Source organism: Lactuca saligna, chromosome 2 (genome assembly GCF_052625555.1).
Source record: "Lactuca saligna cultivar CGN05327 chromosome 2, ASM5262555v1, whole genome shotgun sequence".
NCBI classification, from domain to species: domain Eukaryota; kingdom Viridiplantae; phylum Streptophyta; class Magnoliopsida; order Asterales; family Asteraceae; genus Lactuca; species Lactuca saligna.
The window spans coordinates 154,098,365-154,170,144 of NC_136418.1; the positions used below are offsets into that span (position 1 = coordinate 154,098,365).

A 71,780-nucleotide genomic window follows, 5' to 3' on the forward strand; every position below is an offset into this window, starting at 1 on the left:
CCCTAAGGAAGCCCCGAGGCTCCCGGAGTCCCGAGAAAAAGGAGTTTTTCGGTTTTGAAACGCTGCTCCAATTAAGTCCCTGTTTTTGATAAAATTCGTTGTTTTATCGAAGGAATATCATTTTGAGAGTATCGAAGCGCTGTCCGAGTGCTAAGTCACCACCTAATCAAGTGAGTGCATAGTTACCTTCAACTTACACATAGATATGAAGTATTTTATATAAATTACGTGCTATGTGTGCATATTATCTGATTACTTGCTATCTATGCTAGATGAACGTTGTTATACATGTTTTCAATGATTTAAACTATATATGTATTTTATATCTACGAAAATGTTGGGGTAAAACATGGGTAGATGTAATAAGTGATGTGTGATAAAATGATGAGAGGCCTCGATGTTGTTGTTGTTGATCCAGTCATCTAGCGGAGTATAGATGACGACCACGGACTCTTCTAGACAGTCCAGTGGAACACTAGCAGGCTCGCAACCTGTAGGTGTTATGAACGATGTGTTCACCGGTGTACTTCATCCCCCACATGGTTGCCTATTAGGACATTTATTGCTGAGGAATCCCCTTAGCAGTAGTGTCCGTCCCGATGATGATCCTTAGGCTAGGTCCCTTATGATAGGTGTTTAGGGACGTAATGTGAGGATAACGGGAACGGGTAATCGGGTTATTATTGATTGATGAAATTAATAAACTTATTTATTGTGGGTTGAAAACCCTATGTGCTCACCAGGCTCCCAAGCTTGACCCACTCAGTTTTATGTATTACAGGTAGTGGCGCATGAGCATAGGTGTGATGTTTTAGACGAGGGATTACGGATATAGGCCTGTAGATATGAAATAATGTAGTAAGGCTTATATTGTACTGTTTATACTTTTGATCTGTACGAACATGACATCCCGAGTCTTTTAATGAAATACATTTCTATGGAAATGCTTTTGATAAATCTTTATCATATTATTGTTTTGGGACAAATTTCGTAACCCTTTTATTAAAAGATAACTCTGATTTTGAAATAAAGTATAAACAAAACCGGTCTTTTCTGGCCGTGATTTTGGGGATGTCTCAGTTGGTATCAGAGCATTAGTTTAAGCGAACTAGGAATTTGTAGGATTTCTAGACTTAAACATAGAATGCTAAGCGATGATTGTGAGGTGTGAGCACTAGCTTATTTTAGGAATTGTGCCTAAAATGCTTTTATGTGCTAAATGCTTTATGCATAATATGCTGTTATTTTGTTCGGATCTATGGTCTGTTGCCGACCGGATCTGGAAACCTTATGTGTTTAGGATTCTAAACGTACGACTACGATATTAGAACTAGCACGTAAACGTTTCGGAGTGATAAGGACGATTTAAAACGTCTCTCCTAAATAAAGATCTGAATTCACCTTATTCGGTGTATAGATCAAGATGGCAAGGACCCGTAGCGGAAACGTGAACGCGAATGGAGGTAGGAACCAACCCCCAGTGATTCAGCGAATACCTATTGTTGAAGAAGTTGCACCTGAGCCAGTTACCATGGCTGGAGTTCAAGCCATGATTCAGGCTATGCTAGCTGAACAAAGGGAAGAAATGAGACGGATGCTCCGCGAGAATAGGGACGAACCTACCATACATGTTGAACCGACGGAGCCAGTTCCCGAGCCATCTGAGGAAGGCAACTATAGCCGTCAAGTGAGTCAAATAGGGACTCAAGGTGAGCAAAGGGATGGCCCAGAAGGGAGAAACAACAAGGATGGACGGATGTACAAAAATTTCTTGGGTGCGAAACCACCAAGTCTCTCAGGAAGCCCAAAGCCTGTTGAGATTATGGACTGGATCTCCGAGATAGAGATGGTGTTTGAGAGTTGCGACTGCAACGAGAAGCAGAAGACTGTCTTCGCTGTGAGAAAATTGAAAACTAGAGTCTTGAGTTGGTGGAAGCTATTGGCAGATACGATGCCACGAGGAGAAGCCCTGAAAATGTCATGGGATGAGTTCTTGGAACAACTGAAGGCGCAGTACTGTTCAGAGATAGACCTGATTGATCTGAATAATGAGTTCCAAAATTTGAAGAAAGGGAGAATGAGCATCGATGACTATGCTGCTGCATTTACGGAAAAGATGAAGTTGTTTCCATACCTAGTGCCAACCGAACTTTCTAAAATTGAGAAATTCGCAAACGGACTGCCGGCTGACTTTGGCCCAACAGTCAAGATGGCAACCACTCTGAAGTCAGCTGTTCGAGCAGCTAAGAATGTGGAGATCCAACAAAAGGAAAGAGGTCTGGAAAGGGCTGAGGTCGGTGAGAAACGGAAGTTCGAGGGATCCTCGAAGTCCAACAAGAAGAGTAGATTCTCGAAATCTGGTGCGAGAGGAGGAGGATCAGAAGCAAAGTGGTGTGACAAGTGCAAGAAGAAGCACTTTGGGAAGTGTGATGGAGGGGTCACTTGTTACAAATGCGGAAAGCCTGGGCACTATGCCAATGAATGCACCCTCAACCAGAAGGCCTGTTATGGGTGTAATGAAGAAGGGCACATTTTGAAGGATTGCCCGAAGAAGAAGCAGGCAGGACGACCCAACATACCACCAAAGCCGAAGGCGAGAGCCTTCCAAATGATGCTCGAGGCTGCAAAGGAGGCAACAGACATCGCTTCAGGTACCTTTCTTGTAAATGGTTTGCCTGCAAATATACTGTTTGATTCCGGAGCCAACTACTCCTTTGTGTCGCATAAATTTGGTACGAAATTAGCATTGCCTGTAGAAAAACTAGATAATGCCCTGATTGTAGAAGTTGTCAGTGGTAAATTCGTACCTGTTAGTAATCGTATTAGGAACATCGTCATTGACCTAAATGGAAACAAATTCCATGAGGAACTATTACCCATAGAGTTAAACGGTTTCGACATCGTTTTGGGTATGGATTGGCTTAGCGCCAACAATGCCGAGATATTATGCCGAAAGAAGATAGTTAGGATAAACCCACGCGGAAAGGAATCATTTATGGTGTACGGGGACAAACGCAGAGTGAGTTCTGGAATCATCTCCCTGATGAAAGCCAGGAAATGTTTGTCCAAAGGATGTGCATCATACTTGGCATTCGTAATCGATGCTAAGAAGGAAAAGAAAGAGGTGCAGAATATACCGGTTGTGTGCGATTATCCGGAAGTCTTTCCCGAAGATCTTCCCGGATTACCACCTGATAGGCAAGTGGAGTTTCGTATAGACTTATTACCAGGAACAACACCGATAGTAAAGGCACCTTATCGATTAGCACCGACAGAGATGAAGGAGCTCATGACGCAACTTCAGGAGCTATTGGACAGCGGTTTCATTCAACCTAGTTCATCACCCTGGGGAGCTCCGGTGTTATTCGTGAAGAAGAAGGACGGAAGCATGAGGATGTGCATAGACTACCGAGAGCTGAATAAGGCAACGGTGAAGAACAAGTATCCATTGCCGAGGATTGATGACCTATTTGATCAGCTGCAAGGTTCAAGCTACTTCTCAAAGATCGATCTTAGGTCAGGATATCATCAGCTGAAGGTGAGAGAGCAGGATATTGAGAAGACTGCATTCAGAACAAGATATGGACACTACGAGTTCTTGGTTATGTCATTCGGACTAACCAATGCTCCCGCAGCATTCATGGATTTGATGAATAGGGTTTGTAAACCATTCCTCGATAAGTCTGTGATAGTGTTCATCGACGACATTCTCATCTACTCGAAAAGCCAGGAAGAGCATGGCAAGCATCTACGAGAAGTGCTGGAGGTGTTAAAGAAGGAGAAGCTTTTTACAAAGTTCTCCAAATGCGACTTTTGGATACGGGAAGTCCAATTCTTGGGTCATGTGGTTAACCAGGAGGGAATAATGGTTGATCCAGCAAAAATCGAAGCTGTAATGAAGTGGGAACGTCCAAAGAATCCCACGGAGATTCGAAGCTTTCTAGGATTAGCCGGATATTATCGACGGTTTATCCAAGGTTTTTCTTCAATAACTGCTCCATTAACAGCTTTGACTCATAAAGGAGCTACGTATACGTGGAGTGAGAATCACGATGAGGCATTCGAGAAACTAAATAAGAAGTTATGTGAAGCACCAATACTTTCTCTACCCGATGGAGTCGAAGATTTCGCGGTTTATAGTGATGCATCTGGAGTCGGGTTGGGTTGTGTTCTAACCCAAAGAGAAAAGGTGATAGCATACGCATCTCGACAATTGAAAGAGCACGAAAAGAACTACCCCACTCATGATCTGGAGTTGGCAGCGGTAGTATTTGCCTTAAAGATATGGAGGCATTACCTCTACGGCACAAAGTGCAAGCTCTTCACTGATCATAAGAGTCTCCAGTATCTCTTTAATCAGAAGGAGTTGAACATGAGGCAACGACGCTGGCTAGAACTTCTCAAGGACTACGACTGTGAGATACTTTACCACCCAGGTAAAGCAAATATTGTTGCTGATGCTCTCAGTCGGAAAGTCAATCTTGAAAGGAAAAGGCCAAGAGCGTTAAGGATTGAAGTCGTCTCGACGATTGTGGAAAGTATCAGGAAAGCTCAAGAAGAAGCTTTAGGGAAGAATGACCGAAAGGAAGAACGTTTGGGCAAAACGTTAGTATTCGGAACAAACAGTCGAGGACTGAAGGTATTCCAAGATCGAATCTGGGTACCTAAGACGGGAGGAATAAGAGATCTTCTAATGGAAGAAGCACACAAGACCATGTACTCGATTCATCCCAGTAGCACTAAAATGTATAGGGACCTAAAACCCTACTACTGGTGGCCGACGATGAAGCTCGATGTTGCGAAGTATGTGGCCGAGTGCGTGACATGTGTAAGAGTTAAGGCACAACATCAGAAACCGTATGGGAGTTTAGAACCTTTACCTGTACCCATGGGTAAATGGGAAGACATCACCATGGATTTTGTGACTAAACTACCCCGGACGAAGAATGGTCACGACATGATTTGGGTAGTCGTGGATCGTTTCACCAAGAGTGCACACTTCATAGCAGCCAACGAGAAGTGGTCTATGGATAAGCTCGCAAATGTTTACGTGAAGGAAATTGTAAGACTTCACGGTGTCCCTCATACGATTGTGTCAGATCGTGATAGTCGTTTCACGTCGAGGTTTTGGAGGAGTCTACAAGAGGAGTTGGGTACAAAGTTGTGTTTGAGTACTGCTTACCATCCGCAAACTGATGGTCAGAGCGAAAGAACAATTCAGACATTGGAAGATATGCTGAGAGCATGTACCCTCGAATTCCAAGGGAATTGGGACGAGCACTTACCTCTAGTAGAATTTTCCTACAACAATAGTTTTCACTCGAGCATCAAGATGGCACCTTATCAAGCCTTGTATGGACAGAAGTGTCGTACGCCGTCTTGTTGGCTTGAAGCCGGAGAGAAGCGGTTTATGGGCCCCGAGATAGTCCATGAGACTGCTGAGAAATTGAAGGTGATTAGGGAAAGAATGTTAGCAGCTCAGGATCGTCAAAAGAGCTATGCTGACAAGAAAAGACGACCGATAACCTTCGAAGTTGGGGATTCTGTTTTACTTAAAGTCTCACCGTGGAAGGGACTTATACGATTTGGGAAATGAGGAAAGTTGAGTCCAAGGTTCATTGGACCGTTCAAAGTTCTTCAGAAGATTGGGAACCAAGCTTACAAGCTGGAATTGCCCGAAGAACTCAATGGTATTCATAACACCTTCCATGTGTTATTTGAGGAAATTCACGGGAGATGTTCCCGACATAATTCCAATCTCAGAGTTAAGGATGGATGAAAATAAAAGGCTGATCGAAGAGCCCGAGACAATTGTTGACCGTAAGACTAAGAAGTTACGACGCAAGATGGTCAACTTAGTGCTAGTCCGATGGAAACATTCGAATGGGCTGGATCTCACTTGGGAAACAGAGGATGACATGATGAGTCGCTATCCACATCTGTTTGTTGATGCATGATTCCGGGACGGAATCATCCTAAGGGGGAGAGAATTGTAACGCCCGGGTTTCAGGGCTAAGCACTTTTGTCAATGTAATAGTCTAGGTCAACTATTGTAACTCTTTTTTTAGTAATAAATATGAAATATTTGAGTATTATGTGAATTATGTGTGTTTATGTGTTTATTAATTAATTATAAATGTATAATTAATAAAGAATAAAAATGAGCGTCAAAAATTAAAGTGTGAGATAATCCCAATATATCTACATAAAGTTGTAGAATACGTCTCAAGGTTTCCGTACATATAAAGAACGCCGAAATCCGAGTTATAACGAAGAAGTTATGACCCGCCGAAGTTTTACGGCAAAACCGGCACGGCACCGGGAAACGTAAATAGTGAATTTACGACAGAAGACTTTTTAGCCTTAGAAATATAAACAAAAGTCGTAGAATATGTTAAACTAAGAACATCGATAAAAAGAACGCCCAAATCTGACTTCGTATGAAGAAGTTACGATTTTTCGAAGTTTCGGACTAGCAGTGTACAGCCAGAAATTCGAATGTTTGATCGATCGGTTTTTAGCCGAAACGACCTAAACGAGAATCGAAGATCTCGTTAAGAGTAGCGTAACGAGAAAAAGATGGGCAAAAACGGATGTCGGATGAAGAAGTTATGAGGATTTAACAGACCAATCCTATCCCGACCCGTTGATAATATAAAATTTAAAATCGAGCCAAAATTAGCCGACGAAGTCTAAACGAAAGTTGTAGAGTAGGTTCCCACCTTCGCGTGGATATAAAGAACGTCGAAAACGGAGATCGTATGCGAAAGTTACGAATTTTTAAAGTTGAAGCATGAAAATGCGAAACCTGTTGCGAAGTTGATGACGTGGCACAATCCCAGCCGTCGCTTGCGGCCCACGGTCTCGCTTCGGATGAGTGACACGCCCCCTTCGTATTACGCCCCGCGTACGAGGTCCGGTACGCCCCGCGTACCTTCGCTTCCCATCCGACCAGTGTGCGAAACAGTTGGCTGCGAGCTGGCATCCATATCCGAGACTACGCCCAGGGTAGCCTCGGTACGCCCCGCGTAAATGCGAGCTTCGGCTCCTATAAATACCATGCGAATTCTTCTGGATTTTTCACACCTTTCCACCTTCTTTCTCTCACTACTTTCTCTCTCTAGGGTTTTGAACCCTCCCTAAAGTCTAGGTGAACCCCTAGCACCCTAAGGAAGCCCCGAGGCTCCCGGAGTCCCGAGAAAAAGGAGTTTTTCGGTTTCGAAACGCTGCTCCAATTAAGTCCCGGTTTTCGATAAAATTCGTTGTTTTATCGAAGGAATATCATTTTGAGAGTATCGAAGCGTTGTCCGAGTGCTGAGTCACCACCTAATCAAGTGAGTGCATAGTTACCTTCAACTTACACATAGATATGAAGTATTTTATATAAATTACGTGCTATGTGTGCATATTATATGATTACTTGCTATCTATGCTAGATGAACGTTGTTATACATGTTTTCAATGATTTAAACTGTATATGTATTTTATATCTACGAAAATGTTGGGGTAAAACATGGGTAGATATAATAAGTGATGTGTGATAAAATGATGAGAGGCCTCGATGTTGTTGTTGTTGATCCAGTCATCTAGCGGAGTATAGATGACGACCACGGACTCTTCTAGATAGTCCAGTGGAACACTAGCAGGCTCGCAACCTGTAGGTGTTATGAACGATGTGTTCACCGGTGTACTCCATCCCCCACATGGTTGCCTATTAGGACATTTATTGCTGAGGAATCCCCTTAGCAGTAGTGTCCGTCCCGATGATGATCCTTAGGCTAGGTCCCTTATGATAGGTGTTTAGGGACGTAATGTGAGGATAACGGGAACGGGTAATCGGGTTATTATTGATTGATGAAATTAATAAACTTATTTATTGTGGGTTGAAAACCCTATGTGCTCACCAGGCTCCCAAGCCTGACCCACTCAGTTTTATGTATTACAGGTCGCATGAGCATAGGTGTGATGTTTTGGACGAGGGATTACGGATATAGGCCTGTAGATATGAAATAATGTAGTAATGCTTATATTGTACTGTTTATACTTTTGATATGTACGAACATGACATCCCGAGTCTTTTAATGAAATACATTTCTATGGAAATGCTTTTGATAAATCTTTATCATATTATTGTTTTGGGACAAATTCCGCAACCCTTTTATTAAAAGATAAGATAACTCTGATTTTGAAATAAAGTATAAACAAAACCGGTCTTTTCTGGCCGTGATTTTGGGGATGTCTCAGTTGCCTTATTTGACATAAATTGCTGAGGTATCCCCTAAGCAGTGTTGTCGCCTTGATGAAAATCTTTAGGCGAGGCCCCTTATAGTAGATGCCTTAGGGACGTAAAGTGAGGATAAAGGGAACGGGTAATCGGGTTGAATGATTTGATGAAAATAATATTAAACTTATTTATTGTGGGTTGAAAACCCTATGTGCTCACTAGGCTCCCCAGCCTGACCCGCTCAGTTTCTTGTATTACAGGTATTGACACAAGAGCATAGATGCGATGATCTGATGAGAGATTATGGATTATAGGCTAGTAAAAATAAATAGAAATGTTGTAAGGCCTATGTTGTTTTTGGTTTATGCTTTTGATCTGTATTGACGATGACATCCCGATTGTAATGTAATGAAAATACATTTCTGCAACACTTTCTTTAAAAAGTTACTCTAATTTTATTATACAGCATAAACAAAATCGGTCTTTTCTGACCGTGAAATTAGGGATGTCACACAATCACCATAGCTACACCACTACCACCACCTTTGCCACCAACCGACCCCACCACCACCACATCTGTTACTTATACCACCGCCACCTCTGCAACCACTACCTCATATGCCACCAACCACCATAATCATATATGATTACTTAATCTGTGAACAGACATATATGTATAATCATTTATGATTAGGCATATATTAATAAACATGTATATCTCAAGTCGAAAGAAATAGAAAAATTGAGAGAAAGGAATCAATCACACAAGAAAAGAGACCGTAGGAAAAAAGTAATTAACGACGTTCTAGGTTACCTGAATTAAACCTTGATCGCTCTTCCACGTAAGGAACACAATGGCGCCAGTAGCTATCAGGAAGAAGGAGGGTGATAGCGGTGATGGGGAATGAAGGGATATGCCATTGTTTTGGTGCTTGATTACATACATGTAAGGGTATTACATAATATGCACTTGATTACTGAAGTGAAAAACCGAAAATCAACAAAGTTAAATCCATAGAAAATGATACAAGATGGAGAAACTAGAAATGAATAAAAGGAAGGAAAGTGGACATACCGATAGACAGAGGATAGAGGACACCGGGGAGCTTGTTGTGATCGCTGGAAGCTTGCTGTTAAGGATTGTTGAAGACAGAGAAAGAGACGTACATATTGGAGACGTTCTTTGTTTTAGGTCCACAAAGGGGAAACAAAAATGTGTTGTATGGTGATTATTTTAGGGTTATTGAGAGACACTCTATTTAAGCGAAATCGAACCATATTTTAGGGATTATAATTTTGGAATATAATCAATTGTATACATATAATGACTAAACTACCATTTGTTACATATAACATTTGAACACCTCTCTCTCACTATATATATATATATATATATATATATATATATATATATATATATATATATATATATATATATATATATATATATATATATATATATATATATATATATATATATATATATATGAAATGAATGTTTAAAGTCCTTGTATATAAGTTTATGATTAAATAATTAAGAATGTGGGCTATTTTTTTTTAAATTTATTTTGTTCATTATATTCCAACTTGACATAATCTTATAGTTGAACTTAGCATTCCAACTCATTCACCACTTCTATAAGTTCTATTGAACCATATATTGTGCATGGTCGTACTATCATACGTAATTTCATTCCCTGGCCACTAGAATTCAACCACATGATGGTTTCATCTATATATTTAGATAAATAGAGGGTTTAATGTAGACATTATGCGTAAAATTGAATTGCGAGTGATGGGGACTGAGAATAAGATTAGAAGATTACGTTATGAGTTGAAGATGCTTAAACGCAAGTCGTCATTAGTGACGAACAATTTGAAATCCTAATTCTATTGGCAAAACTAAATTTTAAAAAAGAGAAAAAAAGGTCAAAACTTTATTTTAATTCATGACACCACACCTTACTTATCATACAACGCTTCACATGCTAACCTTATTTCCCGTTTCCTTATATATTTGACACGAATATAAATACACCGAGTCCCCTCCTACTTACCTTAAACTTCGATTTGTCCTCTGTCCCTGTTTCTCTCACACCTGACACCCTCAAAATTCGTCCGTCAATATGAGTAAACAAAGCACAGAGACAAAGAAGAAGATCAGAAATGGATCATTCCGATCGATTTTCATGCATGCCGACGGTGCCGACATGTTTCTGATGACCCTTGGGTTTTTAGGCGCCGTCGGCGACGGAATTTCCATGCCGACGATGTTACTTATCACCAGCAAAATCATGAACAATATTGGAGATTCTTCATCTTCATCCATGACTGTTTTCACTGACAAAATCAACCAGGTCAATATTATAAATTACAAACACATACGTATATACAATACAATCAAACAAATCAAGTTTATACGGATTAAGCTGCAGAAATCTAACGCGGCTTCCATTTTTCGGTTGCAGAATGCAGTGAATCTTTGTTACATGGCTATTGGGATTTGGGTTTCCTGTTTTCTTGGTAGGTTTCAGTCTTTCAGATAATATTTTCAATTTCACTCATGTCTTTCTCAATAAAAACGTGGGATTTATAATATTATCTGATGAATTACGGCGCAAGTAACTGCTTCAAGCATTTTATCGACTTGATAATCTAGCCCTGTAAAAAAAATTAAGAATTTGCATTCCTCAACATGGCTTCGATCATTCAAGAAAACCAATAATTTTAACCATTTAAACAAGCGAGAAGTTTCTTTATATTGTTCAGATCATGAAATGATTTTTGTTGCAGAGGGATATTGTTGGGCAAGAACAGCAGAGAGACAATCATCAAGATTAAGGGCGGCTTATTTGAAAGCAGTTTTAAGGCAAGAAGTGGCGTATTTCGACTTGAATGTGACAAGCACAGCAGAGATCATTACAAGTGTTTCCAGTGATAGTCTCGTGATTCAAGAAGTCATCAGCGAAAAGGTACGTTCATGACCATGACTCCATGAGTCTAAAATCATTACAAGTGTTTGACTTTTAAGTGGAAATAAAAAAACAGGTACCTGTGTTCTTGATGAACATGTCAATTTTTGGTGGGGCGTATGTTGTGGCGTTTATATTACTATGGAGGCTAGCGATTGTTGGGCTTCCGTTTATTATAATTTTAGTTATACCTGGTTTGATTTACGGAAGGGTTCTTATGAGTTTGTCGAGAAAGATCAGGGAGGAGTACAATAAGGCTGGTACAGTGGCGGAGCAGGCGATTTCATCCGTGAGGACCGTTTATTCTTTTGTGGGTGAAAACAAGACGATAACAGAGTACTCTGCTGCTCTTCAAGGTACTGTGAAGTTAGGGTTAAAGCAAGGTTTGGCTAAAGGAATAGCGATTGGCAGCAACGGCGTCGTTTTTGCAGTTTGGTCTTTTTTGTCTTGGTATGGTAGTAGGATGGTGATGTACAATGGAGCTAGCGGGGGAACTGTATTTGCTGTTGGAGCTGCCATCGCCATTGGTGGACTGTAAGTTTCTTTCTGTTTCGGTTATTTCATCAAACGGGTTGTGTGCATCGTATGGACTTTTAACATTTCATAAAGGAATAATTTAGTTTCTATGATAGCAGCCTTTCTGTTATCTACATGTATTGTGTCTATCCATGTGAAAAGAAAACTCTAATAATGGTAATGTTTGACTTTTTTCCATATTTTATTGATTTGATAGCCCATTCAATTGCTTATTTACTTTGCACTTGCATATCGTGTCGTTTTCAATGATGGATTTTGAGAATATCTTTAATAAATCCGATGACGACAGATCATTGGGCTCTGGACTGTCGAACGTGAAGTACTTTTCCGATGCCATGGCTGCCAGTGAACGTATAAAGGAAGTTATTAAAAGAGTCCCGGAGATCGATTCAGATAACATGGAAGGGGAGATATTACAACAAGTCTCTGGGGAAGTCGAATTCAAGAATGTGAGGTTTGCGTACCCTTCGAGACCGGAATCTGTGATCTTCAAAGACTTCAACTTAAAAGTTCCGGCGGGGAAGACGGTGGCGTTGGTAGGTGGGAGTGGGTCTGGTAAATCGACTGTAATCGCATTGTTGCAGAGGTTTTATGATCCTCAAGGTGGAGAGATTTGTGTAGATGGGGTGAGTATTGATAAGCTTCAACTAAAATGGCTAAGATCACAAATGGGGTTGGTTAGTCAGGAGCCTGCTTTATTTGCGACATCCATAAAAGAGAACATACTTTTTGGCAAGGAAGATGCCTCCATGGATGAAGTCATTGAAGCTTCCAAAGCTTCAAACGCTCATAACTTCATCTCCCAGTTGCCTCAGACATATGACACCCAGGTTCTTTTTCCACCTTTCTCTTTTCTAGCATTTATTAATAATCACGAATATTATGATGTTTCCATAATTAAATATTATTTAAAATAAAGTAAAAAATTGGACTTAGAAAAATGAAACTTGTGCAAGTAACATAAAAGAGATGCCGACATAAATTAAGAAAAAGCTGTGGGCGTGTTTCTTGCCTTGGTTCGTTTAATAAGATAAAAGTGAATTGGCTAAAGATCATCACTATCACTAGTTTCTTGGTAGTTTCTAAGTACTTGTGAGAAAGTGAATTGGGGTTTAGAAAGAGTCCCTATGAAGATAAGTTAGGCTCTATTTTAGTCATTCATGATCGTATCTTTTGATTTTTTTTTTTCGTCAAAGATCCCTGCTTTAAGCATAAATTAATCCAAAGGGGAACAAGCTCCAAGCGGTGTAGTGGCAAAACATGACACAAACTCTGAATCAAGACTTCCATATATATTATTATAACTATCACTATATAGTATAATACAATGAATTTTGTGTACACCTTTCACTTCCATATATATTTATTTCCACACGTTACGATTTGTCAACTCTAAACTATAAAATATGCTTCTCCAAAAATTCCATAATTATCATAATTTTTTCTGCTTTTGTTGGAAAAATCAATAATAGGTTGGTGAAAGGGGAATTCAAATGTCAGGTGGACAAAAACAAAGAATCGCAATTGCACGTGCAATAATCAAGTCCCCACGTATCCTTCTTTTAGACGAGGCAACAAGTGCACTCGACACTGAATCAGAACGAGTGGTTCAAGAGGCACTTGATCAAGCGGCGGTTGGTCGAACCACCATTGTTATAGCTCACCGCCTGTCCACAATCAGAAACGCCGACGTGATAGTGGTGGTTCAAGAGGGCCGGGTGGTGGAGTCCGGGTCCCATGATGACCTCATTCAAATCGAAGATGGTTTATACACATCCCTCATCCACCTTCAAGAAACCAAACAAAACGACGAACAAAACCCTAATGATCTTTTCCCACTACCTGGGCCTTCATCGGTTTCTTCAAGATTCGATGTCCACAACACGAGCAGTCGTCGAAGGTCAGTTAACGTGAGCCGGTCAAGCTCAGCAAACTCGGTCAGCCATGGTGGAGGTGAAAACATTACGATGCGAGCAGACCAAGAAATTCCAGTGCCTTCTTTTAAGAGGCTCTTAGCGATGAACATTCCTGAATGGAGGCAAGCTTTGTTCGGAAGTATTGGCGCGATTTTGTTTGGTGCAATTCAGCCAATTTATGCTTTTGCAATGGGGTCGGTGATATCGGTGTATTTCTTGGCTGATCATGATGAGATCAAACGCAAAACGGCTATTTATTCACTTTGTTTTGCTGGTTTGGCGGTTTTCTCTATGGTAATAAACATCATTCAGCATTATAATTTTGCAGCCATGGGTGAGTACTTGACGAAAAGAGTCCGGGAAAGGATGTTGTCAAAGATACTCACCTTTGAAATAGGGTGGTTCGACCAGGATGAAAATTCAAGTGGAGCCATTTGTTCAAGACTCGCTAAAGATGCCAATGTGGTATGGCTTTTTAATTATGTTCATTTATCATTTTTTATTTTCTAATAAAAATCTCGTTTTTTAGGACAAGTGATAAACCGATATGTCAACAATGATTTTACAGGTGCGATCGTTGGTAGGTGATCGATGCGCTCTTCTGATTCAAACAATTTCCGCGGTGTTGATTGCATGCACTATGGGATTAGTGCTTGCATGGAGATTGGCATTGGTTATGATTGCGGTTCAGCCATTGATTATCGTATGCTTTTATTGCAAACGAGTTTTATTAAAGAACATGTCACATAAAGCCATGAAATCACAAGAAGAGAGCAGCAAGCTCGCAGCTGAAGCTGTCTCGAATCTACGTACAGTCACTGCCTTTTCATCTCAAGCACGAATCCTCAAAATGCTCGAAGAGACACAAAAAGCACCAATGCGTGAAAGCATCCGGCAAGCTTGGTATGCGGGAGTTGGTCTTGGGTTTTCTCAAAGCCTTATGGCTTGTACTTGGGCTCTAGACTTTTGGTATGGTGGGAAGTTGATTAGCGATGGTCATCTTGGTTCGAAAGCACTTTTCCAAACGTTTATGATATTAGTAAGCACCGGTAGGGTGATTGCAGATGCTGGAACCATGACAAATGATTTAGCCAAAGGGTCCGATGCGGTGCAGTCTGTATTCGCGGTATTGGACCGTTACACCCTCATAGAGCCCGAGGACGCTGATGGTAAAAAGCCCGAGATCATTACAGGCCACGTAGAGATACGCGATGTGGACTTCGCGTACCCTGCGCGGCCTGACGTCATGATCTTTAAAGGATTCTCAATCGATATTGAAGCTGGGAAATCAACTGCATTGGTGGGACAGAGTGGGTCCGGGAAATCGACCATTATCGGGCTTATCGAGCGTTTTTACGACCCAATGAAAGGGGTTGTGAAAATCGATGGAAGAGATATAAGGTCGTACCATTTAAGAAGTTTGAGGAAATATATCGCACTTGTGAGCCAAGAGCCCGCATTATTCGCTGGTACTATTCGTGAAAACATCATATACGGGGCTTCTGGGGAAGTTAGTGAATCGGAAGTCATTGAGGCTGCTAAAGCAGCCAATGCTCATGATTTCATAGCGGTTTTGAAAGACGGATATGACACGCAGTGTGGTGACCGAGGGATACAACTCTCTGGAGGACAAAAACAACGTGTTGCTATAGCCCGTGCTATATTAAAAAATCCATCAGTTTTGTTACTAGATGAAGCCACGAGTGCATTAGATAGTCAATCAGAGAAAGTAGTACAAGATGCATTGGAGCGAATGATGGTCGGGAGGACTAGTGTGGTGGTGGCCCACCGGTTGAGTACCATACAAAGTTGCAACACGATTGCGGTTTTGGAGAAAGGGAAGGTGGTCGAGAAAGGTAACCATAGTTCGTTGTTAGCGAAAGGGCCGACTGGAGCTTACTACTCGTTGGTTAGTCTTCAAAAGCCTAATTCTGCTCAACATAATGATTAACTAAAACTTGGTGGAAAACTGGAGGGTTTTACATAGAAGATTGCAAGTGTTGAAGTGTAAAACCATTTTTACACATTATATGTATGCATCTGAGGATGATGGTATATAGGTTTTGTTCAGCATATCATTTTCTAGCAGAAAACTGAAATAGTTGATACGGTATAATTGTAACCAGTAAGTACATTAAATAATCAAAGTTGACCTTGACTATCAAATGATACATATTAATATATAGCGTACACAGGATGTTTTCGAAAGAAATTAAATCTGTTAAAGAAATTGGAATTTGTTAAACATTTTGGTGTGGACGGGTGTTTCATAAAACATGATATAATTTTAACAATAAATAATGGTTATCTTTGTATTTTTATAATTAATTACTCGACATATGTAAAAGAAGGACCAAAACACTCACATATGTTTATCTTTATTATTTTATTGTTATTGTATGTGGTTGTTATGATAACCCAAAATGGTATTTGTAAACAAGTTATATTCCATATTCCATGGTTTTAGTTTGTAAGATTGTTAAGTTAGAAGGGATTTCCCATAGATCTTCAATCTTTGTTCCACTTGTGACTATATTCTGGGTGGTTAAGCAAAATCCTCTGCTTGTTGTAACACTTGTAATTTTTATAAGTTAATAATGTTTGGAAAATATTAGTAGTTGATATGTGTTTACATGTTACATATGTTATGTTGGTGGAATTGATAAGACTTTAACTTGTACAAAGTAGAATATAATGCTCACTTAGAAAGAATAAAGATAGACCTTATGTGATGTTTAGAATGAAGGTATGAGCCTATTAACATCTATCATTATGTAGACTTAAAAAGTTTTATAAAGCAAATAACATGACATCTATCATTATTCGACAATACCTGCAAGTTGATAAAGGTGAAAACTGGATCAATGAGTTGCCAATTAAGGACGCATAATTTGATATAATATTGAACGGTTAAACTCTCACTATATTTTGATACAGTGACATGTGCAAGTTTATTATAAAATAAAGACAAAATTTCAAAAAATGGTCCCATGACTACAGAAAAGTGGCAAAGTAATGAAATCTTTCAAAAAGGTGTCAAATGTGGACCTGTGGTTTCGAAAAGTTGTAACTTTGGTGTTTTTTAACATTGCTTTAGTGAAGTTGTCTTTCAAAAACGTGTCAACCGTTCCCCCCCCCCCCCCCCCCCCCCCCTCTTTTTCGAGTGCGGTTAGGCCACACCTCACCTTTTTTTGGCCATGAATTTTGATTGATTGGTGGTGGTAATGACCGTTAAACCGTCAAATATGTTAACATTTTTTTTATACTTTATTATTTTTCAAACCAAAACCAAATTTTTACATTTCTCTATTGTTTTCTCTCTCAAATTAATAGAAAATATCATCTTTTTCATCTTCTGAAGAATTTCAAATTATTTTTAATGCTGCTATTGTTTGTGCTCAAATGACGGAATAAACATATGATGCTTTATGTAATAACACAGCCGAAAGTTCTCAATGGAGAATACGAAGATATATTTGCAGAAATCGGGAAAATCAACCAACGTTTGGTACAAGACTACTTTCAAGAGAATGTGTAACACCCCGATTCCCAGGTACAAGTTTTAAGCATTATATGACATATTTATGGACATACTCGATGAGTTGGTTGTCCCCAACTCATCGTGTAGAGGCGGGTTAGCCCGCCTGGATTATTGGATCTACTCAATGAGTCGGAGGATCCGGACTCGACGAGTAGGAGTTGGGAGATAAAACCCTAATTTTTAGGGTTTGCACCCTATGTAAAGGACCTTAAGTCCTTTCCTCCAATCCTTTACCACCCCATGACGGCTGAGAGAAACCCTAATTGATATTACCTTGTTCTTGAGTGTTTGTGAGGTTTAAATGGTGATTTTTGTGCATTTTGTGAAGGAGGTGTGAAGTATAAGAAGCTTGGGGCAGAGAGGAGCTTGTGGGTCTGACTCTACTTCATCTTGGCATCATTTTGAAGGTATTAAGTTGATACATTGGCTTATCCTTAGCTAAATCTCTTCATGTTTGGGTTTAGAGCTATCTTTAGCACATTTGGGAGTCATTTCAAGTATTGAGGCAAGATCTGAAGTTGTAACTTCAGATCTGGACTCCCCATGGTCCCTATAGCTATAAAGTTATGAGATTTGTCAAGCTAAGGCCTTTCCTTTTGGGTTAAACCTTCCCTATCACTTGGTTTTGACATTTAAGACCATGCATGCATGTAAAGTTTGCAACTTTACGTGGAAATCATGCCCTAGGAGGTTAGATCTGCATTTTGGGACGTTAAGGTGGCTTAAAAAACATCTATATGAGAAAAAGACTAAAGGGAATCTATGATTGCATAAGTCAACTCGACGAGTCAAAAGAGGGTTTCCCGTTTTTGGTTTATGCATGGACTCGACAAGTCAGTAAGATGACTCGACGAGCCAGTTAGGGTTTCCCCAACATCTGCACACGCATGGACTCGACGAGTTGGTTGGAAAATCGGCGAGTCAATTAGGGTTTTCAGGATTTCTCAAGTTCTGGAAGGACTCGACGAGTCAGTAAGCTGCACTCGACGAGTTGGGTGAACATGGACTATTAACATTGACTGTTGACTTTGACTTTGACCAAGGGTTGACCAATTTGACTTCTGGGGGTATTTTAGTAAATTGGAAATTTATAGAGGTGGTCTTATGGTGAATATAGGTGGTGGAGTTTGTGGCTGTGATTCGAGAGTTTGAGCTTATCACTTGAGTCGATATTTATGATGTGAGTTCTCTTCACTATACTAAGGGGTCTACGGCACCAAGGTCGGCCCATTAGATTTGATATCCTAGTAGTTGTTGACTTCTGGGGGTATTTTAGTAAATTGGAAATTTATAGAGGTGGTCTTATGGTGAATATAGGTGGTGGAGTTTGTGGCTGTGATTCGAGAGTTTGAGCTTATCACTTGAGTCGATACTTGTGAGTTGAATTCTCTTCACTATACTAAGGGGTCTACGGCACCAAGGCCAACCCATTTGATTTGATATCCTAGTAGTTGTTGACATGCCGAGTATGAGTGGTGTTGCATGCTAGTTGTTATGGTATTCTGAGAGTGGTTATGCATGCTAGTTGATTATTGGTAGATCTGTAGGACTACCTGTGATATGGCCTGATTATCTGTATGCATAGTTAGTATTATATGTCGACATGTTATGTGGGTAGGGTTGAGGTTGCACTGCTCTATGCGGTGACCAACAAACCCTGTAGTATGTCAGATATGAGCTGAGGGCCAGGGAGAGTATGCCAGACTCATACTAAGGACTCCTAAGCATTCTAGATGCGAGCTGAGGGCCAGGAGAGCATACCAGACTCGCACCGAGGACTAGTCATTTCATTATAGTCGAAGGACCGAGGGAGCAAGCCAGATGTGAGCTGTGGGCCTGTAGGGTAAGCCAAACTCATATTGTGGGCTCAGGGGTAATCCAGTCTATAAAGTTGTGGACCCATTACATGTTGTTATTATGTGTGCTTTTTTTTATGTATCGGTATTTTGGGGGAACTCACTATGCTTCAGGCTTTCAGTTTGAGTTTTGGTTTAAAGTACTTCAGATGATCGCGGGAAGGCGAATGCGTGATCGTACAGCCCCTCACATTTTATGATTTTGTTTTCTGGGATACTTTGACGTTATACTATTTTGAAAATAAGTTTTGTAATAATTATGGGTTTTGAAATGTTTTAAAAAAGTTTAAATTTTGGTTCAAATTTTATGGATGTTACAGAATACCACTTATCAAAGGTACTATTTTCGTAGGTGCTTTAGAATGTTCAAACGTTTATACGAACGTATACTTGAAGATGTAACGAGGGAGTGCTATTATTTCCAACAACGTTACGATGCAAGAGGTACACCCGGTTTCACTCACTTACAAAAATACATGGCCGCACTTCGTCAGTTAGCATATGACATTACGCCTGATGCGTTGGACGAGAGTTTTAAGATGTCTGCTAGGACTACACGAGATAGTCTCCACTATTTCTGCAAAATTGTGATTCAGCTTTATGGTCCAAAATATTTATGTAAGCCTACACGTAATTATTGGATTAGTGTCTAAATCCATAACTATATTTGGTATGTACTTGACCCCATTGTAGCATGGTCCTTTTGGGTTGCCTTCATCGAAGCAACTTGACTGGATGATTAATGGAGGATGAGGTTATTATGGTTTATTAATATATTATATGAATAACATATTAAAAGAGAAATCATATTGGTTAATTAATATTGGTCAAGAATTAATTAAGAAATTAATATTGTGATCAAAAGATGTTAATTGAACCTAAGGGACTGGAATTGCAATTATAAGATAATTTGGATTTTGGGCTGAGGATCCCTTAGAAGGGATGGATGAAATCAAGGTGGAAGCCCACATAGATTTTGTCGAGGCCTTGTTCTAGAAGGTTCTTTTGGAGTGCTTAAGGCCTAAGCTATCCAATTAGGATTTTGACTGAAACCATAGTAGCTCCATATATATATATATATATATATATATATATATATATATATATATATATATATATATATATATATATATATATATATATATATATATATATATATATATAGGACCCCAGGGCTTCAAGGATCGGCTGCCACAACCCTACGAAGAGTCTAAGAGCTGATTTCCAGCCTTCCCCCCCCCCCCCCCTCTCTATTGTGTTCCAACTTGCTTTGGTGTTTGTGATCTATTAGAGGCACAACATTTGAGGTGCTAAGGTTCTTAAAAGCTCAAGATCTTCAATCTACAATCAAGGTAACCATCTAAACTTGTTATATTTGATATTTTTGGATTATGTATGCTATATCTAGGGTTTGTAAGCTTTGGATAATTTGCATGTATAATAGAGAAACCTAGATCCAAAACTTTAGGTTTTGCATTTGCACCATAGGATTGATGTTTTTTTCTTAAAACCCATCAGTAATGACATCTTAAAATTACAAGCTCATCATGCTAGTGTGCATGGGTTTCCTGGAATGCTGGAAAGTTTATTTATAGCATTTGGAATTGTAATTAAAGCAAAAAAAAATCGGGAATTATTTCCCTAATAAATAAAGGTTTTAAAGAGACGGAAGTTGAGTTGAATCGCCTTGGAAGACCAATTGCAGTTGATGATGGAGTAAGAATCATTTTTTTTTAAATGTTGGTTTACTATTTTAAACTGATTGGCAGAGTTCTAACACAAAATTTATTATGCAGTAATTGATGAAATTATCAACCTTAATGATAAGGTGATGCTTATTCATGTTACATGTGGTTTGTCTACTTTATTTTATTTTGATAAGCAGTTAACCATTAACTGATATTTATTTGTGTCACTTCTTTTGGATCCCAAGACATTAAATCATTAAATCATTGGATTTACATAAAAGAGTTAGGTAAACAGGTTACATATATTTTTTTTTGTATAAAACAAAATTTGAAGTTACTTCTGGGTAAGGATATTGTAATATAATTAAAAATATATATATTATATGCAAGCGACCATACTATGACATTTGCAAAGGAGTGGAACTCACTATAAATTTTTCCCAATTCTTAGAAAGGTAAATCATGTGTTCCAATTTTTATTTAGGTTTACTCTTTCACGGATCATTTCTAAACATTAATGAAACTTCATATATGGGTATTTCCATACTTTACCAATTTTTACTTTTGCAAGCCTCCATACTCCTTTCTTGTGACTTTGGAGGGAAAAAAATGCAAACTCACCCGTTTATGAGGCTATACACAAGTTGACATAAGAGTTGTATGAGTGAAATGATAATGCCACCCTTACCATTTCACCTCTGCCTCCTCTACGACTTTCAACAATGGGGATCTCTAGTAACTTGTGTAACTATATCTATTACTGACGGTTGTGTAATTAGTTTAGGGTTGCCAAATATATCATGTATATGATTATTTAATTAATTTTATTTTTTTAATTAGTTATTCTTGCAATTGTTTATTAGGCAAATTTCCGGTAATAGCAATGTAGTTTACCATGAGCTTCATATTTCTTAAAGCATAAATAGCAACTTTTTTACAAAATTTAGTAGAAAAATGAGTTTTGTTATTCAAATGTGATTATGTTTCATAGTAATTGTGTGTCACTTTGTTTTCATTAACATAATACTATGTTCTCCTAATTGGTACAACTTCAAATAAGGGGAAAAAAACCGAACACAGCGCCAACGGTCCCATCTAGTTTATATTTAGATTTCTGAATAATATAATATTTGAAATTCATATAATCTCTGTAAATGTTATAATAATAATAATAATAATAATAATAATAATAATAATAATAATAATAAGTTTGTATATCAAATTCAATATCTTACACTTGAAAACTTAAATGAATCGAAGATTGCTTATCTCCACAAACATTTATAAAATCCTACTTCTCAAATACCCTATTTATATAAATAAATAAACTCCACGTGCCAATACATGCATTAAAAATAAATGCACAGTCCATCTCACTTCCCTTTAAAAGTTCGATTCGTCCTTTGTTCCTGTGCCTCTGGGGCTCTTACCCTTCACACCTGTCTATACTCAATATGAGTAAACACAACACCCAGACGAGAAGGAAAGTCAGCAATGGATCATTCCGATCGATTTTCATGCATGCCGACGGTGCCGACATGTTTTTGATGACCTTTGGATTTTTAGGTGCCGTCGGCGACGGAATTTCGACGCCGACCATGTTTTATTTTACCAGCACCATCATGAACAGCATTGGAGACTTCTCTTCTTTATCCAATGATGTCTTCATCGACAAAATCAACAAGGTCAGTTAATATTAAATCAGTATATTAATAAATCATCTTTAACAAATCTAACTGGGTTTTACTTTCATGTTTACAGAATGCAGAATATCTTTGTTTCTTAGCTGTTGGGAAATTTATAGCATGTTTTCTTGGTAGGTTTTGCTCGATTTCCATTTTTTTAATCGTTCCTATCAGAAAAAAGAAATATATTTCCATTTTTTTTTTCTTCAGAGGGGTATTGCTGGGCAAGAACAGCAGAGAGGCAAGCATCAAAGTTGAGGTCGGATTATCTGAAAGCGGTTTTAAGGCAAGAAGTGGCGTATTTCGACTTGAATGTAACAAGCACAGCAGAGATCATTACAAGTGTTTCCAGTGATAGTCTCGTGATTCAAGAAGTCATCAGCGAAAAGGTGCCTGTGTTCGTGATGTATGTATCTCTTTTTTGTGGGGCATATGCTGCGGCGTTTATATTGCTATGGAGGCTAGCAATTGTTGCGCTTCCATTTATTATAGTTTTAGTTATACCTGGTTTGATTTATGGAAGAGTTCTGATGAGTTTATCAAGAAAGATCAGGGAGGAGTACAATAAGGCTGGTGTGGTGGCGGAACAGGCGATTTCTTCCGTGAGGACTGTTTATTCTTTTGTTGGTGAAAATAAGAGCTTAACAGAGTACTCTGCTGCTCTTGAAGGAAGCTTTAAATTGGGTTTAAAACAGGGTTTAGCCAAAGGATTAGCGATTGGCAGCAATAGTGTGTCTTATATCGTCTGGTCTTTCTTGATTTGGTATGGTAGTAGGCTGGTGATGTATCATGGAGCTAGAGGTGGAACTGTGTTTGCTGTTGGAGCTGTCATCACCTTTGGTGGAGTGTAAGTTTTTTTTTTTTTCCATCTGTTATTTCATCAAACAGGTTGTCTGCATTATACTTGCATATCTTGTTGGTTTTTTTAAATGGATTTTAAGGATATCTTAATAATAAATCCAATAACGACAGATCACTGGGATCTGCATTGTCGAACGTGAGGTACTTTTCCGATGCAATGGCTGCTAGTGAACGTATAAGGGAAGTGATCAAAAGAGTTCCGGAGATTGATTCAGATAACATGGAAGGGGAGATATTACAACAAGTATCCGGAGAAGTGGAATTCAAGAACGTGAAGTTTGCGTACCCATCAAGGCCGGAATCGGTGATATTCAAAGATTTTAACTTAAAAGTTCCGGCAGGGAAGACGGTGGCGTTGGTAGGTGGGAGTGGATCTGGTAAATCGACGGTGATTGCATTGTTGCAGAGGTTTTATGATCCTCAAGGAGGAGAGATTTGTGTTGATGGGGTGAGAATTGAAAAGCTTCAATTAAAATGGCTAAGATCACAGATGGGTTTGGTGAGTCAGGAGCCCGCTCTATTTGCGACAACCGTAAAAGAGAACATACTTTTTGGCAAGGAAGATGCCTCCATGGATGAAATCATTGAAGCTTCCAAAGCTTCAAACGCTCATAACTTCATCTCCCAGTTGCCTCAGGCCTATGACACCCAGGTTCTTAATTTTTCATACTTCCATCAAAACACATACACACAATTATACAAATATCCATTTTAAATAATTTAAATTTTAAACTTAATATTCCATTTTATGTCATTATTGTTACAGACGTCAACAAATTGATAAAAATAATATTAAAACAAATTAGCATGTTTCTAATTGATTTACAAAATATTTACATTATTTACGAAATGTAATATCTCTGTTTACAAAATGATTTATTTACATGGGATTCTATCCTGATTCTTTGGATCGAAGGGCCGTCCTTTAACGATAAAGTAATAGGGCAAACATGTGACGCAAACACTTTGTTTAAGAAATATACGCATATCTTCCATCATTGTTACAAATGTCAACTCTACGGACTAATAGTATATGATTATGTTATAAAAAAAGCTAAGCACAATGCATACGAACATTATTGCAATATAAAAAATTCGATAAAATAGCTTAAATGAAAACGCTCTTGCACACTATCCACAAGGAAAATAGTATAATGGGGAAAAATCGCATGAGAACACCCGGTGAATATTTTACGAATTTATATGCTTCGGGTCTCATAAAGTAACAACCTATGTTTTGCATAATTTCATAGATTGAAGAAGGTTTTTTAATATAGTAAAAAAGATTAATTACTTATTTATACAATAACCAGTTTTTTGTTTCTTTTGGTTCGTCGTCCAGTTTAATTTACCAACATGTTAACCTGTAATCAGTTATGAGTACATTGTGATGCAATTTATAAAACAAATTGTATATTTCTTCTGCTACTTACTACTTAAATGCATTTTAACTACTAAAAAAAATGTAAACGGTATGCATGTCATCCAATTTTGCTAATCTTTCTCAGAGAAAAGGCGCATACACCCTGAAGGCTTTGTTGGTGACAACCTGTGTATAACTTTTTTTATTAGTTAGATTACAACTAATCTTCTGTTTTTTATTTTTATTTGTTCGAATAAAACTAAGCAGCAGCTGACATGTCAAAAAAATTTGCCAAGGTATACTCATACGTAAATCCTTGTTTACAAGTTGCATAAATCAGTTGTGGTTGCATATTATATATATGAACATAAACACTAGTGATTAAATTAAAATAAAATGAAAATAAAATAAAAAGTTGTTGCATGGACAAGCAATTTTGTTAAACGTTACGATTGATTATCTTTATAGTATTTATTTTAAATAATTGAAATTATAGTTCATTACCATTTGTATAACTAATGTATCTACTGTAAAAAATAGGTTGGAGAAAGAGGAATCCAGATGTCGGGTGGGCAAAAACAAAGAATTGCTATTGCGCGTGCAATAATCAAGTCGCCTCGTATTCTTCTTTTGGACGAGGCGACAAGTGCATTAGACTCTGAATCAGAACGAGTCGTTCAAGATGCACTTGATCGTGCCTCTGTTGGTCGAACAACAATTGTCATAGCTCACCGCCTTTCTACAATTAGAAACGCCGATGTGATAGTGGTGGTCCAGGATGGTCAGGTGGTGGAGTGGGGCCACCATGACCACCTCATTCAACTTGAAAATGGTTTCTACACATCCCTCATTCGCCTCCAAGAAACCAAACAAAATGATGAACCCATTACTCCTTCCCCACTCAGACCTTCATCAGTCTCCTCCACATATGATTTCCACAACACGAGCAGCCGTCGAAGATCAATTAATGTGAGCAGGTCAAACTCGGTCAACCATGGTGCAGAAGACAAATTTGCTTCACAGACGGAGCAAGTATTTCCAGTACCTTCTTTCAAGAGACTTTTAGCAATGAACATTCCTGAATTTAGGCAAGCATTGTATGGGAGCGTGGGTGCTATTTTATTTGGTGCAGTTCAGCCAGTTTATTCTTTTGGAATGGGGTCTATGATATCGGTGTATTTCTTGGTTGATCATGATGAGATTAAACACAAAACGACGATGTATTCACTATGGTTTGCTGGTCTAGCAGTTTTCACGATGGTAATCAACATCATTCAGCATTATAATTTTGCAGCCATGGGTGAGTATTTGACCAAGAGGGTCCGCGAAAAGATGATGTCAAAGATACTCTCATTTGAAATCGGGTGGTTCGATCAGGATGAAAATTCAACCGGAGCCCTCTGTTCCAGGCTAGCTAAAGATGCCAATGTGGTATGAAATTTATTATATGTTTCACGTTACTAACAGAACCTTACATATTAATAATAATTTTGTGAAATCATTCATTATTTTATTATAAGTTTATCAATATTTGTTAATTAAAGAGTATGTCAACAATGATGTTGCAGGTGCGATCTTTGGTGGGCGATCGATGTTCACTTCTAATTCAAACATTCTCTGCGGTGACGGTTGCTTTCATATTAGGGTTGGTGATTGCATGGAGATTGGCATTGGTTATGATCGCTGTTCAGCCACTTGTGATTATAGGCTTCTATAGCAAACGAGTTTTGTTAAAAACGATGTCACAAAAAGCCATGAAAGCACAAGAAGAAAGTAGTAAGCTAGCAGCCGAAGCCGTGTCAAATTTGCGCACAGTTACTGCCTTTTCTTCTCAACCACGAATCCTGAAGATGCTCCAAGAAACCCAAAAAGCACCAATGCGTGAAAGCATCCGACAAGCATGGTATGCTGGATTCGGGCTGGCGCTTACTCAAAGTCTTATGCCTTGTACCTGGGCTCTGGACTTTTGGTATGCTGGGAAATTGATTAGCGCTGGTCAGCTTGGAGCCAAAGCGCTTTTCCAGACGTATTTGATATTAGTAAGCACAGGCAGGACCATTGCGGATGCAGGGACCATGACAAATGATTTAGCCAAAGGGTCTGATGCGGTGCAATCTGTGTTTGCGGTTTTGGACCGTTACACCTTGATTGAGCCCGAAGACCCTGATGGTGAGAAGCCTGAGATCATTACAGGCCACGTAGAGATACGCGATGTGGACTTCGCGTACCCTGCGCGGCCTGACGTCATGATCTTTAAAGGATTCTCAATCGATATTGAAGCTGGGAAATCAACTGCATTGGTGGGACAGAGTGGGTCCGGGAAATCGACCATTATCGGGCTTATCGAGCGTTTTTACGACCCAATGAAAGGGGTTGTGAAAATTGATGGAAGAGATATAAGGTCGTACCATTTAAGAACTCTGAGGAAATATATCGCACTTGTGAGCCAAGAGCCCGCGTTATTCGCTGGTACTATTCGTGAAAACATCATATACGGGGCTTCTGGGGAAGTTAGTGAATCGGAAGTCATTGAGGCTGCTAAAGCAGCCAATGCTCATGATTTCATAGCGGTTTTGAAAGACGGATATGACACGCAGTGTGGTGACCGAGGGATACAACTCTCTGGAGGACAAAAACAACGTGTTGCTATAGCCCGTGCTATATTAAAAAATCCATCAGTTTTGTTACTAGATGAAGCCACGAGTGCATTAGATAGTCAATCAGAGAAAGTAGTACAAGATGCATTGGAGCGAATGATGGTCGGGAGGACTAATGTGGTGGTGGCCCACCGGTTGAGTACCATACAAAGTTGCAACACGATTGCGGTTTTGGAGAAAGGGAAGGTGGTCGAGAAAGGTAACCATAGTTCGTTGTTAGCGAAAGGGCCTACTGGAGCTTACTACTCGTTGGTTAGTCTTCAAAAGCCTAATTCTGCTTAAGATAAAAGTTAGCTAAAACTTGGTGAAAATTTGAAGGGGTTTTATTTAGAAGATTGAAAGTGTCGAAGTAAAACGATTTTTACATATTATATATGGCATTTGAGGATGGTATATGGGTTTTGTTCAGCGTATCATTTTTCTAACAAAAAAATGATTCTGAAATATTTGATATATGCGATATATTTGTAACCAGTAAATACATTAAATAATCTAAGTTGGCCTTGACCATTAAATGATATAGTGAACACAAGATATTTCTGTAAGGAATGAAATTATATTTATAATTATTAGTATATTATTGTTATTGTACTTGTGGTTGTTATAATATCTGCAGCCATAAGCATTAGCGAAGTTTGTTAAGAGACAATACCCAAAATGATTTTTGTAAACAAGTTATATTCCATGTTGCATGGTTTTTGTTTGTAGGATTATTAACTTTGATGGAATTTCACATAGGTCTTGAATCTTTATTCCATTTATGACTACATTTTGGCTGTGAGTAACCATTGGAAAATCATGTGACTGCTTGTTGTAACCATCGTAATTTTATAAGTTAATGTTTCGACAATACTAGTAGTTGATGTGGTGCTTACATGTTGTTACATATAGTATGTTGATGCGGTTGATAAGACTTTCACTTATACAAGGTACAATGCTCAATTATAAAGAATAAAGAATAGAGCTTATGTGATGTTTATAGTGAAGGTATGGGTCTATAAACATCTATCGTTATGTAGACTTAAAAAGTTTTATAAAGCAATTCACATGACATGCTATATTAGTTTGAGGGATGTACAAATACTTTTTTCTAAAATATTTCATGTTCTTGGTACCTAAAAGACAATTCAGAGGATATGCATGTTATGAGACTTATAGGTGTTGGCATATGCAAATTGGAAGTTTTGATTCGATTGTAACGCCCTGTTTCGAATCGTTACCCATTTAGACGTGGGTAATGTAATGTGGATGGTTCAAGCATTCGGAGTTAGTTTTGGAGCCAAGGGTTTCACACCCCAAAACCAAGAATGGCGGAAACGTTCTAGGGCGGAGGACGTCATGTAAAGTATCACAACACAGTAAATGTAAATAAGCAAACAACATCATCCATTGCATTAAATATAAAATTTTAATACAAGCGTGTTCCGTACAGTTTTAGACACCAAAAATATAATGTAAATCAAAATAGTATGATGAGTCTTGAATGCGCTCCATCTTCTCAAAAGCTAGCATCGGTACCTGTCTACTGATGACCTGAGAATACAAGTTATTTTGAAAGAGTTTATCAGCATTAAGCTGGTGAATTCATAAGTATTTTAGTGTCGAGGTTTGTTATCAAAACGTTTGAACCTGTCGCAAGTATGAGTTGTAAATGTATGTAAGTGTTTGTAAAAGTTTGAATCTCTCAGAAAAACCTATATTTTCTGTTAAAGTAGCCCTCTACCAAGGCTTAACTGTTTTGTATGCTCGTTTGATGTAAAAGTGTGTAATTTCCCAAGTATAACTATCATTTAACAAAATATAGTTTGTACATTAAAGTTTAAGTGAGGTTATCACCAAAATGTAATGGGTAAATTATTGTAGTACGGTAGTTTTGTTTTATATGAACTACTGTTGTACTAACTACCTTAAACCGGGTTTATATTAAGGTATCATGTGATAAATTGCACCATACTATCGACTGGTAACATCGACAACGTATAGTCGAAAATAAGGTATGACGTTTGGCACCCGCAGACCTGTCGGTCCCACTGTAGCTAGCAGCGAGGTGTAGGATAGTCAATCCAATATAGATCTATACGCAAACTCACGCTCTCCCTCCAAGAGACTCTGGCTACAACTCGGGTCATGTCAATTAAGACATGCTCCCATACAGTGGATCACAATTGTTAACGTATTCGTGTATATGCAATATAATGTTACTTGTTCTAGTATCGTTGTATATGTTCTCTTAGTAATAAGTATTGACTCATGAATGAACTGACTCGTTGATCTAGAAATTGTAGTAGTATGATCACGTGTTACCCCGATGATAACTTACTAACGAGGTGCTGATAAGTATGAATATGGAAGTACTTTTATGTCAATACATGTATATATGATATATAACTAATATTGAAACGACCCTCGGATGGTCACCCGAAATTCCACCAGACCACATCCAAATCGAGGAAAAGGAAATAGGACAGGTGGCTTTCCTAAGCCCTTTAAACATTATTTATACCAATATACATATATGGGCATGCAAATTTATAGGTAGTAAAACAAAGTTTACAATAAAGCATTTGATAAGTAAAAGAGTTTGTAAAACATTTTGAAGTAAAATAGTTTGAACAGTGATAAAATCATTGGTTTCCTAGTTATTAATCACATGTGATTAATGCAATCACATGTGATCGAAGCAATAACTATAAGTGTTTAACTTGTATTCCCCCCCATAAAGTATTTAAAACATTGAAAAGCATTTCAAAGGTTGAATAAAGGGGTATGAACTCACTTGGAGGTTTGAAGATAGCGAGATCGAAAACCGGGCAGAGTTTCGTCTCGGGAAACGAATTTTTCTCGGGATTCTCGGGAATCTCGGGAGTAAAATCGACCCTCGGGACTTGAGCAAAAAGACCAGAGCTTCGGGTTTGAACGGGCACGGAAATCGAGGCAAGATCGTGAGAGAAAGAGAGAAAATGAACAAATTTTTCGGAAAGGCTCGCATCCCTTTTATAGGGGTGCTGAACCGCCTCCGAACGCGGGGCGTACGGGCGTACGCAGCGCGTACCCGTACGTCATCGCTTACGTATTTCGGATGGAGCGGGTCGGATGGGACGGCGGGTCGGGTAGCTTCGCATAGGGCGACGTGGACGATCCGAGGCCGTGGCCTCGAGTACGCAGGGCGTACGAGGGTACGCGACGCGTACCTCGGCCCTAGGCTGACTCCTCTTCGGATAATACCGAATTTTTAATAAAAATTATATATAAATTATTTATCAAACTTCAAAAATTCTTATCTCCTTCATACGAACTCCGTTTTCGACGTTCTTTATATCCCCGCGAAGGTGAGACTACGATCTACAACTTTCGTTTAGATTCTGTTGGCAAATTCTGAAATTATTTTTATTATTTATTTATTAAAATGACGTGATTAAGGAATTTCTTTAAAAATTCATAACTTCTTTATCTGACGTTGGTTTTTGCCAGAATTTTTACCGTTGAAATACCATTGTCGAGACCTTCGATTCTCGTTTAGGTCATTCCAGCCAAATGTCGCTCGATCTCCGTTTCGAGTTTTTAGTTGTCTGTTGCTAAGCTGAACTTGGAAAAATCATAACTTCAATATACGAAGTCGGATTTGGGCGTTCTTTTTACGTACGATCATGGTTTAATGATATTTAAACATAGAAGAATTTAAATAGAAACTTTTTGGACATTTTATTATCAAAGTTAATTTTATTAACTCAAAAATGTTTACAATACTTGACCTATTAGGCTATTACAAAGAGTTGAAATATCGGGTTGTCACAAAGGGTATTTCGGTAAATTGACAGCGGGCTTTTATGGAAATTGGATTTTTTGTTCAGGGAACTTTATGTCGACTATGATTTCATAATAGTGTGGAGCTTTTCAATACCTTTTCATGGATATAAGAATGGTCGGAATCGGAGTTGTATCAAAGAAGTTATGGCCTTCGGAATAGATTAGGGTTTGATGGAAGACCCTAGTACACGGGGCGTACTAATGCGGTCAGGGATACACCATGCATAATGGAGCGTATGCTTAGCGTACTTCGGAGATGGGAGCGGGGTGCGAGACCTCATAGGCTGGGCGTATGAGGGTTAGTGGGACATCCTAATTTTATGTGTTGCACCCTATATAAGCTTAATATAAACCTCTTTCCCTCATTTCTAAGTTAACCTCCACCCTCTAAAAACCCTAAATCGACCTTGTAGCCTCTTGGAGGTGTTCTTGAGCTATTGAGAGGCTTTGATGCTCATTTTCCCTTGGGAAGGAAAGAAGAGAAGCTTGAAGTTGTTTTGCTTGGTGGGAAAGCTTTGGATCCAAAATCATCACCTTGTGGGGGAGCTTTTTGAGGTAACATGTTTGCATCTTGACTTATGTATGATTAGATCTCTTCATGGCTAGCTTATTATGATTTTGTTCTTCTTTTTGAGATTATGGATGAGTTAGGTTGTTTAAGGGTTCATCCTTTCAGATATGGATTTGTTTTGGTATCCTTGAGCATAAAGGTGCAAGCTTTATGTGTATTTTGGTATCATGGGTGCATTATGTCAGCTATTAAGTCCCTTTTTAGCTTAAGAGCTTCATTTAGCCATGTATGGACATAAATTTGGCAACTTTATGTAATAATCCAACTTAGGGAGGTCAAATTTGTGGTTTGGAAGCTTTGTCTTAATGGATTAAGTGAAAATCGATTTTGGGCTAAATAAGGGTGAGTACGCTGGGCGTACAAGCAAGTACACATATCGTACAAGCCTCCAAGTGAGTACGTTGTGCGTACATGCTTGTACGCCCCGCACACTCAGTCTATTGGGCTTTGAGTGTTTGGGCTTCGGTTTGGGCTACCGTTTAGGCTTGGTTGCTTGGGGCTTTTTTGGGCCATCTGAGAATGTGTGTTTTGGATTAGTGATAAGTAGTAGGATTTAAAGTAAGGCCCAAGTAAGGGTTTAGGCCTAATTTGTAAAATTAGGCCATAAGTGGGCTTTGCATGATTATTGGTTTGTGGGCTTTTATGATTGAGAGTTTAGGCCTTAGTTTTAGACCAAACTAGGTGAGGGGTAAAATGGTCTTTTTATCCTATATACGGATTATTGGATTAGGTGTGGAACCCAATTGTTAATTGGGTGTTATTTGTTTGATAACATGGAGATTTTAATGGATCTGTAATCAGAGAGTATATGTGAGTTTCAGCTGTCCGCGGTGAGTCTTCTCACTTTATCCATGGGTCGATGGCACCAATGTCAGCTTATTGCTTTTTATGTGGAATGCTCGTTGTCTTTTTGATACTTAGATTAAAGACCATGGGGGAGCCCATGGCACTTCGATTAAAGACCATGGGGGGATCCCATGACACTTAGATATCAGACTATGGGGGGAGCCCATGACATTCCAGACAAAGACCATCGGGGGAGCCCATGGCAACTATATGTATGTTGTATCCTGTGGTTGTATGTTATATGGTGTTTTGGGGAACTCATTAAGCTTTGTGCTTATGGTTTTCAATTTATGTTTTAGGTACTCCGGTTTTCAAATGGAAGAGCTCGGGATGATTGCAGAGCACACACCACATGTTTCCGCATTCTGTGAATTACTCTAATTTGATAATGTTTTGTTAAATCTTGATTACCTTGGTTTTATGGGAAAGATATATATTAACGATTGATTAATCTAAACACAAAATAATAAATTATGTCATGATTTTCGGGATGTTACATCGATAATACCAAGTTGATAGAGGTGAAAACTGGATTAATGAGCTTCGAATCAAGGACACATGATATGATTTAACATCGAATGACTTAAACTCTCATTATATTTTGATATAGTAACAGGGACACATTGCGTAGATTGCATAACATAAGGGATTAGACACTTATTTTTTTTTCAAATCTCAATTAGAAACATTATTTTTAATTCAAAAAATATATATATTTTTAATCATGAATCTTCTAAGTTTATTGTAAATAAAGAAAAAAATTTCAAAAATGGTCCATGTAGTTTTTAAAAAGTGGCAGGCGAGGACAATATTCAAAACTGCTTCAAACGAGGGTTTTAAGACTGCGCGTTGCGGTGGGAGTTTAAGCAATATGTTTTATGAAAATGCTTTGTATTAGAATGAAATTGTTATACTTGGATTGATTTTTCAAAGCACAATGTTGTAGTAGTATCAAATTAAAGTAGGATGTTATTACATTCCTAATTATAGCATTGTACTTCCAAATATTCTTAACCATGATATTGAGGATCTATTCACTCATGATAGAAAAACCAAATGTTACATAAGAGTTACCATCACTGTTTATTCAGTGATATCTAGTTACATATACATGTTCAAGTGCATGTAATGTGTTAAAATCTAGATAAAGGAAACTCTGCTTAGTTACCAGATAATCTTGAGAATGTATCCAAATGATATCAGCCGTCCATTCAAACTGCAATAAATGAACAAACAATCATCTTTTATATGCACAAAACATGATTAATTAATAGTATGGAATTTAGGATAAAAACAAACATGTAGGCAATATAAACCCATCTAGGAAATCAACTCTACTTGCAGATTCTGATATAATTAATATAGATCTTGTAATCAACAACAAAAGAATTAAAATCACATAAAAAGACATAATATTTATGTGTAATTTTAGAAATGATTGATTAAAATTTTTAAACCTTTTACTACCTTCTTCGTGATTGTCTCTCTTTTCCATGTATCAAGACCTCTAAATACTTTAGGAACACTCGTGTATAGTTTAATAATAGACCGTTCTTTATGTGTAAATTCAAAAAGGTTAGAAGTAATTATTCACTCTCTATTAAGTTGTTCTTTGCACATTAAGTTGAAATGAAACACTTATATACGGTCATTCTTTTTATGTTCAGTAAAATAATTTAGGAGTGACAGGAAAAGCCTATTTTAGGTGTTAATTTGGTTTTTATGCATTAAGTAAAAAAGAAGCACTCACAGATAGTTTACCAGATTCAGTATAATTCCCATAAAAATACAAACAAATAAATAAAAATAAACATAATTCTATAGCTATTAATGGTTTGTACCTCTAAAACCTTAAAGGATTCATCAAATAAGAAACTTCCAATTTCAAGCCCTTCTATGAGCAGTAACTATTGGCTTACTATTGGGTTTTAGTTCAAAAAATAGTTTCATAAACTTAAAAAATATGGCAACTGAAGACTTTAATTTTAGAAGTAACATGAACATTTTATACCTACCAAGGATCTTCTTGAAAGTTATAGAAAGATTAAACACACCAACCATAGAAAGGATGAAGAAATAACAACCTTTGTAGTTCTTTGGGTCCTTATGGGAGGCTTGGAAGTTGATGAAGAATATTGAACCTTTGAGACGCCAACAATGACTCAACTTGATGTAGATGCTAGTCCAAAACTCTTAAACCCTTAAACTTTAAGTTCATAACCAATATGAACTTAAAGAAGACTTGAAGATGCAAGTAACTTCAAGTGTTCTTAACTAATTAAGAGAGAATTAAAGTGAGAGGAAGAACTTTCGGCCACTTGCAAGAAGTGAAGGATGAGCCCTCTTAGCCAAATGCAAGCCTCTTATTTATATGCAAAAAGTCAAGGTATTAACCATTAGTCCTTAGCACTTAAGCAAACTTGTCCCCATTATCATAAGCATGTCTCCCATACCTTTAAAGCATGATTAAACAAGTCATACACTTCTTCTTTTTATGAAATCTCGAAAATTGCATAAAGAAGAGGAATTTTAGTTTAAATTTTATAAACTCAAGGTTTATAAAATATAAACTTTGTCTTTTGAGTAAAAGACAAAAGGTTTTCAACTAGTCCAAAAGTTATGCATGACTTATTAATCCATACCATATGAAATAACATAATATTACTTGCTAATGAAAATTATTATTTCCATGAAGAAAATAATTTCCAATTTAATTATAAGAGTTTTATTGAATATTTATTAAAATCAATTTCTAATAAATAATCAATTGTATCAAGTTGTTGTTAGTGTGACCCATTATTATCATATGTTATTTAACAATATCACTTTAATATGACTCTTGAGCATACTAGATCGATCAATCTCCCACTTGCGCAAGACTCATATTAGAATGATATAGACAGTGGTGAACGTCTATCAACATTTTACTGCCCCTAAGACCATATGACTATTTGTGCCATTCTATTAATACCCAATTCCCAAAAAGCTCAAAGCTACAATTGGTGTATAAGGTAAGTTTATCAGTTATCCCTTTGCTACAGACATCATGTTGAACATGAGATACGGATCACAATCAATCTCATTGGTTGTTCAACTTTTGGTAAGGCGCCTTAGATGTCTAACTCTAAACACATAAGAGGAAAAAATCCCATCTTGACTACATAAAACTCTTACATAGTTCACACCATACCTGAAAATGGATTTTATAATTGCCCGTTTATGGAACAACATTTGATCATATCAAGCATAGTACTCCCTATACTTAAGTCCCACTATGTATATCAGGTGTTAAGGATACAAAGATACTACATTTTAATCAAGTATCATTCATGATAGCGTTACATGAGATGATCTTGATGTGGGTTAGTTAAATACTAGTTCTCTGATAAGTACCTATGAAACTTGGTTACAACCACTTTCCTAATTTCATCTAGTGAGAGTCAACCAATCCAATTCATATTAGTCTTACTTTATAATTTCTCCCACAATTATAACCGACTATGAACTTTTAGAATAATAGCATTATTCATGAATTAAAGATGTTAATATAGAACACAACAAATATTAATGTGATGACTATATCCCAATATATCATAACATCATCTAATAGTTATTGTTATAATGTTCCAATATCCAAATACTAAATCCAAATCAAAAACCCATTTCTAGAATAATAAAGTCTACTAGTTAAAGTGTGACCATTCATACTTAGCTCAAAAGAATGTCTTTATCAATGGATTTGATTTAATTTGTGTGAATTATGTGAATACTATCATCTCCATTTTTAACTTTACTATACGTATAGTTAAATATCTTGGAGAATATGATTGGTGTTCTCTCGTGACATAGAGTCTATTAGCTTGATTAAGTATACTCTCGAAGTCACAAAGATTTCTATGTGATCCTTGAATGGCAGAAATCAACATAGTTTTTCAATGATCTATTCATCCAATCATATTTGAATTCAACTTCTAAAGTAGTGTATTCTTATTTTGTAGTAGAATGCATCATTATGTTTTACTTGGACCTCATTCCAACAAAAATTACTCTTCATTCCATAATGAAGTTAATAATCCAATTATAATTCATAATTATTTATATTTGTTTAGAAATTAACATCTTGTGTAGATCTTTCCAAAAAGATCCTTTCTAAACTGATTGTCTCATATACATTCTCTTAGTTCTTCTAAAGTACTCTTAGAATGCTCTCTTAGTCATCCAATGAATTAACTATGTATTCAATTAGTAACCTATGGCATGCTTACAACATGATCAAATACTATGTCCTATGCATAATATGGCGTAAATGATGAATTCATTTTCCAAGCAAATAGAATATAAATTATTTTATCCAGTTCAAACCCATGAGCTATGTACTTTTGAGGCTAGCTCAAAATGATGTCATATGACAATGCCAATAATTCTCTAAAAGAATCTTGTGTCTTGATCCTTTTCTAGATATTGCCAATATATGTATAAGGACATGAAACTTTTAACATTCATTTTATCTATCCCTTATAGATTTTACATTCTAAGAATGTATCTTCTCCTTCCTAAGTCTTTAATTTTAGAAACACTTTCCGAGTCAAGGTGAAAACGACATTGCTTAGTCAGAATGTGATTTCAAAAGATTAAGTATTTCTTATTCATACAAGATTAGGAATTTCACTATGACCCCATTAGTTCTTAATAAACACACATGTTCTATTCATTTTGATATAAAACATACCTTGTGGTTTTACATAAAATGATGATTATAACATTTAGATGTTTGCTTTATATCCACAAGTGGATCCCAAACTCTACACATTTTGTTAGGATAACTTGGATTAAGAAAACCTCCAGGATAATCTATATAGATATCTTCTAGTAGATGTCTATTAAGAAAAGTGGTCTTTCTTGAAATCTATTTTGTATGTCTCATATTAAAAATATGAATTTATAGTAAAAAAATATCCTTATTGATCTAGTCATCACTACGTGTGAAAAGGTTTGATCACGGTCAATGTCATGAGTATGATGAGGACCATAGTCAATGACATGAGTATGAGAAAATCCTTTTACTATAAGTCTTGCTTTAAATGTGTATGCTTATCTATGTAAAGTTTTCTTCATAGAAGAGTTATTTACTCCTTCTAGCCTTGCTATAGGGATAGAATTTAATTAAGCCCATACTTGATTCTCATACAAGGATTGCATCTCATGTTCATGACTCTAAGTCATTTATCAGATTCAAGATCTGACATAGCATCTTGGTATTTGATAGATTTTCTAGAAACCATCAATAAAAGCTCATCAATGAGAGATTCCACTTTTCTCAAGTCATTGATGATTTCTACCACTAATGCGAACAATTTGTGTTTGTGAATAGCTATTATTCAAGTTTAACAATCCTTGTTAAAACTAGTACCAACTATTACTACATAAGGTTATGGTTCTTAAGCTGTTTCAAGTTCCATGTACCTTCCACTTGCTTTGTCATTAGAAGCTGACTTTCTAGTAACTTAGCTTTCACAAGAATAAGTGAACCTATTCTTATTGGGTTTGCATATTACAATCTAAGCCACATTTAGAGTATTATAAAAATATGTATTTAGTAGATTTTGGGTTTAGAAGCTTTAGTCCAACATAGGCTTGATATCCATAATAAATTAAGTAAGATGAGGATGGAGCCTTTCCTTACTTAATCTTATAAAATGTTTAATATACTTATTAGTTGGTATTTGTATCAAGATACAATTAATAGTGATTGAAATATTATCCCAAAAAGATTAAAGAATGATATTTCTACCGATTAGAAAGTAAATCATATCAAGTAAGATTTAATTCATCATTTATGATCATTAAGGCCTTAGATGGTTATTACTGGTTCGTATCTCAACTTTTGAAACCTTCAACCAAGATTTCATAATTACGTTTTACGATGTAAAATATAATTGAAACTACTATAGTTATTAACAAAGTTTATTTGTTATATTGCGCTTAATCTCAAACATTCATTAGAAAGGAAGTCATACACCAAAGTGTACAATTCCTTAATTATTTTGTCTACACTTTAGTGAAAATATCATTAGGAATCCTTTACATATAAATAAGGTTCGCATATGTCAAATAAACTACATTATTTGTCTTCAAAGATCCCTTTCTTGAAGTTGGAATATGTGAATGTCATTTATATAATAAAGATAACAATGTCAAAGATGAGTTTGACTTAAAACAATTTTAAGTCAAAAAGTGTTTGCATATAGAACTTAATTTTATTTATGAAATGTTGATATTTACTTCACAACTCTATTAAGAGATCTAGTCTCATAAATAAAAGTTAATCATTTCAGAATATGAATATTATCGTTATGAATAACGATTGAGTAAATTATCAAACATTTGAATAAAATAATTGAAACATAAATTTAGACATGTTAAATTAAAACATACTTTGTTACAAAACAAATATTGTTTTATATTACAAATAATTTATGTTCTAAGCATAAATAACAAACTAAACTCTAAGAGTGTAGTTCCAACTTGAGTGTGCTCAGCTTGGTTACTTTTCAACAAATATTTGCAAGCCATTTACAAATATTAGATTAACATTTAAGTACCAAATACATAAGTGTTATATGAAAATATGAGTTCTATCTAGTAGATACAAGAAGTACTAGTCACTTCCAGACTTTCTTTCCAAATAAGAGGAGGAAATCCTCTTCCAATGTCCAGTTTCTTCACAAAAGAAACAAGATCCATCTATGTGGGCTTTAGTAGATTTCTTTGGCCTAAAGGTGTTCAGTCCATAAAACATGAGCCTCTTAGATCACACAATGTGATTCTTTTAGCCTTGCATTATTCCAATGTTTTAAACAAGCTTTAAATAAAATATCACTGTATTTATTGGAATATTGCTTCACCTGTTATATCATCAGATATATGTTTAAATTATCCAAGACTTCTTAGAAGTCATGAATAACTATTCCTAGCTTGATGTTAGAAACATGTTAAGCATCACAGTGATGCCTTTACTAGGTATCATGTTCAAGTTTAATTGCTCAAAGCAAATAGTTTAGGACTAGGACCCTTAAGTGTATACAATTTCATATCTCTCATGATATTGTCTCTTAAGACATGAACTCATTCATTGAAGTTGTATCTATTGAATGTTATTATTTCATTTAAGTCATTTAAGAAAATGACAATTCATGATAATGATAATGGATTATTCAGCTACAAAATTTTAACAAAATTCATTTAGTATTTTCAATATTTAATCTTTAATAATTAATACCATTTTAGATTCCAAAAACATTAATTATTAAAGTTTAGGATCCAAGTTGCAAAACGAATAAATGGTTAGGTATCATTTATCTTATCCATTTGAATTCAACTCGGTAGATATCTATTATCTATTATCAATTATATCTTGCTATATAATTCCTAGATTTATGGGATCATTAATAACAAATTTAATTAGACATGTTTGATCCCATCTATGCCTCAGAACTCTCTTGCTTAGGCATCCTTTATCACAAAATATTTCTGATCAAATCGTCTAATTTGAAAAACCTGTGTAATCGTCCTATAACTTTGTTATAGAAATCACAACCATCAAAAGATAATACTAAGCGGATAGGTATCATTTATCCCACTAGTTCATACAAGAGATGTGCGAGTGTTTTTCAAAAGGATTGAATAGATTTGAGGTTTGTAAAAAGGGTCTTTATATGTTTTATAATTCTAGTTTAAAAAACATATGATATCATGGTTATTAAATGCATATAATAAACAATGGTATCAATTTTCAAAAGAAAATGACTTTTAAAAGTTCTATATAAAAAACTAGTTTTTATATAATTTGACACAATTTAATTTTGATAACCGGTATTAAGTTTGAATGCATTTGAACCTTTTATATCTTTAATAAAACTTCCTTTTATTACTTATATATTTGGAATTTATATAAGTTATAAAAATCATCATTTTAAAACTTATAATGGAATATTTCAAAATTTGCCGTTATTAACGATTTAATAAAATTGGGTTTTATTTTAAAATAATAATTTTTTACATCTTATGTTCAATTTTGAAAACCCAAACTCCATGTGATGTTTATTTTGTCCAAAATTATTTTTAGCCTGTGAAAAACCAATTTATCAACCACACAAAATAATGCATAAAATTAACAACACAAACATGTATAAAAAGATATGTCCAGAAAAATAACCAACTAATTACATTTTTGGGAGCCAACACAAAAATGTCAAGTTCATTCCTAAAGAGACATATAAGGGGACCAAAAGCTTCTTGTAATGTTGTTGTAGAAGCTCCCACTTGAGTAAATATCTATTGCTTACAAAGATTGGAAAAACTTCTTAAAGGCTAAAATTCAGCAATTGTCGCTAAAAGCCAATAACCCTTTGTGAACAACATCAGTGACACTTTTCAGAAAATGTCACTAAAAATCTCGCACACCTTTTAGACTTGAAAATAGCTCTTTTGTCTTCAAAAAATGGTTCCAACTTGATTTCTTGTTACCTTTTTTACAAATAACTTAATTCTAAAAACTAATCTATTACTTTACAAAAATAACCAAGAAAAGCTAATATGTTTAATTATTACATACCATATGAATAAATAAATTATTACAACCATTTGATAACAAAAATAAACAACACAACATCATAACAACACATTGATTATTGGTTAGTTTATGCACATCATATACATCAATATACACATCAAACAACTTTTGTTTTTCTAAGACAACTTTAAATGACAAAAGATGCATGAAACTTTTGTCACATAAAATAACAAAAAGTTGTCATAAAATATGTATGAACTTATTTTTGTACAAAAACAAGTTATTCATATTCTCCAAAAACTAAGATTTCCAAAAATCAAAAAATCTAATCAAACTTGCAAGATGACTCTAATACCAATTGTTGGGTTTTAGTTTAAAAATAATTTCATAAATCCAAACATTTTCTGAAAACTTAATTTTTTTTTTTATGTAATTAGCCGTAATAATTACCCACAAAACCTTCTCCTTGTTTTTGTTCATGGAGAAACAAATAAGAAATATCATAACTTTGGTTTCTTCAAAACCACAACCACAATCGTTGTTTGACTATTTACACAAAAAGAAAACTTCTCAAACAATGAAAAGGGACTTGTCTCACTCACAACAAGAAACATGTTAAAAAGAATAAAATAGTAAGATTGTTTGTTTCCTATTGAAGGAAAGAACCTAAAATTTCGTTGTTGTATTTTTTTTTTTGGTAAACTTTAATTTATAAATCAAAAGATTTTTTTTTTCGCTCTTTCTAAACAAAAAATAAAACTTGTTTTTTTATAAACAAGATCAAAGTAACTTTTCAATATATAAAAACCTAGTTAATATTTTATAAAACTAGAAGCCATTATTTTATGAAAATAGTTATCTTCTATAAATGATTTATCCACTTCAATATTTCGAAATATATTGGAAAATGAGTCATTTGAGATTATTATGATAAATAGGTTGTTTGAAAAAACACCATATTTTATTATTTAAACCTTAAATAATAATCTACATTTTGATGTTTTTGCATGCTTTACGAGGTGATCACTTGTTGTCACGTTATATCTCGCATTTGATATCAAAATAATGATCAATTTGTTGACGTAACAAAAAAGGAAATAAATAAATAAATAAATAAACTTGTTATTTATGGTGTAAAAAAATACTCACTTCATCATGACCTTCTAAGAGACAATTAGATGTCATGGTGTATTTTTTTTTTCAAAATATTATGCTTTTAACAGAAAAAATATAAACCCTCTCACTTACCATAAACTCAGACTTGTCCTCTTGCCTTGTGCAGCTCTCACTCTTGACACCCTCAGAACTTCTGTCAATATGAGTAAACAGAGCAAAGTCAGCAGCAATGGATCATTCCGATCCATTTTCATGCATGCCGACGCTGCCGACATGTTTCTGATGGCTCTTGGTTTCTTAGGTGCCGTCGGCGATGGAATTGTGGTGCCGACGACGCTTTATATCACCAGCACCATCATGAACAACATCGGCGACTCCCCTTCTTTTTCCCCTCATGTCTTAGCTGACGAAATCAACAAGGTCAATATCACATTAATAATATACTCTATTAATTAATTATCGTCCAAGAACTAACTCTGTTTTAATTTCATGTTTACAGAATGCAGTATATCTTTGTTTCATGGCTATCGGAAAATGGATAGCATGTTTTCTTGGTAGGTTCCGCTCCATTTGCATTTCCTTTCATTCCTATCAAATCAGAGATAAATATACACAACATAAAATTCATGAGTTTTGTTGCAGAGGGGTATTGCTGGGCAAGAACAGCAGAGAGGCAAGCATCAAGATTGAGGTCGGATTATTTGAAAGCGGTTTTAAGGCAAGAAGTGGCGTATTTCGACTTGAATGTTACAAGCACAGCTGAAATCATTACAAGTGTTTCCAATGATAGTCTCGTAATTCAAGAAGTCATCAGCGAAAAGGTACGTTCTCCATGGTGATTCACTCAAAAAGGTTTGATTTAAAATGTAATTTTATGGGAAGCAAATTTACAAAAATGCAGGTGCCAATGTTTGTGATGTATGTGTCGCTTTTTGCTGGAGCTTATGTTGTGGCTTTTATGATGCTATGGAGGCTAGCGATTGTTGCGCTTCCATTTGTTATTGTTTTAGTTATACCTGGTTTGATTTATGGAAGGGTTCTGATGAGGTTATCAAGAAAGATCAGGGAGGAGTATAATAAGGCTGGTGTGGTGGCAGAACAAGCGATATCTTCCGTGAGGACTGTTTATTCATTTGTGGGTGAAAATAAGACGATAACAGAGTACTCTGATGCTCTTGAAGGAAGTGTGAAGTTGGGATTAAAGCAGGGATTGGCTAAAGGAATAGCGATTGGCAGCAATGGTGTGTCTTATGCAATCTGGTCTTTCTTGTGTTGGTATGGTAGTAGGATGGTGATGTACCATGGCGCAAGAGGAGGAACCGTGTTTGCTGTCGGAGCTCTCATCACCCTTGGTGGAATGTAAGTTTCTTAGTTTCCTCTTCTTCCATGGTAAAATTAAAGTTTGTTTCTCTCCTCTCTAACAATATTCTATTTTTTAGTTTTTTCACCAACTATACTTCATATTTTATGCAAAATGCATATTCCAATTATATTCAATTTTTAAGATAATCTATTGTAAACCAGTTTTAACTTTTGTATACTCACTAACCTTATTTTTGTGTTCGATATACATTAAACTTTGTTTAAATTGTTCAAAAATACCATATAACCGGATATAATGGGTTTTTGTCAATTTCTAGCTATCTTTGATGTTTCTGGTTCTCAGGCAAAGCATGGATTTTTGGCATGAGTTTTCCGGCCATCTTTGATTTCTCAGGCAAAGCACGGATTTTCAGGAGAATTTCTAAAAGTCTTTACGAAATCGAAACGCTTTTTGAAAATGAATTTGTGGATGTGTGAGGTCCTGAGTTTTTGAGAATCAAAACCCTTTCTTGAGTTCCTGAAGTTGATATCTTGATATTGCTCTTGATTACCCTAAGTTCAATTTCTAGATCTTGATGAACACATGAAACAAGAAACCAGTTTGATTTCCAGATTGTTCTTGAGATCTTGAAAAACCCTAATGAAAAACTCTAAGTCATAATGTTCTTGAGATCTCAATTTTTCGTTCCATACCTTGAAAAATCATGTTCAATTTCAAGAAAAATAGAAAAAATAGAAATGTGTAAAACCCTAGGTTACGTTTAGTTACGGAAAAATAATTTTCATTGGAAAATTTAGAAAACACATTTAGTTAAAACCTATTCATTTTTCATTTTTAGTTTTAGAAAATTAGAAAATGTTTTTAGATATGTATTTTTCTATTGGTTTTTATTTTTAGAAAACGGTAGCGGTGGTAGGTTGGGGGTGGGGATGGCGGCAAGGGCAGTAGTGGTGTCGATGATGGTGACGGTGGTGGTGATGGCGGCGGCGACAGTGGGGTGGCAGTGGTGGTCGTGATGACAGGCGGTGGTGGTGGTGGCGGCAATTATGGTAGTGGTAGTGATGGCAGTGGCGGTGGCAGTGGTGCTAGTGTTGGTGAGGGAGTAGTGGTGGTAGTGGTGATGGTGATGTTTGGTCGTTGATTGTGGTAGCAGTGTTGTGTGTGTGTGTGTGTGTTTGTGGAGGGTAGTGGTGGGTGTGGGTGTAGGTTTGTGGGGGTAGGGATAGGTGTGTGTTTGTGTGTTGTAGGGGTGTGGGGGTGGATAAAGGTGGGGTGGGTATATGTGCCTATGTTTGTAGGGGTGTGTGTGTTTGTAAGGGAGTGTTTGTGGGTGGGGGTGCGCTTAGGAGTGGGAGTGGGTGTGTATGGGTTGGGGGTGTTAAGGTGGTGGTAGGTAGACGTGGATGGGGGATGAGTGGATGTGTGTTTATATTTTAGAAAAATTTTGGAATTAGAAAAATGTAGAAAACAATTATTATTGGTTTTCCAAAAACTTCCAACTTCTTTGTAATTTTAAAAAACGAAATTTTCTCATTTTCCGTGAAAAATTTAGAAAAATAGACGAACTAAAAGTGTTTTCAAAAATCTTATTTTTCTTAGTAAATTTTTCCGGAAAACGGCCTATTTTTCCGCAACAAAACGCAACCCTAAGTCCGCTAGAAAATCAATGCTTAACCCGATAAGATGACCAGCAACTTCAAAGATGGTCGGAAAACTCATATTCTGTCGGAAAAGATAGCAAAACCCATTATCCTATTCATATTTGGGTTTTTTTTTTGAACAATTTCAACAAATTCAATAGTATTTCGAACACAAAAATAAATTTAATGATTAAATATGTACAAAAGCTAAGTTGATTACCCTTTATGTACATTACCTTTTTTCCCTAGCACTTTAAGATTTTAACAAATAATCCTTCTATTTCCAAACAATTTAAGTTCGATGGCCATTTGCACCCTTTTATTATATTTTGATGTGAAAAATAAAGATGTATTTGAGATGGTTTTATGGGTGTGATACCTTATTTACAATTTTACATTACACTTGCATATCATTTTGGTATAAAATATGGATTTTAAGAATAACCTAATAAATTCAATAATGACAGATCATTAGGTTCTGGATTATCGGACTTGAGGTACTTCACGGATGCAATGGTTGCTAGTGAGCGTATAAGAGAAGTGATCAAAAGAGTTCCAGAAATTGATTCATACAACATGGAAGGAGAGATATTACAACAAGTCTCTGGAGAAGTGGAATTCAAGAACATAAAGTTTGCGTACCCATCAAGGCCGGAATCGGTGATATTCAAAGACTTCAACTTAAAAGTTCCAGCAGGGAAGGCGGTGGCGTTGGTAGGTGGGAGTGGATCTGGTAAATCCACTGTGATTGCATTGTTGCAGAGGTTTTATGATCCTCAAGGTGGAGAGATTTGTGTAGATGGGGTGAGAATTGACAAGCTCCAACTAAAATGGCTAAGATCACAAATGGGGTTGGTGAGCCAGGAGCCTGCTTTATTTGCGACATCCATTAAAGATAACATACTTTTTGGCAAAGAAGATGCCACCATGGAAGAAGTCATTGAAGCTTCCAAAGCTGCAAATGCTCATAACTTCATCTCTCAGTTGCCTCATACCTATGACACCCAGGTATTTTTCATCCTTCCATCAAAACACACACAATGATACAAATATCAAAATAATATGAGCACTAATTTGGAAAGTAATTTAAATTTCAAACTTAAAAATTTGGTTTAGGAAAAAGTTTTACTATTGTATATAGATATGTTATGGTTTTGAATGTTAGGGGAATAGTTCTCTTATTGTGGATGTTATAAGTTATTTTTCATATTTGTTATAAAGAATAGGTGGGTGAAAGAGGAATTCAGATGTCGGGTGGGCAAAAGCAAAGAATTGCAATTGCCCGTGCAATAATCAAGTCACCTCGTATCCTTCTGTTGGACGAGGCCACAAGCGCACTCGACTCAGAATCAGAACGAGTAGTTCAGGATGCTCTTGACCGTGTTTCTGTTAGTCGAACAACCATCGTCATAGCTCATCGTCTTTCCACAATCAAAAACGCGAACATTATAGTAGTGGTCCAAAATGGCCAGGTAGTCGAGTCTGGCTCCCATGATCACCTCATTCAACTTGAAAACGGGTTCTACAAATCCCTAATTCGTCTCCAAGAAACTAAACAAAATGATGAACCCTATAATCCTTGCCCACCTGGACCTTTATCAGTCTCTTCAACATACGATGTCCATAAAACCAACGACATGGTTAGCCTTTTGAGTTCTGCAAATACAGCCAACCACGGTGGAGTAAACAACTTAAGCTCACAGGTTAACAAAGTATTTCCCGTGCCATCCTTCAAGAGACTATTAGCAATGAACATGCCTGAATATAGGCAAGCACTGTGTGGAAGCATGGCTGCAATTCTATTTGGTGCAGTTCAGCCAGTTTATTCTTTCGGATTAGGGTCGATGATTTCGGTATACTTCTTGGTCGATCATGATGAGATGAAGCACAAAACGATGATTTATTCACTGTGTTTTGCTGGTCTGGCAATTTTCACGATGGTTATCAACATCATTCAACATTATAGTTTTGCAACCATGGGTGAGTACTTGACGAAGAGGGTTCGGGAAAAGATGTTGTCAAAGATACTCTCCTTTGAAATCGGGTGGTTCGATCAGGATGAAAATGCAACAGGAGCCATATGTTCGAGGCTTGCTAAAGATGCCAGTGTGGTATGTATTTTGTGATTATATTTATTTTACATTAAGCATTCCTAACCCAACTCTATAAATAAAGCAAATCTATCGAATGAGTAAACAATAGAGTACATATTCTCTAATCCAAGTTTATTTTTACCTATAAAGATAGAGTTATGAATAGTACACTATTAATATAGCTTAAATTTATTTAACTTGTTTAATTTGGAGTATATATATTTTGATATTTTAAATATAATGATTCTTTCAAATGTATTTGAAATTTGTTTGTTTATATATATATTTAGTAATATAAGTTATAGAGTTAATATAACAAAATTGTTTTATAAAAATTTATTAAAACCTTGTAATTGAAAAGTTATCTAGGAAAATTAAAAAAACTTGGATAGAAAAATATATTTGGAAAAAAAAAAGTTGGTTATAGATGAATAACTTTATATTATACTCTACAAAATGTATACAAAATTTAAAGTATAGTCGGCGTTTTTAAAAATGCAAAGAGAACCTTGCATAAAACGAGACTGACTTGTAAATAAAATGTGTTAAAGCACTATGGTTTTGTTTGTGTCAAGTCAATTTTTATTCTATTATATATAGGTTGTCAGTTTTTATTAGAACATTTTTTTTCTTAGAGTAAATGATAGAGCGAGTATGTCAACAATGATTTTGTAGGTGAGATCTTTGGTGGGTGATCGATGCGCACTTTTGATTCAGACGTCCTCTGCTGTGACGGTTGCTTTCACATTGGGTTTGGTGATCTCGTGGAGACTAGCATTAGTTATGATTGCTGTTCAACCGATTGTAATTATGTGCTTCTATAGCAAAAGAGTTTTGTTAAAGAACATGTCACAAATAGCCACGAAAGCACAAGAAGAAAGCAGCAAGCTTGCAGCCGAAGCTGTCTCGAATCTACGTAGTGTCACTGCCTTTTCATCACAAACACGAATCCTCAAAATGCTCCAAGAGACCCAAAAAGCACCAATACACGAAAGCATCAGGCAAGCTTGGTATGCTGGATTTGGGCTTGCCTTTTCTCAAAGCCTTATGCCATGTATGTGGGCTCTAGACTTTTGGTACGCTGGGATATTAATTTGTGATGGTCAACTTGGTGCCAAAGCACTTTTCCAGACATATATTATCTTGGTAAACACCGGCAAGGTGATTGCGGATGCCGGGACCATGACAAATGATTTAGCCAAAGGGACTGATGCGGTGCAGTCTGTGTTTGCGGTTTTGGACCGTCACACCTTGATAGAGCCTGAAGATCTTGATGGTGAGATGCCTAAGATCATTACAGGCTCCATAGAGATACGTGATGTGGACTTTGCATATCCTTCTCGGCCTGACATCATGATCCTTACAGGATTCTCAATTGATATTGAAGCCGGGAAATCAACTGCATTGGTGGGACAAAGTGGGTCCGGGAAATCGACCGTTATCGGGCTTATTGAGCGTTTTTACGACCCAATGAAAGGAGTTGTGAAAATCGATGGAAGAGATATAAGGTCGTACCATTTAAGAAGTTTGAGGAAATATATCGCACTTGTGAGCCAAGAGCCTGCGTTATTCGCTGGTACTATTCGTGAAAACATCATATACGGGGCTTCTGGGGAAATTAGTGAATCGGAAGTCATTGAGGCTGCTAAAGCAGCCAATGCTCATGATTTCATAGCGGTTCTGAAAGACGGATATGACACACAGTGCGGTGACCGAGGGGTACAACTCTCTGGAGGACAAAAACAACGTGTTGCTATAGCCCGTGCCATATTGAAAAACCCAATAATTTTGTTACTAGACGAAGCTACGAGTGCATTAGATAGTCAATCAGAGAAAGTAGTGCAAGATGCATTAGAGCAAATGATGGTGGGGAGGACTAGTGTGGTGGTGGCCCACCGGTTGAGTACCATACAAAGTTGCAACACCATCGCGGTTTTGGAGAAAGGGAAGGTGGTCGAGAAAGGTAATCATAGTTCATTGTTAGCGAAAGGGCCAACTGGAGCTTACTATTCGTTAGTTGGTCTTCAAAAGCCTAATTCTGCTAATCGTATGACTAACTAAAACTAAGTGTGAACTAGGAAACTTCAAGCTCCTGCTTGGAAGATTGCAACTATTGAAGTAAAACAATTTTGACGTGTTTTGTGACATTTGAGGATGTTATATACTTGTTAGAAAGGTTTGAAATGCAGATCATTAGTAAGGTCGAAATAAAAATAGTTGATGTATATGTAACTCAAAATACGCCAAATAATCCTACTTGATCGTTTTACCATATGAATGTTTTGAAATCCATATGACTTCAATACACACATACATAGGTGATAATATTCTAGCCAAATTCCATTACTTAAAGGTTATTATTGTGTACTCAATAAATTGTTTCGATGCACACATACTTAGGTACTGAGGACTTTAGAACAACATAACTTTGATATATATTTATATTTATGATTTGTATTGAGGACTTTTGAATAACTTAACTTTAATTCAACAAGGTCCATGTTATACTTCAAAGAAAGTTTTAAAAGTCTTTTTGGATTTTGCTCATATTTACTAAAAATCTACTTGATTAGTATCAGTATATAGGTTTGTAATGATTTTGGGTTTCCTTGATTTATGAAAGATTCTTTTGGAAAAATCATAATTATTATCACTATCAGGCAACTAATTTATATACCTAAGTAATCAAACTAAATAGTTAAGATGTAAAGGCTTGCTATTTGTTTTTCATCTTAATTCCTCCTTACTTATAAATTAATCTAAGTTGTGAATGCACTTTAATTTTTCTTGATGAAATAATGTGCATAATTTTAAGGTTATTATCGGTGTGGTGGTGTATATCTTGCAAGGTTATTATCGGTGTGGTGGTGTATATCTTGCAATGATAAAGTTTCAAGAAGCACTCAAGGACTTTCAGTAGGTTTGTATTGGTTTCTATATATCATTTCATTAAGACTGCTAATGGTTTAAATAATTCTCACTTGACTATTGACACACATGGATAGAAAATGTCTTGAATTGATTTTGTGAGTAAAAAGAAGTATATTGCTTGTAACCCCCGGTTTTTCTCAAGTTTTAAATAATTGTTTATTGCATGAAAGCCCATTACACTAAGCATAATGGATAGTTACATTGGGCGTAATTCATTTAATTTGATCGCGGATCCCATCTAGTATGATGTGTGTATGTATAAGTATGCTTAGCGTACGCAGAATGCAAAACCCTAAATTGTAGGGTTTGGACCGTATTTAAACACCTTATGACCTCAAGGCCTCTCTAATCACCAACCTCCTTTGTCCCAAAACAGTCCCCTAAACCGTAGCCCCATTTCAGAGAGTATTAAGCATTTTGAATGATTTTGTGTGTTTTTGGTACATATTGAAGAAGGATGAGCTCATTGGAGAAGCATTGGTTGGTACATATTGAAGAATGATTTTGTGTGTTTTTGGACTTTGACTTTGGGCCCTTAAGAGTGAGCTGAGGAACCTCATACACGGGGCGTACATTGCTATGTATGCTCAACGTACTCAGGAAAAGGAATCGCGGAATCTATGCACGTACGCCCAGTATACCAAGAGTACGCCCAATGTACGTGTGCAGATCGTTAAACCCTGAAATTAGAGTTTTCTCCCTATATAAAGAACATAACCCCTGTTGGTTCAGCATCCCTTCACTCTTACCCATCCACCATGAAAACCCTAGCTCCTTTTGTGTGCCTTTGTGTTCTAGAAGCCATTTGAGAGTGTTTATGTGTTGTTTTAGTGAGAAAAGAAGAAAGGAGCTTGAAGAAGAAGCAAAGATCCACCAAGAGCTTGTAGATCCAGCTGATTGACACCATTTCTCACTTATTTGAGGTATCAAGCTCCATACTTGACCATTATATGCTTAGATTTGTTTATTTGGGGGGGGGGGGGGGGTTATGTCCTTTTTGGACCCATTGTTACGAGTGTTTGAGTATTGTTGGTTCCAGAGCTTAAAAGTTGCCCTTTTGGACACTTGGAAGCACCTAAGGTCATAAAAACCGGATCTTGGTGGTTAAGCCAAAACCATGCAAGGGTTAGATGGTCTTAAAGTTGGTATAATGGACCAAAATCATGTTTTGACCCCAACCATCCATGCAAGCACCTAAAGTTTGTAACTTTACAGATTGGGAGGCCTTAAAGGACTTGGATCTACATTTTGGACGTAAAGAATTAATGGATTAAGTCAGAAGTGATGTCCTAATGAAACTGGGTAATACGATAAGCGTAAACCATGGTACGTTGCGTGTACTGGCGTGGTTCACGGTCAGTTACCATTTACGGTCAACCCCCGTTTACGGCCAAGAGTGCGATAGGCGTACTTGCTAGGTACGTCGTGCGTACATGTGCATGTGCAGAATGGAAACCATGGGCTTTTGGGCCTTAAGGATTTGGGTATGGGCTTGGGGCCCTGTGGCCCACTGAGAAGTATCAGTCTAGACTTAGAAATCTGGAACTAGAGAATTAGGCCTATTAAGCCAAGATTGGACCCTTGGAGTTGTTACCTTTGCACTTGGAGCTTTTGGGCCCAATTAAGGGGATGGGGCCCAATTCAGGAATTAGGCAATTAGTGGGCCTTAAGGAGTCTTTAATAGGCCAATGGAGGGCTGGGCTTAATAGATTAGAACTGGGACTCCTGAATATCCCAATTGGTCCAAGGGGTAAAATAGTCATTTTACCCTAAGTTGTGTTATAGACTCTGATCGGGTGTTAATGTGTTTATGTTAGCCGGGAGTCATCAGAGCAACTGTTAGAGACTACTTTCTATGAGATTCAACATGCAGTTTTCAAGGTGAGTTACCTTCCAATAGAAGTTGGTCTAAGGCACCAAGGCCGACTCACTAGTAGTTGATTACAGTTGAGATGATTGTCTTTGTGACAATTGTCTGGTTTGCTATTACCTGATGTGTTCTATGTGTTAGTATGTTATGTTATGTTCTATTTGATAGTGGTAGTAGGAGGGGAATAGTCCCCCGATCAGTTCTTAGGACCGAAGGGTAAGTCGGACACCCCAGATATGTCTGACAGCATGTTTATGATATTTTATTATGTGATAGTAGTAGGGGGTGAAATAGTCCACGTGACCAGGTGAGATAGCGCGAAGGATAGGCAGGAGACCCAAAACGGCCTGATACGGGTAGTCAGCACCCCAGAACGGCATGACACGGGTAGTCAGCACCCCAGAATGGCTTGACATGGGTAGGTCGGGCACCCCATAATTGTCCGACATTATGTATGATTGTATGGTATGTGGTATGATGGGGGAACTCACTAAGCTTCATGCTTACAGTTTTTAGTTTTGGTTTCAGGTACCTCTTTAGCTAAGGGGAATAAGTTGACAGGGTAGCAGCGCATCGCACACATACGATTCCGTATTTTAGAATTCTAGGATTGTACTCTGACATTATTACCATCTGACACTATGGGATTTGAGACATGTAACTATGGTTTATGTGTAATATCATCAATGTTTTCCTCAACAAAGTTTTATAAGCATTATAATTAAAACAAAAAAAAATGGTCTTGATTTTTGGGATGTTACAAGTTGGTATCAAAGCCTTGGTTTGAGGGATTCGGGCACACCTTCGGGGGGTGTCTGAACTCAAATCGAGGGCTTGAAGGATTTTTACAAGAAAAATAGTTTTCTAAAATTTAAAATAAGGAGTTTTGAGAAAGAACAAGGTGTGTGATGTGTGCGACCGACCGAGCTCAAGTAACTTTTCCCCAAGATACCCATACATGTTATATTATGTTATATGGTGTGATTATGAGAACTGCATGCTAGACTAGGGCTAAGGATCTAGGGAGGATTTCTTGTATGCCTGTTATGTGATTATGAGAACTACATGATAGAATATGGCTAAGGATCTAGGAAGGATTCCTTATATGCCTATTGTAGGAGTTTATTGAGCTATATGCTAGGGTTGGTTAGACCGCAGTACAATAGCCTGATTAGGTTATGCTTGGTAATGGTTACTCAATGCATGAATGCTACTTGCTTTGTGCTGATAGGGATTCCGGCTAGCTTTAACTAACTAGTAAGCGGATATGTAATAGTATATACAAGCTAGTTAGGGAAAGATAGTAAGGACTCCTTATGCAACTGATGGCGGAGAGTAGGTCGAAGAGTGCCCTAGGACAAGCCTAGGATGAGATTAGTTGGAAAGTTGTATTAGTAAAAAGGGACTTGGTGAAGTCAATTCAATTCTTGAGGAAAGTACGAATAGATGTGGAAGGTAGTATGGGCCCATACTACTTGAAGCAGAGGATCCGTACTCGAATCAAGGAGGGAAGAGAAAGAACCGAGAAACTTGGAGAGTGTGTGAGACCTCTTGAGAGTATGTATGACCCTGACGTTTATGTGTCTTATATCAGAATGGTGGTTACACGTCATGGAGCAGGAGGTTCAGGGTCTGGATCGGGATCAGGATCGGGCTCGGGTGCAGGATTCGAGCAGGTTGATGATAGGCTACGCAAGTTCATCGCGTTTGAGATCACGAGAGGTATTTTTGAGTCGACCCTGATTATTTTTGGATCGATCAAGGAAGGGGTTATCGAGCTGATGGAGGATCGCCTCCTGGTATTCAAGAGTGAATTGGTGTCTAGCCAGTTAGGGACACACATACTGCCCTTCAAGGACTTCAGGGGGAGTGGTGTGCTAGTTTATCATGGGGCGAAGGACCCCATTGCTGCCAGGAGATGGATCACAAACATTAAGTCTGCACAATTGACGAGCTTCTGCCCAGTGGGTTCGAAGGTCTGCTTTGTTGTAGGATGTCTGAGAGATAGAGCGAGGCATTGGTGGGAGTCAGTCAGTGACTCACCAGGAGCCCCAACCATCGAGGCTATGACTTGGTTAGATTTCGTGACCAGGTTCAAAGCTGAGTTTGCACCAGCTGTGGAGCTTCAGCAGCTGGCCAGGGAGTTTCTTGATATGAGGCAGACTACTGAGACAGTGGTAGAGATAATTGTCAAGTTTCGAGAGAGGGCCTTGTTGGTACCTTAGTATGCAGGGGATGAGGAGATGTGGAAGACCCGTTATCATGACATGTTGAGGGCAGTTTCTTGGGCACCTTATCAACCAGAACGAGATTTCGGTAGATCTGGCCAAAGTAGAGGCCGTGATGAGATGGGAGGTTCCGAGGTCTCCATCTGAGATTCGGAGTTTCCTAGGATTAGCCGGCTACCATCGGAGATTCATCCGAGATTTCTCCAAGATAGTCGTACCCCTGACCAGGCTAACGAGGAAAGTCGTGGTCTTTCGTTGGGGACCTGGGCAACATGCTGCATTCGAGACATTGAGACATAGATTATGCGAGGCGCCAATCTTAGCCCCGCCAGAGGGCATGGAGGATTTCGTCGTGTACTGTGATGCTTCCATCTCGAGTTTGGGCGCAATATTGATGCAGAGAGGGCATGTCGTTGCTTACGCTTCGAGGCAGCTGAAGCCTCACGAGGCGAATTACCCGACACATGATTTGGAGTTGGGGTTGTTGTGTTCGCCCTCAAGATTTGGTGTCATTACCTCTATGGGGTTCGTTGTACGATTTTCACGGATCACAAGAGCCTAAGGTATCACATGGACCATCCAAATCTGAATATGATGCAGTGTCGGTGGCTTGATGTGGTAAAGGATTATGACTGTGAGATCCTCTACCACCCGGGAAAGGCCAATGTGGTGGCCGACGCGCTTAGCCGCAAGACAGCGCCGATCAGGGATATCTGTCTGAGGATGATAGTGGTGACTCCACTATTGGAGCAGATTCGGGAGGCCCAGCAGGAGGCCATGAAGGAGGAACATCGGAAGAGCGAGCAGATTGTAGGGCAGGTTTCCTCCTTCGACTATGATAGTCGGGGATTACTGACACTACACTGTAGGGTGTGGGTGCCGTACCACGGGGGTGTGTGACAGGTTCTGATGGAAGAGGCACACAAATCTCGATTCTTCATTCATCCCGGGCGATGAAGATGTATATGGATCTGCGGCTGGACTATTGGTGGCCCTGCATGAAGCGGGATGTAGCATGGTACGTGGAGCGGTGTTTGACCTACAGGAAGGTCAAGGCCGAGCACCATAGGCCACACGGGAAGATGCAGTCGTTGGATATTCTGCTGTGGAAATGGGAGGACATTACGATGGATTTTATCACAAAGCTTCCCAGGATCGCGCGAGGGGTGGATTTGATTTGGGTCATCATTGATCGACTGACCAAGAGTGCTCATTTTATTCTGATTCTAGAGAGCATCTCGGCCGAGAAGCTGGCCGACATTTATATCAGGGAGGTGATTGTGCGGCACGGGGTGCTAGTGTCGGTGATTTCAGGCAGAGATGTTCGGTTCACTTCCAGGTTTGGGAAGAAGTTTCATGACGAGTTGGGTACTCGTCTGCATTTTAGCACCGCCTTCCACCCGCAGACAGATGGTCAGAATGAGCGAACCATCCAGACTTTGGAGGACATGTTGCGGGCATGTGTCTTAGACTTCGAAGGTAGTTGGGATACTTACCTTCCGTTGGCTGAATTCTCATACAACAACAATTATCACGCGAGTATCAATCGTCCTCCCTTCGAGATGTTGTACAGGAGGAAGTGCAGGACCCCGATATGTTGGGGTGAGGTTGGCCAGAGGGTAAATGGGAGCACCGAACTAGTGCTCAAGACGACAGAGAGGATTTAGCAGGACCATAGCAGGCTTCAGACTGCTCAGAGCCGACATAAAAGTTATGCCGATAAGTGCTGATCAGACCTGGAGTTCCAGGTTGGGGATATGGTTCTCCTGAAGGTGTCACCATGGAAGGGCGTCATCCGATTCAGGAAATGGGGCAAGTTGGGCCCCAGGTAGAGTGGACCATTCAGGGTCTTAGCTCGAGTGGGCAAGGTGGCGTATAGGTTGGATCTGCCAGCCGAACTCAACCAGATCCACAACACTTTCCATGTCTCCCAACTGCGGAAGTTCCTGGTGGACAATTCAGCAGTGGTACCCTTTGAGGATATTCAGGTCGATGACAACCTGAATTATATTGAACGACCAGTGGCGATCCTCGACCAGAAGTCGAAGGATCTGAGGAACAAGAGGGTGGAGCTAGTGAAGGTGCAATGGCAGCACCGGAAGGGCTTAGAGTGGACTTGGGAGCCAGTGGATGAGATGATGTAGCATTACCCAGAACTTTTCTAGGAACGAGCATTAGACTTCGAGGACAAAGTCTGAAGTATGTGGGGGAGATTTGTAGCACTCGGTTCCTGGTATGTAATTTATTTTGTTTTATTTTGCATTTTGGCATGGGAATCGGTGAGTTGAAGGCCTAACTCGTCGATTAGGAGTGGGTTTGGACACGGGACTTAAGTGATGGACTCGTCGAGTCGGCGGCCAGACTCGACGAATAGGCTCTGACTGGACAAAACCCTAATCTGAGGGTTTGTACCCTATTTAATCATCTCTTTCAGCCATCACTCATCCATAATGCTCCCAAAGACTCTCCATAGCAAACCTTAAGTGTTTTGGTGCAAGAATTAAGGCTTTTGAGTGATTTTTTGTGGGTTTTGACCTCAAGGAAGAATGAAGAGCATAGAAGGATCAAGAAGAGATTGAAGGATTCAAGTTTGGTTCATCATTTGCAGCCTTTGAAAGGTATAAAGTTTGTACCTTGCTTGCTTGTTTGTTATATCCCTTTTTGGGGAAGATTTAGGGCTTTTAAGCCATATGAGGTGACCAGCCATGATTTGCAAACATGGTTGGGGGTCAATACTTCGGATCTAGCACTTGGGAAGAGCCACAAGATAGATTTGGGTTGCTTTTGCACCCAAGGAAGGCCCCATGCAACAAAAGAGCAATTTTAGAGCCTTTTTGGCTCAAAAGTCCCATGCATGCACGTACAGTTTGTAACTTTACGTGCTAGATCGAGCTTAGGGGCTTGGATCTATCATTTGGACAAGTGTTGTACATCAGAAATCGAGGATTTAGGGTGTGGACGTTATCGACTCAACGATCCGTTCGTGGGACTCGACGAGTCCAAGGCTTTGAGTCCCATATCCGTTGAGGGTCAAAAGAACTCAGTTGGGTGTTAGAAGGGTTGTAGCAGGACAGAAGGAGTGACCCAACACATTGGACTTAGTTTTAGACCTGGAGTTCATGGGACTCGACAAGTGCTAGAACAGACTCGGCGAGTCCAAGGTAATCTTCTTATGTTTGAAGATGAACTCGACGAGTTGTTCATACAACTCGGCGAGTCAAGGTCAGGACTTGTTCATCATATGAAGGTGAACTCGACGAGTTATTCATACAACTCGGCGAGTCGGATGAAGGTTCATTGATGTTCGTAAAGAAGGGGAACTCGTCGAGTCGTTGCCAAACTCGACGAGTTGAGTCATGGATAAGGACGAGTAAAGGGTAGGGACTCGATGAGTTGACGGCCCAACTCGGCGGGTCGAGTCAACTGGAAGTTGACTTTGACTTGGACTTGGTTGGGGGTAGAATAGTCATTTTACCCTAAGAGGAGATATCAGATTCTGACTGAGTTTTTTGTGGGGATTATAGCTGGAGGATTTTCGGAGCAACAGCAGACAAAGGTTTCCCATGCAGATTATCAGCAGCTACTCATACGACGTGAGTTACCTTCCAGTAGGGGTAGGTCTAAGGCCACAATGTCGGCCCACCAAAGAGGAGTATTTAGGAGATGATTATCTTTGTGATAATTATCGTGGTCTGGTTATGTGCCTTGGTTATGAGATTTATATGTATGATATGTTATGTGTATATTAGGGATAAACTTCCCTGACAGTGGTCCTTAGGACCGAAGGGTAGGTCAGTACCCGGATATGCCTGATTGTGTGTTTATATCATGATGTTGTATGCTAGTGTTAGGGGGTGGAATAGTCCCCAGTTACCGGTTGAAAGATACCGATGATGGTTACCGGTTGAAAGATATCGATGATGATTACCGGTTGAAAGATACCAATGGAAGTTACCGGTTGGAAGATACCGACGATGATTACCGGTTGAAAGATACCGATGATGATTACCGGTTGAAAGATACCAATGATATTGTATGGTATGTGTTATGATGGGGGAACTCACTAAGCTTTGTGTTTACGGTTTCTGTTTTGATTTCAGGTACCTCTTCGTCCAAGGGGAAGGAGTCGGCGGCGTGGTATCGCATCACACACACACATGATTCCGCATCAGACTTTCTGGGATTGTACTATGATTTTCATTATTTTTGATGTTATGGTTTGGTACACAACATTATGATTTTGTAACGTGTTGCTTTACTGACAATGTTATGGTAAAATATTTTAAAAATTATTAATTCAAAAATGAAATTTTTGGGCTTGAATTTTTGGTTGTTACACTATCACTTCCTTTTTGCTTGAGAGCTAGAATGTATGTTTTTCTTTTAGGTTTAACTATTTCCCAAGTCAAATTTACATGATTGACTTCTTTCCACTTTTATTTTATAGTTTATGATGGTTGATTTTTCCATTTGGTTGAGATTTGATAGCAGTTGTCTTAATACAATGCAAATTTTTGTTATGGGACAAAATGTTTATGTTTTTATATTCTTTTCCATCCTAGAGGACTAAGGATATCGGATTTTGATTTTGATTTATACTTTAAGCTTTGTGTTCACGTAAGGAGGAATATAGGAAAGCGGTATGGTGATTCCAAAGAACATGACCGAGTATAACTCCTAAAAGTGACAGAAAGTAAGTGTATAAACTCAGACAACTATGGTATGTTCTTAGTGCATGTTTCTTTTTTGAACAACCAGAAAGCCTTATTATTTTATGTTTTAGAAATGGAAAAACTTCCATTGTTACAAAGGTAGCATTTTTTTTCTTATATTAGGCTTTCATGCAACTTTTGATGATTTGTGTAAAATATAATTATCATTGTGTTTTTCTTTTATCTTCTATTGATATTGCATTTGGTTGTAATTTCTAAAACCATTAACTTTGAATTACATCTCACAATCCTTCTGTAAAAGTCCAAAATTTGAATTACATCTCACAATCCTTCTGTTAGGCTTTCATGCAACTTTTAGGTTGCTCTTTGTTATGCAGAGAGAACGGAGAAGCTTCCTTTTAAATGTGATCATGATGTTGGTTTTTTCCATGACGCTTGTAAATAAACATGTTTCATGCTTTTAATTAAACATATCTTAATAACTCTTTATCTGATTTTAGGGTGATGCTAGGAGGGTGTTCAACAGGGCTCCTATGTTTAATGTTTATGCTAATTTGAACAATATCAGTTCGACTCATGAGTATCTTTCCAACGTGTTAATACTATACACTTAGCAGTTAGCGATATAACTTAAAGTTGATATGACATGACTAAATTTTAAAACTTATAGTAATATTGATTGTTAACCTGTGTCTCCTTTTCATAATTGAATTGATTGATTTATTTTTCCTTGTAATTATAATTTATTTGGCTTCAAATTGTGGACTTGAAAGATTTAGCAGTTGGCTCTGTATTGTTTTTTTTTACACAATATGCGGTCGGAATCATTAGATTTTGTGTGATTTTATTATGTGTTATTGTGTGTTAATGAAATTTACAGGGAGCTTGCTATGGTTCTTGCATTGCCTTGTAATGAGAATAGGAAGTTCATAGTTATGAATTTGAAATCTTTTGGTTTGAATTTACTATACATTTTGACTTTTCATTTTTAACGTTAAACAGACACCTTAGAAATTTCTTATGGAAAATAGATTCCTTGGAAGTTGAACATTCGGTGGAATTGGTTTTTCTATTTAATGATTGAACGATATCTTAAAGCAAGAAGTTGGTAGTGTTCGAAGATTTTGAAAGCTTTCTATATGGGTGTAGAAAACTTTGGTGTCCAAAGGTTTTATCTTTTCTCAATTGGTGTTAACTGTTAATGTAAGGTTTCTTGTAATTAAAATAGTTGTAGTCAAAATAGCTGGAATTAACTCATTTGGTTATACTTTAATCATTATCTTATGTTGATGGTTCCCATACACTTTGATCATTATTTTACGGTTTTATGGTTATGAATTCACTTGTTTATCATTATACCTTTGTGATGTAATGTATTTGAAGAATACATGTTTGGGTTTGAGATCATATTTTCTATAGCAGATGTTAGTTGTTTTAGTTGGAAGTTTGGTTTTGGCTCATGTTTTAATTGCATTCTAATGGGTTTGTTTAATACCAGTTGCATTACTATCGATGTTTTTTTATTTCATTTTATAGGGTTTGTTGGAACTACTTTTATACGGAAACATCGTTATAATTTGGAAGATTTCTCGACCATTCAAACTATTTATTTAGTTAAAGTGATGAGTTGCAAATATGTCTCCTATTGTAAGAAGTCAATAAAGACACAACTTATAGTCTTATATCCCACAAAATACTAGATGTGACAAATTTAACAATTTTACTTATATAATTGGATGTTTTTGAGTATTATTTTAAAGAAAATAATAAGAAATAACAATAAATACTTTCAAAAAAGAATCCTTTTACACTTCTTTATACTTTTTACAAATATACAATCACCAATTTCAAAGTTTACAGAGATACATCAATTTTGATATGGACTTACAAAATTTCATTTTATTTTATAGTAAATTACATGAATGGTTCTTACGGTTTGGGGTAATTTGCACGTTTGGACCCTAACTTATTTTTTTAACTCGGAAGATCCCTATAGTTTATTTTTGTTACACGCTTGGTGTCTGTCTTACCTAAAATACTATTTTGCCATTGATTTTTAATTTATGTAAATAAAATGGGGTAGGTAAGGTGAGGTGGAAGTGAGGTTAGGGTGTATTTATTTAAATAAATTTAAAAAATCAAGGGTAAAATAGTTTTTTAGATAAGATAAGGACCAAACATGCAAAAAAACAAACAGTACGAACCTTCCGAGTTAAACAAATAAGTTAGAAAGCAGATTACTAAAAGTTACTAAAAGTTTATCAATTTTCCAATACCAAATTGCAATTTCACAACCCAAAATTTACTAAAAGTTTTACATTTTCTGAGTTATGAGGATCTCCAAAAACCAATTTCACAATACAAAGAAATTTCACAGTTCGAAAGCAGATTACTAGGTTGAAAGGAATGTGCGAAAAAAGAATGTATTAAACAAGGGAAAACAGTTTCCTATTTGATTTAGTATTTTTATTATAACGAAATTAACACATCAATTAGTTATAATACATTAGAGATTAAAATTAATCTTTGAAACAAACTATTCATTGATATATTGTATGCTATTTTGAATATAAAATTTTACCTAAATAAAATTAAATCTTGAAAGAACAATTTGCCGGAGTGCACTATTTGCAGAAAAGAAAATATTTGTCATCCGCCGCATTGCACGGGCCAATACCTAATATGCAGAAATGAGTGTTTACTTACTCTTACACCATATTTCCAAGTTTTTAAGGAAAAAAGGGAATGAAATGAGAGAACATTTATGTTACTGTTTTTTTCTTTCTTATTTCACAAGGAAAGGAAAATAATGATAATAAAATACGTCTTTCGAGTTTTATATAAGGTGGATAATAAAAGCAATGAAAGGAAATGAAATAACAATTTTTTTTCGCTAAAAATCTATCCCCTAAAAATTAGGATGGTTAGAAAGGACAGTTTAAGGAATATTTCATTTCTTCATTTTCCTTTTCTTTTCTTTTATTCCCCTCAATTTTAAACTAGGCTAAAACGGGGTTTAGCCTTTTTGTTTTTCTATTTTGCTTCAAGAAAAATCTAAAGTTAAGAGTTAATTAGTAAAATACCAAAAAGATGGGATCCTATCACAAAATGATATTCTTTTGTAGGGGTTTTCGTTTGGATGGATCGATATAATCCAATCTAATAAAGTGAACCAAAATTGATTTTGATTTTCAAAACATGATTATAAATATTTCAAACTAAATTCAAATCCGAAATGAACCAATCAAATAAAAATTTGGTTGAATCGATTTTTAAAATTCAGTTTTCAAGAGACAAACATTTTAGAAAATATACAACCTGAATATTGATCAACTTTAAACAAAAATAAACTGTTTGGTTTAAAATTAAAATTTATGAACAAGTATTCAAGAAATATATTATAATTAATATTTAATAGTTAAAACTCTTTTGAGAAGTATACATTAAGGTATTTTATTGGATAATACATTCTAATCTATATAAAAATACAATTTAGTAATTGATAAATAATTATAAGATGCATATTGAAAACATATATATATATATATATATATATATATATATATATATATATATATATATATATATATATATATATATATATATATATATATATAGGTTTAGGTTCTATGGAAAACAAAAAACCCTAAAATTCATAAAAATACATAAAAAATACTTAGACATCACAAATATTTGTTTTGACTTTATATTCTTAAAAATCGTAACTTTTTATATAATTTTGTTGATTTATTTTTGAAAAAAATAAAAAAAATAAAAAAAAATAAAAATAAAAAATAAATAAAAAGTAAAAAAATACAAAACCGATTTTTTTTTTTCAGCGGATTTATTAAAAAAGCTGCGATTTTTAAGAATATAAAGTCAAAAAAAGATTAGTGATCTCTATGTATTTTTTTATGTATTTTAGTTATTTTTTTTTTCATATAACCATTCCCTATATTTATAATGAACTCTTATTTGTTTTTTTTTACTATTCAAATATAATTTTATAAATCATAATCAATCCGAAATTCAAAATTATAATTTTGTTTTGCTAAAAATTCATCCAAAAATCTGAATATTCGAACTAAATAATCAAGTATAAATTATACAATTAAATAACTCACTTTTATTCAAATAAGATAAAAAAAACCATAATCTTTTGAACATTTATCTTGAGAACGTCTAATCATTTTGTAAAATGACAAAATGGAATTTGTAGAAGGTCATGGTTTCGGATTAGCAAAAAGTCTTTTCACAAAGCAAGTAAGTATGACTATTTGTAATAAATATTAAAAAAAAAAATGGGTTATCATGAGAAGAAGAAGAACAGCACACATTTATGATCCAGTTACCAGTGGTTTGAGAAAAGAATCAACTGGTAAAGCCCAAGAGTAGAAAGGAAAGTGTTTGGTTGGTTTTGAAATAGAAAGAAAGCCCAAGTGTTTGCCCTCCCAAAAGTTTTTTTTGAAGACAATCTCCCTGCATTTCCGATTTTACTTTAATATAAATAGTGTCACGGAATTTAGATTATCTATCACTCCGCACAATACAAAAATTTCTTCACCTCTTTTCTGTTTCACCGCTTATTTCCTCTTCTCCAACCTCGTTTGGTTTTGCTACAAACAAGTAATCATTGTTTTCAAAACTTCGATCCAAAGGTGATTGAAGTTGTTTCATTTTGTTGGGTGCTTAGATCTGCCCCAATTTTTTCCCTGAGGGTTACTTCACAGGTTTGCCTTTTTCTCTCATTCATAATTTATCAAGTAGATTTACTGCAATTTGTCTCTGATTTACGTTTATCCTTAACAAAGCTTGTTATCCGGTCATTATCTGCAGGGATGAAACGATTACGGGATGATGGATATGGTAGCTCTCAATTTAAGAGGCCATTTGGTTCTTCCCGAGGGGAATCGTAAGTTCATGTTTTCAAATTGCTTTAATTTTGTGGTTTTGGTGCTCATTCATGCTCTGATTACGAGTCCTTTTTATGTGTTGCGGTGATTTGATGTAGGGATAATCTTTTTTTTTGTGTGTCTGTTTCAAGCAATTTTTTTTTTTCATAATTGTTTGTGACGTAGGATTTGCTTAAACTTTTATAGGGTTTAGTTTTGAAACTGCTGGATTTAGTCGATGTAACATGCTTTTTTGAAAAGGGAATTGTACGATTTAAATGAATTGGTGTTCAAAATCGCATCTACTATTGATCTTTTTATTAGGCTATGTTCTTCATTTCTCCTTTTTTTTTTTTTTATTTTTTTTATTTTTTTTTTTACATTTAATTTATGGGCGAAGTCTCTAATTCTCAACTTTATCAGACCGTGTAGATTTTTGTTTCTAGCCTTTTAGGGTTTGGTGGTTGATATCGTTGTGGCAGAAATGCCTCTATCAGAACACCAAAATGAGAAAAAGGAAAAAGTCAATTGAAAATATCAATAAATTTATTACTATTTATTATTCTTCAGTTGACTCTTTCGATGGGTGCATGAAATGAAATCTTTCTAAGTAAGTGAAATTAAAACCAAAAAGTTCCACAGGGTGTTACATCACACGACATGAAGCAAACTGTGGGAAATTACACAAGATTTATTAGCCGATCTTAGAACTGTTTGCATATGCCATTTAAACTTATCTTTGTTATTCATCATACTGTTAATCACAAATTTAAAATTTTATTTTTTACACTTTTCTTTTTATATTGAAGATATGGCCAACCACAAGTCCCGGGAGGAGGAGGAAGTGAAGGGGCAGGTGCTAGTGTAGGAGGAGGAGGAGGAGGAGGAGGAGGTGGTGGTGGTGGTGGTGGTGGTGGGGGTGGGGGTGGGGGTGGGGGAGGTGCTAGCAGTGCACAAAAACTCACAACCAATGATGCATTGACTTATTTAAAGGAGGTCAAAGACATGTTTCAAGATCAGAGAGAGAAATATGACATGTTTCTTGATGTGATGAAAGATTTTAAAGCTCAAAGGTACATAATTTTCTATTGAAAGTATATCATTATACAACATTGACTCTGCCTAATTGAGAATTGTTTCTTTGATGCAGAATTGATACTACTGGTGTCATAGCAAGGGTGAAAGATTTATTTAGAGGTCACAATAATTTAATTTTTGGATTTAACACCTTCTTGCCCAAGGGTTATGAAATTACTGTTATCGAGGAGGATGAGGTCCCACCAAAGAGAACAGTGGAGTTTGAAGAAGCTATAAGCTTTGTAAACAAAATAAAGGTATAGACCATGATCAGCATTGCCATATTTTGAGTTTTTGAATATGACTATCCTACCCTTTGTGTGCAGAAACGTTTTCAAAATGATGATCATGTTTACAAATCATTTCTTGACATCTTGAACATGTATAGAAAAGAGCACAAGGGTATCAACGAAGTCTATCATGAGGTAAACTTCTTTATTTTTACTTTTTTAAATAAAATCAATAATCATCCTACCCTTTGGTGACAGTTTGTAATTTACGCAGGTAGCCTCACTTTTTGATGATCATCCGGATCTTCTTGAAGAATTCACAAGATTTTTACCGGATGCTTCTGCTGCTGCATCTGCACATCAAGCTTCGTTAGGGAGGCATGCATATGATCGGACCTCAGGTGGGGTCCCACTAAGACTGGCACAGATGGACAAGGTAGTAACTTTTCAACATTTTCATATGTATTTTTCTTGATTTTCAAAGGGGTTGATTTTGTTATTGTTGATTAGCAACGAGGGAGGAGAGATAGGGTCAATGGTCCACATGCTGAAAGGGACACAAGTGTTGATTGTCCTGATATGGATGATAAATCAATGATGAAGCTTCACAAGGATCAGAGGAAGAAGGACAACAGGGAGAGGAGAAATAGTGATGATCCTGATCTTGATAACAACAGGGATAGGGACATTAAACGGAAATCTGCACGTAAAGTGGAAGATTTTGGAGTACATTCAGGTTCAGCTCCATATGATGATAAAGATGCCCTCAAAAGTGAGTAGTAGATGCTTTTTTCATATTATGTTTTTTTTAAAGTGTTTTAACAGTTTGTTGTTTGTTAATTATAGGTATGTATAGCCAAGAATTTACTTTCTGTGAGAATGTGAAGAGTAGATTACGCAATCCAGATGATTATCAAGCATTCTTGAAATGCCTTCATATATACAGTACAGAAATAATTACCAGGAAGGAATTACAGAGCTTGGTATATATTTTATATCCAGTTGTCTTTTTCTTTGGCATTACATGAAAAAAAATACAGTGCTCCAGAAGAAGTCTTTTTTTTGTTCTTCGAATCAGACAGTGTATGCTGTTAAATTTGATGTCTTTGATTTTCTTTATCAGGTTTCGGATTTACTTGGGAAGCATACAGATCTTATGGAAGGATTTGGTGCATTTTTGGAACGTTGTGAAAACATAGGTGGCTTTTAGATTACGTATTTTTTGTTTTACTCTTTTGAGAATTCCTTTTGTATTGTTACTAATGTATCTTGTTTGCAGATGAGTTCCTTGCTGGTGTTATGGATAAAAGTATGTGTGACTACTTGTTTTTGTTCTGTTTGTATACACATCTTTTAACATACAAGTTTAAGGGAAAATTGCAGGAAATAGCAACATACTTTACTCTTTTTCACCAATATAGACATTGTACTTCATTTTTTTTCCATAATAACAATTTGCTTACATATTTTACCTATACTAGAAACACACATACATTCTTTTCCGATAATAACCCCATGTAACCTGAAACTTGTAAAATGTACTTTAAATTTTACCCATAATAGCAAAGTGCTTACATTATTATATACACATACTAGCAATGTAAATGCAATTCCATACCATGTCAATAATAGCAACATGCAACATGAAACTTGTTAACATTTTATAAATTTCAAGTTATATATTGCTAGTATCTGTAACGAAATGTAAATACATTGCTATTATGGATAAAAAATAAAGTACATTGCTATTTTCCACAATTTGCCCAAAAGTTAATTAATCTTCCACTTGGTGTGAAATTCTGTTATCATTTCACATGCTGTTAGGTTGTTAAATCATGTCTCTGAGCTCTATTCTTGTTTGCCTTGTAATTTTACAGAAGCTTTATGGAATGTTTCTAAGTCAACAAGGACAGATGAGAAAGAAAGGGAACATAGGCGTGACATTGATGCTAATAAAGAGAAAGACAGATACAAAGAGAAGTATTGGGGGAAATCTATTCAAGAGCTTGACCTTTCTAATTGTCAGCGTTGCACTCCTAGCTACAGACTTCTTCCTGATGATGTAAGTCTGATAAATATTTTTCTTTTTTCTTTTTCATGGTTTGACAGTTTATATTTTGTATTTCGTGTTTTATAGTATCCGATTCCATCAGTAAGCCAAAGATCAGAACTTGGTACTCAAGTACTGAATGATCTATGGGTGTCTGTGACATCTGGTAGTGAGGATTACTCATTTAAACATATGCGTAGAAACCAATATGAAGAAAGCCTCTTTAGATGTGAAGATGACAGGTACAAATACAAATATACAATACAATATTTTCCCTAAAACAAATATATATATATATATATATATATATATATATATATATATATATATATATATATATATACACACACACATCAAATGATGAAGTAAGTAACTTGTTTTCAATGATGCTTATAGGTTTGAGCTGGACATGTTGTTGGAGTCTGTGAGTTCAACTATTAAGCGTGCTGAAGAATTACTAAATGGAATTAATGACCGTTCGATTGGTTCAGATGCACCCATCCGTATGGAAGACCACTTCTCAGGTGATTATTTGACATGTTATATATAAGCAACATGCATTTTAGTTTGTATTTTGGTGTTAATTGTCGGATTATTTGTTATTTCTTTTGTAGTTCTGAATTTACGATGCATTGAACGTCTGTATGGGGATCATGGTCTTGATGTGATGGATACACTGCGTAAAAACCTTCCTGTTGCATTGCCTGTTGTATTGATTCGCATGAAACAGAAACAAGAGGAGTGGACAAAGTGTCGTTCTGATTTTAACAAAGTTTGGGCTGATATTTATTCAAAGAACCATTACAAATCACTTGATCACCGTAGCTTCTATTTCAAGCAACAAGATTCAAAGAATTTGAACGCCAAATGTAAGTCATTTATAATAGAGAAATTTACATATTTGGTCCCTGTGTGTAGCTGGTTTTTTCAATTTTGGTCGTAAAAAAACTTTCTTTTGTGTTTAATGGTTCTAATGTAAGGTTTCTGTAACATTTTTGGTCCTTGTTCCAAGTAAATGACTATTTTTGGACAAAAATTGCAAAAATCAGCTATACTTAGGGACCAAAAATGCAATTTACCCTTTTTCATATTACAAACTAAAATGCCTTTTATTTTATTGATGACCAGGCTTAGTGGGTGAGATTAAAGAAATAAAGGAAAAGAGCCAGAAAGACGATGATGTCCTTCTTAGTATTGCAGCTGGAAATCGGCACTCTGTTGTCCCAAATCTTGAGTTTCAGTTTAATGACAAGGATATTCATGAAGATTTATTTAAACTTATTAAATATTCATGTGAAGAGATTTGTACAACCAAGGAACAGCTGAACAAAGTATTGAAACTTTGGACCACATTCTTGGAGCCAATGCTTGGTGTTCCTTCTCGCCCTGATAATGTTGAAGATGTTGAGACATCTGCCAAAAATGAAGGTACAGCTGGCGATAGTGATGGAAGTCCAGGTGCTGATAGTGGCACAGGTAACCTTAACATCAAGCAAGGAAAGCAAACTCCCAATGGCGATGATGTAATTTCGCCAAAAAGAGTAGATTCAAGTAAGAACACCTTGGTCAATGGAGGTGCTTTGACCAAAGAAGATGGATTGAGAGTAGAGAAAGAGGTGAAGAATGTTGGTGAAAAAGATATCCAAGGACGCGATCCAACTCTTTCAAAACCAAATAACATTCATGAAGATGGTCAAACAAAGTCGAACATCGATGAAACAGTGGCAAATGGAGGTTTTACTAAAGCACCCAATGTTCTGAAATATGATGAACCTTCTAAATTTGAGAAAGAAGAGGGAGAGTTGTCACCGAATGGTGAGTTTGATGATGCTGACTTTGCTGTATATGATGAGGACAGTGAGAATGTTCCGGAAGGTGGTGATGTGTCAGGCAGTGAGTCAGCTGCTGATGAATGTTCAAGGGAAGAGAATGAAGAAGATGGAGATCATGATGATGTTGATGGGAAAGCAGAAAGTGAAGGAGAGGCTGAAGGGATAGAGGATGAAAATGGGACTTCATCATTGCAATCTTCAGAACATTATTTGGTCACTGCAAAACCATTGGCAAAACGTGTGGCTGCTCCTTTGCATAATGGTGGGAAAAAAGATTGTAATGTCTTTTATGGCAATGAGAACTTTTATGTACTTTTCAGGCTCCATCAAGTAAGAATACAGTTTTCTTATTTACCATTTTACCCTTGCCTTTGACCTTCTGAATCTGTCAAGTGATTTGTTGTCTGTGTTTGATATTTTCAGGTTTTATATGATAGATTATTGTCAGCTAAACTTAATTCGATATCTGCTGAAACAAAGTGGAGAGCTACTAAGGACACCCCCCCACCTGATTTGTACTCCAGGTAATTCAATCAGTTCTTCATCTTAGGTTGTGTTTGATATGCTGTAATTGAAGAGGGAATGGAATGGAGCATTGTAATAATGGAATGTAAATATGTAATGATCCATTCTATTACCTTACCTGTAACCCATTCCATTCCTTTGTGATTCCATTCCATCGTGTACAACACCCTCAATTTCATGACAAGTATATATACTCACTAGTCTATAATTCTACTTTTCAGATTCATGAGTGCTCTATACAGTCTGCTCGATGGAACATCTGACAATGCAAAATTTGAAGATGATTGTCGGGCGATTATTGGAAATCAATCTTATGTGTTATTTACATTGGAGAAGCTAATTTACAAGCTTGTTAAACAGGCATGCACCCACTTTTTGTTTTACACACATTAATCATTGCTATCGCACTAAGTTTCTAATTGGTAATCACTCCTTTTTGGATTCAGCTTCAAAATGTTGCAGGTGATGAGGTGGACATGAAACTTCTTCAGTTATACGAGTATGAAAGATCTCGGAAGCCTGAGAAATTTCTTGATTCTGTATACTTTGAAAATGCACATGTCCTCCTTCATGAGGAGAACATATACCGATTTCAATGTGTAAGTTTGCCATTTTATTATTTCCCCCATTTTTTTGGCATATATATAAGAACTCTGGTTTATTTATTTTTTTCCTTATGTTTTTTGCAGTCATCTGGCCCATCTTGCTTAACCATTCAGCTGATGGATGTTGGGAATGAAAAGACTGAAGTGGTTGCGGTTTCTGTGGATCCTAATTTTTCAGCTTATCTTCACAATGATTTTCTTTCTGTTGTGCCTGGAAAAAAGGAATCTGGTATTATGTTGCAGAGGTAATAACTAATAAATATTAATACTGAGTAAATGAGTATATATTTATGTTAATATTTATTTTGTTTCCTAATTACGTGCAGAAATAAACGCCAATTCTCAGGCATGGATGAATCTTCTGCTATGTCAGCTGCCATGGAAGGCGTACATGTGGTGAATGGTTTGGAGTATAAGATGTCTTGCAGCTCATCAAAGGTAATTATTATCTTCCGTGGTATTGTTGAATGCGATTTTATTAGTATTATGCAATTTATTTTGCATATGATTAAACTGCACATGTGCACCTCTATAAAAATGTCTTCTATCTATTTGTTGTTGCAGAGTTGAGAATGTGTCACCAATCCCATCTTGAACACCTCAAATAAATGATACTTATTCTAGACACAAAAATGAGATTTTTTCTCTAGTGTGGTTCCAAAAATATTATATGATCTAATAAAGCCACTGGTCTTTTGGTGGTGAAATGAACAATTTCTATCTAATTCCGTTGTTGCCTTGTTCTTAAACCCTGTTTTTCTTTTGGGATAATTTGACAATTAGATCTTTGGCGATCTGAAAACCATATTTCCTTTCATTGTTGCTTCAAAACCTTTTGTCTAGAAAGATCATAATAATGCCTTTTGACTTTATTATTGTCGTAGTTATTGATTATGTGTCAATCCCATGTCAAGAGTGGAATTCTATAGAATAAATATTTCACCTTTTAGCAACGATAAGGTTTGTCTCTACAAGGAATGATACGTTATCAAGAGATTAGTCTTGAATTGATTACTTAACTACAAGTAGTAAGTTACTCTAAGCAATGAACCGGAAAACTTTAAGATAACTGCTTGAAATAAGATGAAATGAGGATTTCTCTCTTGTTTTGTGCTATCGAGAAGATATGTAACGTGGTCTTCCTATCTATAGCAACTTGTGTATAGTTGTGAGTTTAATCATGACCAAAAACAAAATATATACCATTAGTGAAAGACAGTGTTGCAAAATCGTTACTTTGTAGACTAGCAACTAGTCCGTCTAGGCGTTCAATGGGGGCTAGTTGGATTACCTAAGTTGTAAAGCAATTAGTTTTAGGGAAGTCAAATATGACCAATATCGTAGCGGAAAAAGTAAATAACAAGCTCAAAATAAGATATGTTCAAGTGTTAGAACAATTGGTTTAAGTCTTTATGACCATAATAAGTTTTCAACATGTTCAAATAGTAGCTTGCCCTAGAAACTTTTGTCGTTGAAGGGTCCTCATAGAACAGTTGGACACTAGCGAGGTACCCTACTTGCTAATGGTTTTCTCAGTCTATGAAGGAAAAAATGCCTTTCTAATAGAAAGTTTCTTCATGCTACATTTCCAATTTTGG

At 36.7% G+C, this 71,780-nt stretch overlaps 4 protein-coding genes and 1 long non-coding RNA gene across 6 annotated transcripts in view; 4 read left to right on the forward strand and 1 right to left on the reverse strand.

Moving 5' to 3' along the window:
- Positions 1-8,655: 8,655 nt before the first annotated feature.
- Positions 8,656-9,472, reverse strand: LOC145029232 (uncharacterized). Its single transcript, XR_013676424.1, has 3 exons — positions 9,300-9,472; positions 9,039-9,201; positions 8,656-8,880 (listed from the first exon to the last, which is right to left on the reverse strand). It is a non-coding gene; the product is annotated as an uncharacterized LOC145029232 (long non-coding RNA).
- A 798-nt stretch (positions 9,473-10,270) lies between these two features.
- Positions 10,271-15,815, forward strand: LOC145032205 (ABC transporter B family member 15-like). The gene is made up of 7 exons (XM_078980940.1): positions 10,271-10,581; positions 10,693-10,747; positions 11,018-11,196; positions 11,273-11,730; positions 12,023-12,563; positions 13,206-14,114; positions 14,218-15,815. The coding sequence occupies exons 1-7, from the start codon at positions 10,351-10,353 to the stop codon at positions 15,598-15,600; spliced, it is 3,756 nt and encodes a 1,251-aa protein (XP_078837066.1). The 5' UTR covers positions 10,271-10,350; the 3' UTR covers positions 15,601-15,815.
- Positions 15,816-22,159: 6,344 nt separating this feature from the next.
- Positions 22,160-27,839, forward strand: LOC145032206 (ABC transporter B family member 15-like). The gene is made up of 6 exons (XM_078980941.1): positions 22,160-22,419; positions 22,496-22,550; positions 22,630-23,266; positions 23,392-23,932; positions 25,184-26,074; positions 26,212-27,839. The coding sequence occupies exons 1-6, from the start codon at positions 22,189-22,191 to the stop codon at positions 27,580-27,582; spliced, it is 3,726 nt and encodes a 1,241-aa protein (XP_078837067.1). The 5' UTR covers positions 22,160-22,188; the 3' UTR covers positions 27,583-27,839.
- Positions 27,840-42,413: 14,574 nt separating this feature from the next.
- LOC145029233 (ABC transporter B family member 15-like) lies at positions 42,414-49,330 on the forward strand. Its single transcript, XM_078977831.1, has 7 exons — positions 42,414-42,632; positions 42,712-42,766; positions 42,855-43,033; positions 43,114-43,571; positions 45,644-46,184; positions 46,403-47,287; positions 47,945-49,330. Exons 1-7 carry the CDS (start codon positions 42,414-42,416, stop codon positions 49,328-49,330), a joined length of 3,723 nt encoding a protein of 1,240 aa, XP_078833957.1.
- A 14,170-nt stretch (positions 49,331-63,500) lies between these two features.
- Positions 63,501-71,780, forward strand: part of LOC145032207 (paired amphipathic helix protein Sin3-like 2) — a 12,180-nt gene continuing 3,900 nt past the window's right edge. For both annotated transcript variants that reach the window (XM_078980943.1, XM_078980942.1), the window contains exons 1-20: positions 63,501-63,701; positions 63,808-63,883; positions 64,673-64,936; positions 65,014-65,197; positions 65,267-65,365; positions 65,445-65,606; positions 65,681-65,942; positions 66,017-66,153; positions 66,294-66,369; positions 66,450-66,479; positions 67,048-67,232; positions 67,308-67,462; positions 67,617-67,744; positions 67,835-68,089; positions 68,349-69,382; positions 69,476-69,576; positions 69,799-69,937; positions 70,024-70,176; positions 70,267-70,427; positions 70,509-70,620. In XM_078980943.1, the coding sequence (XP_078837069.1) occupies positions 63,810-63,883; positions 64,673-64,936; positions 65,014-65,197; positions 65,267-65,365; positions 65,445-65,606; positions 65,681-65,942; positions 66,017-66,153; positions 66,294-66,369; positions 66,450-66,479; positions 67,048-67,232; positions 67,308-67,462; positions 67,617-67,744; positions 67,835-68,089; positions 68,349-69,382; positions 69,476-69,576; positions 69,799-69,937; positions 70,024-70,176; positions 70,267-70,427; positions 70,509-70,620 (3,711 nt within the window). In that variant the 5' untranslated portion in view covers positions 63,501-63,701; positions 63,808-63,809. The remainder of the gene's footprint in view (positions 63,702-63,807; positions 63,884-64,672; positions 64,937-65,013; positions 65,198-65,266; positions 65,366-65,444; positions 65,607-65,680; positions 65,943-66,016; positions 66,154-66,293; positions 66,370-66,449; positions 66,480-67,047; positions 67,233-67,307; positions 67,463-67,616; positions 67,745-67,834; positions 68,090-68,348; positions 69,383-69,475; positions 69,577-69,798; positions 69,938-70,023; positions 70,177-70,266; positions 70,428-70,508; positions 70,621-71,780) is intronic.

Excerpts from the sequence above, each read along its gene's own strand:
- LOC145032205 (XM_078980940.1), top strand. The coding sequence starts at position 10,351 with ATGAGTAAACAAAGCACAGAGACAAAGAAGAAGATCAGAAATGGATCA. Across the intron at positions 10,748-11,017 it reads TTGGGTTTCCTGTTTTCTTG|AGGGATATTGTTGGGCAAGA; the intron begins GTAGGTTTCAGT and ends TTTTTGTTGCAG. Across the intron at positions 11,197-11,272 it reads AAGAAGTCATCAGCGAAAAG|GTACCTGTGTTCTTGATGAA; the intron begins GTACGTTCATGA and ends ATAAAAAAACAG.
- LOC145032206 (XM_078980941.1), top strand. The coding sequence starts at position 22,189 with ATGAGTAAACACAACACCCAGACGAGAAGGAAAGTCAGCAATGGATCA. Across the intron at positions 23,267-23,391 it reads GTCATCACCTTTGGTGGAGT|ATCACTGGGATCTGCATTGT; the intron begins GTAAGTTTTTTT and ends CAATAACGACAG. Across the intron at positions 23,933-25,183 it reads CTCAGGCCTATGACACCCAG|GTTGGAGAAAGAGGAATCCA; the intron begins GTTCTTAATTTT and ends TGTAAAAAATAG.
- LOC145029233 (XM_078977831.1), top strand. The coding sequence starts at position 42,414 with ATGAGTAAACAGAGCAAAGTCAGCAGCAATGGATCATTCCGATCCATT. Across the intron at positions 42,633-42,711 it reads TAGCTGACGAAATCAACAAG|AATGCAGTATATCTTTGTTT; the intron begins GTCAATATCACA and ends TCATGTTTACAG. Across the intron at positions 47,288-47,944 it reads TTGCTAAAGATGCCAGTGTG|GTGAGATCTTTGGTGGGTGA; the intron begins GTATGTATTTTG and ends ATGATTTTGTAG.